Source organism: Arachis ipaensis, chromosome B8 (assembly GCF_059453495.1).
Source record: "Arachis ipaensis isolate K30076 ecotype BB chromosome B8, ASM5945349v1, whole genome shotgun sequence".
In the NCBI taxonomy this organism is placed as follows: domain Eukaryota; kingdom Viridiplantae; phylum Streptophyta; class Magnoliopsida; order Fabales; family Fabaceae; genus Arachis; species Arachis ipaensis.
Window position 1 is genome coordinate 38,608,710 of NC_142443.1, and position 60,948 is coordinate 38,669,657.

Sequence of the window (60,948 nt, forward strand, 5' to 3'; positions counted from 1 at the left end):
CAGAAAATCCACTTTGAGTGCAGGGAGGTCAGAATCCAACAGCATCAGCAGTCCTTTTTCAACCTCTGAATCTGATTTTTGCTCAAGTCCCTCAATTTCAGCCAGAAAATACCTGAAATCACAGAAAAACACACAAACTCATAGTAAAGTCCAGAAATGTGAATTTATCATAAAAACTAATGAAAACATCCCTAAAAGTAACTAGATCCTACTAAAAACATACTAAAAACAGTGTCAAAAAGCGTATAAATTATCCGCTCATCACAACACCAAACTTAAATTGTTGCTTGTCCCCAAGCAACTGAAAATCAAATAGGATAAAAAGAAGAGAATATACTATAAATTCCAAACTATCAATGAAACAGAGCTTCAATCATATGAGCGGGACTTATAGCTTTTTGCCTCTTGAATAGTTTTGGCATCTCACTCTATCCATTGAAGTTTAGAATGATTGGCATCTATAGGAACTTCAGATTTTGAATAGTGTTATTGACTCTCCTAGTTCAGTATGATGATTCTTGAACACAGCTTCTTTATGAGTCTTGGCCGTGGCCCTAAGCACTTTGTTTTCCAGTATTACCACCGGATACATAAATGCCACAGACACATAATTAGGTGAACCTTTTCAGATTGTGACTCAGCTTTGCTAAAGTCCCCAATTAGAGGTGTCCAGGGTTCTTAAGCACACTCTTGTTTTTGCTTTGGACCTTGACTTTAACCGCTCAGTCTCAAGTTTTCACTTGACACCTACACGCCACAAGCACATGGTTAGGGACAGCTTGGTTTAGCCGCTTAGACCAGGATTTTATTCCTTTAGGCCCTCCTATCCACTGATGCTCAAAGCCTTGGGATCCTTTTTATTTCCCTTGCCTTTTGGTTTTAAGGGTTATTGGCTTTTTGCTCTTGCCTCTTGGTTTTAAGAGCTTTTGGCTTTTTCTGCTTGCTTTTTCTTTTTCTTTCTATTCTTTTTTCGCCCCTTTTTTTTTTTTTTGCAAGCTTTGTTCTTTGCTGCTTTTTCTTGCTTCAAGAATCATTTTTATGATTTTTCAGATTATCAAATAACATGTCTCCTAGTCATCATTCTTTCGAGAGCCAACATATTTAACATTCTTAAACAACAACTTCAAAAGACATATGCACTGTTCAAGCATACATTCAGAAAACAAGAAGCATTGTCACCACATCAATATAATTAAACTAAGTTCAAGGATAAGTTCAAAACTCATGTACTTCTTGTTCTTTTGAATTAAAACATTTTTCTTTTAAGAGAGGTGATGGATTCATAGGACATTCATATCTTTAAGACAGAGTTTACTAACTACTAATGATCATGTAATGAAGACACAAACATAGATAAGCACATAACATAGAAAACGAAAAGCAGAGAAAGTAAGAACAAGGAATGAGTCCACCTTAGTGATGTCTTTGAGCTCTTCTATGTCTCTTCCTTGTCTTTGTTGCTCCTCCTTCATTGCTTTTAGATCTTCTCTGATTTCATGAAGGATGATGGAGTGCTCTTGATGTTCCACCCTTAGTTGCTTCCAATAATTGTGTGGAAGAAAATGTATCCCCTGAGGTATCTCAGGGATCTTTTGATTTGCAGTCAAATGTTCTACCACTGAGCTATAGACCCTTGATGGAAGCTTTTGTCTTCCCTTTCCTCTTTCTAGAGGTTTCTCTGGCCTTAGGTGCCATCAATGGTTATGGAAAAAACAAAAAGCTATGCTTTTACCACACCAAACTTAGAATGTTGCTCGCCCTCGAGCAAAAGAAGAAAGAATAGAAGAATAAGAAGAAGATATGGAGGAGATGGATGAGAGTGTGTATTCGGCCATATGGGTGGGATTGGGTGGGAGAGAGATGTTGAATTTTGAAGGTAGTGGGTGTATGGATGTGAGTGGTAAATGGAAAACAGAAGGGATGATCATGAATGGAAAGAGAGATGATGAGGTAGGTGGGGATCCTGTGGGGTCCACAGATCCTGGGATGATCTTGTGGGGTCCACAGATCCTGAGGTGTCAAGGCATTTACATCCCTGCACCAAATTAGGCATGTAAAATGCCTTTGCACACAACTCTGGGCGTTCAGCGCCAGGTTGGTGCCCATTTTGGGCGTTCAACGCCCATTTGCTGCCATTTCTGGCGTTGAACGCCAGAACCATGCTTGTTCTGGGCGTTCAGCGCCAGGATGCTCCCATTCTGGGCGTTCAGCGCCAGAACTATGCTCTGTTCTGGCGTTTGAACGCCAGGCAGATGCTCCTCCAGGGTTTGATTTTTCTTCTGCTGTTTTTGATTCCGTTTTCAATTTTTCTATTTATTTAGTGACTCCACATGATCATGAACCTAAGAAAACATGAAAAATAAGAATTAGATAAACATTGGGTTGCCTCCCAACAAGCGCTTCTTTAATGTCAATAGCTTGACAGTGGGCTCTCATGGAGCCTCACAGATGTGCAGAGCTTTGTTGAGAATCTCCAACACCAAACTTAGAGTTTGGATATGGGAGTTCAACACCAAACTTAGAGTTTGGTTGTGGCCTCCTAACACCAAACTTAGAGTTTGACTGTGGGGGCTCTGGTTGACTCTGCTTGGAGAGAAGCTTTTTCTGCTTTCTCCCCATGGTTGCAGAGGGAGATCCTTGAGTTTTGAATACAAGGGAGTTCTCATTCCATTGAAGGACTATTTCACCTCTGTCAACATCAATCACAGCTCTTGCTGTGGCCAGGAAAGGTCTTCCTAGGATGATGGATTCATCCTCTTCCTTTCCAGTATCCAGGACTATGAAATCAGCAGGGATGTAAAGGCCTTCAACCTTTACTAACACATCCTCTACTTGTCCATAAGCCTGTTTTCTAGAGCTGTCTGCCATCTCTAGTGAGATTTTAGCAGCTTGCACCCCATAGATTCCTAGTTTCTCTATTACAGAGAGGGGCATGAGGTTTATCCCTGAACCAAGGTCACACAGAGCCTTAAAGATCATGGTGCCTATGGTACAAGGGATTATGAACTTTCCAGGATCCTGTCTCTTCTGAGGCAATGTCAGTTGATCCAGATCACTTAGTTCATTGATGAACAAGGGAGGTTCAACTTCCCAAGCATCAACGCCAAATAATTTGGCATTCAGCTTCATGATTGCACCAAGAAACTTGGCAGTTTGCTCTTCAGTAACATCCTCATTCTCTTCAGAAGAAGAATATTCATCAGAGCTCATGAAGGGCATAAGGAGGTTCAATGGAATCTCTATGGTCTCTAGATGAGCCTCAGAGTCCTTTGGTTCCCCAGAGGGAAGCTCCTTATTGATCACTGGACGTCCCAGGAGGTCTTCCTCCTTGGGATTCACGTCCTCTCCTCTCCTCACAGGTTCGGCCATGGCGCTTATGTCAATGGCCTTGCACTCTCCTTTTGGGTTCTCTTCTGTATTGCTTGGGAGAGTACTAGGAGGGATTTCAGTGATCCTTTTACTCAGCTGGCCCACTTGTGCTTCCAGATTTCTAATGGAAGACCTTGTTTCATTCATGAAACTTACAGTGGCCTTAGATAGATCAGAGACTAGATTTGCTAAATTAGAAGCATTTTGTTCAGAGTTCTCTGTCTGTTGCTGAGTTGATGATGGAAAAGGCTTGCTATTGCTAAACCTGTTTCTTCCACCATTATTAAAGCCTTGTTGGGGCTTTTGATCCTTCCATGAGAAATTTGGATGATTTCTCCATGTTGAGTTATAGGTGTTTCCATAAGGTTCACCTAAGTAATTTACCTCTGCTATTGCAGGGTTCTCAGGATCATAGGCTTCTTCTTCAGAAGATGCCTCTTGAGTACTGTTGGATGCAGCTTGCATTCCCTGCAGACTCTGAGAGATCATATTGACTTGCTGAGTCAATATTTTATTCTGAGCCAATATGGCATTCAGAGTATCAACTTCAAGAACTCCCTTCTTCATAGGCGTCCCATTACTCACAGGATTCCTTTCAGAAGTGTACATGAACTGGTTATTAGCAACCATGTCAATGAGTTCTTGAGCTTCTGCAGGCGTTTTCTTTAGGTGAATGGATCCACCTGCAGAAGTGTCCAGTGACATCTTTGATAGCTCAGATAAACCATCATAGAATATATCCAAGATGGTCCATTCTGAAAGCATGTCAGAAGGGCACTTTTTGGTCAACTGTTTGTATCTTTCCCAAGCTTCATAGAGAGATTCACCTTCTTTCTGTCTGAAGGTTTGAACATCAGCTCTAAGCTTGCTCAGCTTTTGAGGAGGAAAGTACTTGGCTAAGAAAGCCGTGACCAGCTTATCCCAAGAGTTCAGGCTGTCTTTAGGTTGAGAATCCAACCATAATCTAGCTCTGTCTCTTACAGCAAAAGGGAAAAGCATGAGCCTGTAGACTTCAGGATCTACTCCATTAGTCTTAACAGTATCACATATCTGCAAGAATTCAGTTAAGAACTGAAAAGGATCTTCAGATGGAAGTCCATGAAACTTGCAGTTCTGCTGCATCAGAGAAACTAATTGAGGTTTCAGCTCAAAGTTGTTTGCTCCAATGGCAGGAATGGAGATGCTTCTTCCATGTAAATTGGAATTAGGTGCAGTAAAGTCACCAAGCATCCTCCTTGCATTATTATTATTTTCGGCTGCCATCTCCTCTGCCTGTTCGAAAATTTCTGAAAGGTTATCTCTGGATTGTTGTATTTTAGCTTCTCTTAATTTTCTCTTCAGAGTCCTTTCAGGTTCTGGATCTGCTTCCACAAGAATGTTCTTATCCTTGCTCCTGCTCATATGACAAGGAAGAATGGACAGAAAAATGATAATAATAATAGAGATCCTTTATACCACAGTATAGGGATCCCTTTGTAAGTAGAAGAAGAGGGGGAGATAAAGGATGTGATGTAAGGGAAGAAACACAACTGTACCAATGGAAGAGATGTGAGGTGAGATGTTAGGATATGAATGAATAAATAGAATAGGATGAGAGAGAAGGAGGGAATTTTCGAAAATTATTTTTGAAGAGGAGTTAGTGATTTTTGAAAATGGTTTTTGAAAAATTGTTAGTAATTTTCGAAAATTAAGTTTTAAAAATTAAAATAATTAATAAATTAAAAAGAAATTTTGAAAAAGAGGGAAGATATTTTCGAAAATGAGAGAGAGAGAGTTAGTTAGGTGGTTTTGAAAAAGTTAAGAAACAAACAAAAAGTTAGTTAGTTAGTTGAAACAAATTTTGAAAAGATAGGAAGTTAGGAAGTTAGAGAAGATATTTTGAAATCAAATTTTTGAAAAAGATAAGATGAGAAGATATTTTTGAAAAGATATGATAGAAATTTGTTTTTGAAAAAAGATTTGATTTTTAAAATCTTAATTAATGACTTGATTCATAAGAAATCACAAGATATGATTCTAGAACTTAAAGTTTGAATCTTTCTTAACAAGCAAGTAACAAACTTCAAATTTTTGAATCAAAACATTAATTGATTATGTTATTTTCGAAAATTTGGTATAAAAATAAGAAAAAGATTTTTGAAAAATATTTTTGAAATTTTCGAAAATAACTAAGAATTTTGAAAAAGATTTGATTTTTGAAAAAGATTTTGAAAAAGATAAGATTTTCAAATTGAAAATTTGATTTGACTCATGAGAAACAACTTGATTTTAAAATTTTTTGAAAAAGTCAACTCAAATTTTCGAATTTGATGAGAGAAAAAGGGAAAGATATTTTTTTGATTTTTTGAATTTTTATGAAAACATGAAAAATATGCAATGCATGAAATTTTTAGATCAAAACATGTGATGCATGCAAGAATGCTATGAATGTCAAGATGAACACCAAGAACACTTTGAATGTCATGATGAACATCAAGAACATATTTTTGAAAAATTTTTAATGCAAAGAAAACATGCAAGACACCAAACTTAGAATTCTTTAATGCTTAGACACTAAGAATTCAAGAATGCATATGAAAAACATGAAAAGACACAAAACAAAAAATCATCAAGATCAAACAAGAAGAATTACCAAGAACAACTTGAAGATCATGAAGAACACTATGAATACATGAAATTTTCGAAAAATGCAAGATGCATATGCAATTGACACCAAACTTATGATATGACTCAAGACTCAAACAAGAAACAAAAATATTTTTGATTTTTATGATTTTCTAATTTTTTTGGATTTTTATTTTATATTTTTCGAAAATTAAAAGGAAAAATAAGGATTCCAAAATTTTTAATATGAATTCCAGGAATCTTGCCATGTTAGTCTAAAGCTTCAGTCCAGGAATTAGACATGGCTCACTAGCCAGCCAAGCTTTCAAAGAAAGCTCCAGTCCAAAACACTAGACATGGCCAATGGCCAGCCAAGCTTTAGCATGTAGATCAGAAACAGTAGCAGGTGGATTAACTCTAACTAGCTTGCTCTTGATAACAAATTGCTGCCTCAGTCCAAATAAATTTAGACATGGCTTTACAGCCAGCCAGGCTTCACATGCTTCATGAAACACTAGAATTCATTCTTAAAAATTCTGAATCTAAAATTTTTTTTTTTTGAAAACATTTTTATAATTTTTTCGAAAACAGATGAGAAATTTTTAGAAAAATTTTTGAAAAATTTTTGAAAATAAAATAAAAAGAAAATTACCTAATCTGAGCAACAAGATGAATCGTCAGTTGTCCAAACTCAAACAATCCCCGGCAACGGTGCCAAAAACTTGGTGCACGAAATTGTGATGTCCAGGCTCGAACAATCCCTGGTAATGGCTCCAAAGTTTGGTGCTTTGATCTTAATTCATAATTGTCACAACTTCGATACAACTAACCAGCAAGTGCACTGGGTCGTCCAAGTAATACCTTACGTGAGTAAGGGTCGAATCCCACGGAGATTGTTGGCATGAAGCAAGCTATGGTCACCTTGTAAATCTCAGTCAGGCAGATATAAAGTGATAATGGTGTTTTCGAATATTATATAATAAAATAGGGATAGAGATACTTATGTAAATCATTGGTAGGAATTTCAGATAAGCGAATGGAGATGCTTTTCGTTCCTCTGAACCTCTGCTTTCCTGCTATCTTCATCCAATCAGTCTTACTCCTTTCCATGGCTGGCTGTATGTGATACATCACCACTGTCAATGGCTACTTTCAGTCATCTCTCGGGAAAATGATCCAGTGCCCTGTCACAGCACGGCTAATCGTCTGGAGGCATCACCCTTGTCAATGGCTTCATCTTATCCTCTCAGTGAATAATATGCTCACGCACCCTGTCATGGTACGGCTATTCATCTGTCGGTTCTCGATCATGCTGGAATAGGATTTACTATCCTTTTGCGTTTGTCACTAACGCCCTGCAATCGCGAGTTAGGAGCTCGTCACAGTCATTCAATCATTGAATCCTACTCGGAATACCACAGACAAGGTTTAGACTTTTCGGATTCTCTTGAATGCCGCCATCATTCTAGCTTACGCCACGAAGATTCTGGTTAGGAGATCTAAGAGATATTCATTCTAGCTTAATTCATGTAGAACAGAAGTGTTTGTCAGGCACGCGTTCATAAGGGAGAAGGATGATGAGCGTCACACATAATCATCACCTTCATCACATTCTTGGGTGCGAATGGATATCTTAGAAGCGAAATAAGAAGAATTGAATAGAAAACAGTAGTACTTTGCATTAATCTTTGAGGAACAGCAGAGCTCCACACCTTAATCTATGGAGTGTAGAAACTCTACCGTTAAAAATATATAAGTGAAGGTCCAGGCATGGCCGAGATGGCCAGCCCCCTAAAACGTGATCAAAGGATCATAAGGTAATCCAAAGATGCCTCATACAATAGTAAGAGGTCCTATTTATAATAAACTAGCTACTAGGGTTTACATGAGTAAGTAATTGATGAATAAATCCACTTCCGGGGCCCACTTGGTGTGTGTTTGGGCTGAGCCTAAGTGTTGCACGTGCAGAGGCCATTTGTGGAGTTGAACGCCAGTTTCTGTGCCAGTTTGGGCGTTCAACTCTGGTTTTGGATCCTTTTCTGGCGCTGGACGCCAGATTTGGGCAGAAGGCTAGCGTTGAACGCCAGTTTACGTCGTCAATTCTTGGCCAAAGTATGGACTATTATATATTGCTGGAAAGCCCTGGATGTCTACTTTCCAACGCAATTGAAAGCGCGCCATTTCGAGTTCTGTAGCTCCAGAAAATTCACTTTGAGTGCAGGGAGGTCAGAATCCAACAGCATCAGCAGTCCTTTTTCAACCTCTGAATCTGATTTTTGCTCAAGTCCCTCAATTTCAGCCAGAAAATACCTGAAATCACAGAAAAACACACAAACTCATAGTAAACTCCAGAAATGTGAATTTATCATAAAAACTAATGAAAACATCCCTAAAAGTAACTAGATCCTACTAAAAACATACTAAAAACAGTGTCAAAAAGCGTATAAATTATCCGCTCATCATACCTCTCCCAAGCATCATAGATAGACTCACTCTCTTCTTGCTTGAAATTTTGAATATCCAGTCTTAGCTGGGTTAACTTCCTTGGGAGAAAGTATTTGTTCAGAAATTTGTCTACCAGCTTATTCCATGTTTTCAAGCTTGACTTGGGTTGGGTATCCAACCACCTTCTTGCTTGATCTTTCATAGCAAATAGGAATAGTAGCAGCCTGTAGACATCTTGGTCTATTCCTTCAGCTTGTACTGTATTAGAAATCCACAGGAAATCTGCAAGGAAATATGTGGGCTCCTCTTGTGGGAGTCCCTGGAACTGGCAGTTTTGCTGCACTAAAGTGATGAGCTATGAGTTGAGCTCAAAGTTTGCTGATCGAATAGGAGGTATGCAAATGCTTCTTTCATAGAAATCAGGAGTGGGGGCAGTATAAGACCCCAGGGTTCTTCTGGGTTGTGTATTCCCAATTGGGTCCATAGTGGACTCTTCCTGCTTCTGCTTACACATATGGTAAGCAAGAAAAGATGGGAGTGTCTATGTCACAGTATAGAGCTCCGAGTGAGATGTCCAATTTGAAATAAAAAAGTTTAAAAAATTTTAATAGATTTTTAAATTTAATTTTGAAATTTTAAAGGAGATAAGAGAACAAAATTTTTGAAAAGAAAAGATAAGATAAAGATTTAAAAAGTCAAACAAAAACAAAAAGACAACTAATAAGACACCAAACTTAAATTTTTTTTAAATTAAACCACACTAATTTTGAAAATTTTGAAAGACAAACACTGAAAGACACCAAACTTAAAGCTTTTGAAATCAAACAACGAAAACTAATAACAATAGTTCGAATACCAAGAAGAAAGCAAGAACAATTTTCAAAACTAAGAAAAGAAATATCACAAAGACAAAAAGGACACCAAATTTAAAAGTTGACACAAGACTTAAACAAAAGAAAAAGTTTTTTTTTTTTGAAAATTTTCGAGATAAAGAAAACAAGAAACACAATTAAAAGGAAAACAGTAAAAGTACCTGATCTAAGGAACAAAATAACCATTAGTTTGTCAATCACAAATAACCCCGGCAACGGTGCCAAAAACTTGGTGCGCGAAATTGAACTCCGCACAACTTAACTGGCAAGTGCACTGGGTCATCCAAGTAATACCTTAGGTGAGTGAGGGTCAAATCCCACGAGGATTGCTAGATTGAGCAAGATGTGGTTATCCTGCAAATCTTAGTCAGGCGAATAGAAAGATATTTGTTGGTTGTTGTAGGCGCTTAAACAAGCAAAAACAATAAAAAGTAGAAACACTGATTAGAGATCAGTTAAGATTTCAGAGATGCTTCTTCTGCTGGATTGACACGCCGTACTCACTACTCCAATGATGAATGATTCCTTCAATGGCAAGGCTATAAGTGATTAAGCCATTGGTCATGATCATTAATCTCCTCAGGTCCAAATCAACATCTAAACGGACTAGATCAACCTGGGAGAGGGTGAAGCATACACAACTCAATCTCTTGACGATCCTACTCAAAACGCCACAGACAAGGTCAGATCTTCCGAATCGAAGGCTGGCGCTCTTATGGTTCTAGCCCTTAAAACCACAGGAACCTTAATTACCCTTGACTAACGGGGTTCTATGTCACATACCCCAATTAGCCCAGAAAACTTATTGGAACCTGTGATGCATTCTCAAGTTATAGCTCAGTATTACCTGGGTCAGGACTCGTAAAGAACTCATGTAGAATCGAGATTCATAAGGATGAAGGACGACAATGCATCATTGATGAGCGGATAATTTATACGCTTTTTGGCATTGTTTTTACATAGTTTTTAGTATGATTTAGTTAGTTTTTAGTATATTTTTATTAGTTTTTAAATAAAAATCACATTTCTAGACTTTACTATGAGTTTGTGTGTTTTTCTGTGATTTCAGGTATTTTCTGGCTGAAATTGAGGGACTTGAGCAAAAATCAGATTCAGAGGTTGAAGAAGGACTGCAGATGCTTTTGGATTCTGACCTCCTTGCACTCAAAGTAGATTTTCTGGAGCTACAGAAGTCCAAATGGCGCGCTCTTAATTGCGTTGGAAATTATACATCCAGGGCTTTCCAGCAATATATAATAGTCCATACTTTGCCCGAGTTTAGATGACGCAAACTGGCGTTCAACGCCAGCTCTCTGCCCTATTCTAGAGTTAAACGCCAGAAACAGGTTACAAACTGGCGTTCAACTCCAAGGAAGACCACTACACGTGAAAGCTTCAACGCTCAGCCCAAGCACACACCAAGTGGGCCCCGGAAGTGGATTTCTGCATCATTTACTCATTTCTGTAACCCTAGTAACTAGTTTAGTATAAATAGAACTTTTTACTATTGTATTTATATCTTTGGATCATCTTTGGACGTTTAGTTCTGAGATCATGGAGGTTGGCCTCTCGGCCATGCCTAGACCTTGTTCTTATGTATTTTCAACGGTAGAGTTTCTACACACCAGAGATTAAGGTGTGGAGCTCTGCTGTTCCTCATGAATTAATGCAAAGTACTATTGTTTTCTATTCAACTCAAACCTATTTCTTATCTAAGATATACACTTGTTCTTCAACCTGAGGAAGGTGATGATCCGTGACACTCATCACCATTCTCACTTATGAACGCGTGCCTGACAACCACCTCCGTTCTACTTGCAATCACTTAAGTGCATATCTCTTAGCCTTCTGGTTCATGACGCATGGTTTCCTCGTTTGACAACCGAGCCTTCCATTCCATGAGATCAGAGTCTTCGTGGTATAGGCTAGAATTATTGGTGGCCATTCTTGAGATCCGAAAAGTCTAAACATTGTCTGTGGTATTCCGAGTAGGATCCGGGAAGGGATGGCTGTGACGAGCTTCAAACTCGCGAGTGCTGGGTGTAGTGACAGACGCAAAAGGATGACTGAATCCTATTCCAGTATGGTCGAGAACCGACAGATGAATAGCCGTGCGGTGACAGCGCATTTTAGACCATTTTCACTGAGAGGACGGGATGTAGCCCTTGACGACGGTGATGCCCTGCATAAGCTTGCCATGGAAAGGAGTAGGAATGATTGGATGAAGACATCAGGAAAGCATAGGTTCAGCAGGAACGAAAGCATCTCTATACGCTTATCTGAAATTCTCACCAATAAATTACATAAGTATCTCTATCCTAGTTTATATTTTAATTATGCTTTAATTATCAATTCTCTATAGCCAATTGAATCCGCCTGACTGAGATCTATAAGGTGACCATAGCTTGTTTCAAGTCGACAATCTCCATGGGATCGACCCTTACTCACGTAAGGTTTATTACTTGGACGACCCAGTGCACTTGCTGGTTAGTTGTGCGAAGTTGTCACAAAGTGTGTGAATTACGTTCCGAGCACCAAGTTTTTGGCGCCGTTGTTAAGGATCACAATTTCGTGCACCAAGTTTTTGGCGCCGTTGCCGGGGATTGTTCGAGTTTGGACAACTAACGGTTCATCTTGTTGCTCAGATTAGGTAATTTTATTTTAATTTTAAGCTTTTTGTTTTTATTATTCTTATTTTTGAAAATAAATAAATAAATAAAAATAAATATTTTCAAAAATATATTTTTCTTTAGAATTTTTAAGAATGAATTCTAGTGTTTCATGATGATTTATTGAATCCTGGCTGGCTGTAAGCCATGTCTAATCTTTTGGACCGGGGTTTCAACTTATCATCACAAGAGCTTGTTGATCTTCACCCATTTGGCAGTTACACACATAGTTGTTATATACATGGGAGGTAGGCAATGTCTGCTAAAGCTTGGTTAGCCATTGGCCATGTCTAGTATTTTGGACCGAAGCTTTCACTGAAAGCTTCGCTGGCTAGTGAGCCATTTCTAATTCCTGGACCGAAGCTTTAGACTAACATTGCATGATTCCTGGAATTCTCTTTAAAAATTTTGAAATCCTTATTTTTATTTTTCCAATTAATTTTCGAAAAAAAATCCAAAAAAATTAATAAAATCATAAAAACCAAAAATAATTTTGTGTTTCTTGTTTGAGTCTTGTGTCAAATTTTAAGTTTGGTGTCAATTGCATGTTTTTAAAATTTGTGCATTTTTCGAAAACTCATGCATGTGTTGTTCATGATCTTCAAGTTGTTCTTAACAAGTCTTCTTGTTTGATCTTCATATTTTCTTGTTTTGTGTCTTTTCTTGTTTTTCATATGCATTTTCAATTTGTTAGTGTCTTAACATTAAAAATTTTTAAGTTTGGTGTCTTGCATGTTTTTCTTTTCTTAAAAATTTTCAAAAATAAGTTCTTGATGTTCATCATGATCTTCAAATTGTTCTTGGTGTTCATCTTGACATTCATAGTGTTCTTGCATGCATCATTTGTTTTGATCCAAAACTTTCATGCATTGAGTCCTTTTCTTGTTTTTCTCTTCCATCATTAAAAATTCAAAAATAAAAAAAATATCTTTTCCTTTTTCACTCATAATTTTCGAAAATTGAGTTGACTTTTTCAAAAATTTTTAAAATTCAATTGTTTCTTATGAGTCAAATCAAATTTTCAATTTGAAAATCTTATCTTTTTCAAAATCTTTTTTTTTTCAAAAATCAAATCTTTTTCATTTTTCTTTCATAATTTCGAAAATTTCAAATTTATTTTCAAAAATCTTTTTTTTATCTCTATTTCATATTTTCGAAATTAATGCTAACAATTAATGTGATTGATTCAAAAATATTAAGTTTGTTACTTGCCTAGTAAGAAAGGTTCCATCTTTAAATTTTAAAATCATATCTTTTTGTTTCTTGTTAGTCAAGTAATCAACTTTAATTTTCAAAATCAAATCTTTTTAAATTTCTTTTTCAAATCTTTTTCAAAATAAATTTCAATCACATCTTTTTCAAAATTAATTTCAAAATCTTTTCTAACTTCTTATCTTTTCAAAATTTGATTTTCAAATCTTGTTCAATTAACCACTTAACTTTTTGTTTGATTTTTATCTTTTTCAAAACTACCTAACTAATTCTCTCTCTAATTTTCGAAAATTCCTTCCCTCTTTTTCAAAATTCCTTTTTAATTAATTAATTGTTTTAAATTTTAATTTAATTTAATTTCATTTTAAAATTTTCGAATTTTAACTTTAATTTTTAAATTAAAAACAAAAATTTTTATTTTATTTTGTTTAATTTTTGAATTCTTTCCTCTCTCATCTCCTTCTAATTATTTATTTATCTACTAACACCCCTCTTTCACTCAAAAATTTGAACCCACACCTCTCCCCTGTGTTTGGATTCTTATCTTTTTCTTTTGCTACTCTTCTCTTCTTATACTTTCATAAGGAATCTCTATACTGTGACATAGAGGATTCCATATTTTCTTTTCTGTTTTCTTCTTTTTCATATGAGCAGGAACAAGGATAAGAACATTCTTGTTGAAGCTGATCCTGAACCTGAAAGAACTCTGAAGAGGAAGCTAAGGGAAGCTAAAGCACAACTCTCTGGAGAAAATCTGACAGAAATTTTCAAAAAAGAAGGAGACATGGCCGAAAATAATAAAAATGCAAGGAAGATGCTTGGTGACTTTACTGCACCAAATTTCAATTTACATGGAAGAAGCATCTCAATCCCTGCCATTGGAACAAACAATTTTGAGCTAAAGCTTCAATTAGTTTCTCTGATGCAACAGAACTGCAAGTTTCATGGACTTCCATCAGAAGATCCTTTTCAGTTCTTAACTGAATTCTTGCAGATCTGTGATACTGTTAAGACCAATGGGGTTGACTCCGAGGTCTACAGGCTTATGCTTTTCCTGTTTGCTGTAAGAGACAGAGCTAGAATATGGTTGGACTCTCAACCTAAGGATAGCCTGAACTCTTGGGATAAGCTGGTCACGACTTTCTTAGCCAAGTTCTTTCCTCCTCAAAAGCTTAGCAAGCTTAGAGTGGATGTTCAAACCTTTAAACAGAAAGAAGGTGAATCCCTCTATGAAGCTTGGGAGAGATATAAGCAACTGACCAAAAAGTGTCATTCTGACATGCTTTCAGAATGGACCGTCCTAGATATATTCTATGATGCTCTGTCTGAATTATCAAAGATGTCATTGGACCATTCTACAGGTGGATCCATTCACCTAAAAAAAATGTCTGCAGAAGCTCAAGAACTCATTGACATGGTTGTAAATAACCAGTTCATGTACACTTCTGAAAGGAATCCTGTGAGTAATGGGACGCCTCAGAGGAAGGGAGTTCTTGAAATTGATACTCTGAATGCCATATTGGCTCAGAATAAAATATTGACTCAGCAAGTCAATATGATTTCTCAGAGTCTGAATGGATTGCAAGCTGCATCCAACAGTACTATAGAGGCATTTTCTGAAGAAGAAGCTTATGATCCTGAGAACCCTGCAATAGCAGAGGTGAATTACATGGGGGACCCTATGGAAATTTCTATAATCCCTCATGGAGAAATCATCCAAATTTCTCATGGAAGGATCAACAAAAGCCTCAACAAGGCTTTAATAATGGTGGAAGAAACAGGTTTAGCAATAGCAAGCCTTTTCCATCATCCACTCAGCAACAGACAGAGAATTCTGAGCAGAATCCATCTAGCTTAGCAAATATAGTCTCTGATCTATCTAAGGCCACTCTAAATTTCATGAATGAAACAAGGTCCTCCATTAGAAATTTGGAGGCACAAGTGGGCCAGCTGAGTAAAAGGGTCACTGAAACTCCTCCTAGTACTCTCCCAAGCAATACAGAATAAAATCCAAAAAGAGAGTGCAAGGCTATTGATTTAACTATCACGGCCGAACCTACAAGGGAGGAGGAGGACGTGAATCCTAGTGAGGAAGACCTCCTAGGATGTTCAGTGGCCAATAGGGAGTTTCCCTTTGAGGAACCAAAGGAATCTGAGGCTCATCTAAAGACCATAGAGATTCTATTGAACCTCCTTCTACCCTTCATGAGCTTTGATGAGTGTTCATCTTCTGAAGAAAATGAAGACATTGCTGAAGAGTAAGTTGCTCAATATTTAGGAGCAATCATGAAGCTGAATGCCAAATTATTTGGTAATGAGACTTGGGAGGATGAACCTCCATTGCTCATCAAGGAACTAAATGCCTTGGTTCAGCAAACTCTACCTCAAAAGAAATAGGATCCTGGTAAATTCCTAATTTCCTGTAACATAGGCACCATAACCTTTGAGAAGGCTCTGTGTGACCTGGGGTCAGGAATAAACTAAATGCCACTCTCTGTAATGGAGAAACTTGGGATCTTTGAGGTGCAAGCTGCCAGAATCTCATTAGAGATAGTAGACAACTCAAGAAAACAGGCTTATGGACTAGTAGAGGACGTGCTAGTAAAGGTTGAAGGCCTTTACATCCTGCTGATTTCATAATCCTAGACATTGGGAAGGATGAGGATGAATCCATCATCCTTGGAAGACCCTTCGAAGCCACAGCAAGAGCTGTGATTGATGTAGACAGAGGAGAATTGGTCCTTCAACTGAATGAGGACAACCTTGTGTTTAAAACTCAAGGATCTCCTTCTGTAACTATGGAGAGGAAGCATGAAAAGCTTCTCTCACTGCAGAGTCAACCAAAGGCCCCACAGTCAAACTCTAAGTTTGGTGTTGGGAGGCCACAACCAAACTCTAAGTTTGGTGTTGAATCCCCACATTCAAACTCTAAGTTTGGTGTTGGAAGGTCCCAACAATGCTCTGAACATCTGTGAGGCTCCATGAGAGCTCACTGTCAAGCTATTAACATTAAAGAAGCACTTGTTGGGAGGCAACCCAATGTTATTTAATTATATCTATTTTATTTTTTATTTCTATTTCGTGTTTTATTAGGTTGATGATCATGTGGAGTCACAAAAACTACAAAAAAATAAAAAATAAAATAAAAAATAGCATAAAAAATAGCACACCCTGGAGGAGGAGCATTCTGGCGTTTAAACGCCAGAAACAAGCATCTTTCTGGCGTTTAACGCCAGAAACAAGCACCAAGCTGAAGTTTAACGCCAGAAACAAGAATCTATCTGGCGTTAAACGCCAGAAATAGGCTACTTTTGGGCGTTTAATGCCAAAAACAAGCAGCAGTCTGGCGTTAAACGCCAGGATTGCACAGCAAGGGCGTTTTACACGCCTAGTTGGAGTAGGGATGTTAAGTCCTTGACCCACTGAATCTGTGGACCCCACAGGATCCCCTCAGGATCTGTGGACCCCACAGGATCCCTACATTTTCTTTTCTCTTCTTCACACCTTTTCATAACTCTCTTCCACAAATACCCCTCACCAATCACTCTTCCCCATCACCTCTTCACCACTCACATCCATCCTCTCTTCCCCATAAATCCCACCTACCTCCAAAATTCAAACTCTTTTCCCTCCCATACCCAACCCTAATGGCCGAACCCTAATCCTTCCCCCACTCCTATATAAACCCCTCTTTCCTTCTTCATTTTCACACAACACAACTCTTTCTTCTTACCCTTGACCGAATACACACATCTCTCCCTCTCCTCCATTCTTTTCCTTCTTCTCCATCTTTCTTTCTTCTTTTGCTCGGGGATGAGCAAACATTTAAGTTTAGTTTGGTGAAAAGCATTGCTTTTTGTTTTTCCATAACCATCAATGGCACCTAAAGCCAGAGAATCCTCAAGAAAGAGGAAAGGGAAGGCAATTGCTTCCACCTCTGAGTCATGGGAGATGGAGAGATTCATCTCAAAGGTCCATCAAGACCACTTCTATAAAGTGTGCCCAAGAAGAAAGTGATCCCTGAGGTTCCTTTCAAGCTCAAAAAGAATGAGTATCTGGAGATCCGACTTGAGATCCAAAGAAGAGGTTGGGAAGTTCTCACCAACCCCATTCAACAAATCGGAATTTTAATGGTTCAAGAGTTCCATGCAAACGCATGGATCACTAGGAACCATGATCAAAGTGTGAACCCAAATCCAAAGCATTGGCTCACCATGGTTCGGGGGAAATACTTAGATTTCAGTCCAAAAAATGTAAGGCTGGCGTTCAACTTGCCAATGATGGAAGAAAATGCACGCCCCTACACTAGAAGGGTCAAATTTGATCAAAGGTTGGACCAAGTCCTCATGGACATATGTGTAGAAGGAGCTCAATGGAAGGTTGACTCAAGAGGCAAGCCGGTTCATATAAGAAGACTGGACCTTAAGCCTGTAGCTAGAGGATGGTTGGAGTTTATTCAACGCTCAATCATTCCTACTAGCAACCGGTCTGAAGTTACTATAGACCGGGCCATCATGATCCATAGTATCATGATTGGGGAGGAAGTGGAAGTTCATGAGATTATACCTCAAGAACTCTATAAGGTGGCTGATAAGTCTTCCACTTTGGCAAGGTTAGCCTTTCCTCACCTCATTTGTCATCTCTGCAATTCGGCTGGAATTGACATAGAGGGAGACATTCTCATTGAAGAGGATAAGCCCATCACTAAGAAAAGGATGGAGCAAACAAGAGATCATGGACCTCAACAAGAGCAGGAGGAGATTTCTCACCATGAAATCCCTGAAATGCCTCAGGGGATGCACTTTTTTCCACAAAACTATTGGGAGCAAATCAACACCTCCCTAGGAGAATTAAGTTCCAACATGGGACAACTAAGGATGGAGCACCAAGAGCACTCCATCATCCTCCATGAGATTAGAGAAGATCAAAGAGCTATGAGGAAGGAACAACAAAGGCAAGGAAGAGACATAGAGGAGCTCAAAAGCACCATTGGTTCTTCAAGAAGAGGAAGACGCCACCCTCACTAAGGTGGACCTGCTCCTTAATCTCCTTGTTCTTATTTTCCTGTTTTCCATTTACTATGCTTTATGTTTTATTTATGTTTGTGTCTTATTACATGATCATTAGTATTTAAGTTTCTATGCCTTAAAGTTATGAATGTCCTAGGAATCCATCACCTCTCTTAAATGAAAAATGTTTTAATTACAAAAGAACAAGAAGTACATGATTTTGAATTCATCCTTGAAATTAGTTTAATTATTTTGATGTGGTGACAATACTTTTTGTTTTCTGAATGAATGCTTGAACAATGCATATGTCTTTTGAATTTGTGGTTTATGAATGTTAAATATGTTGGCTCTTGAAAGAATGACGAAAAAGGAAAAATGATATTTGATGATCTGAAAAATCATAAAAATGATTCTTGAAGCAAGAAAAACCAGTGAATAGAGAAAAGCTTGCAAAAAAAAAAAGAAAAGAAAAATGGCGAAAAAAAAAGAAAGAAAAAGAAAAAGCAAGCAGAAAAAGCTAATAGCCCTTAAAACCAAAAGGCAAAGGTAATAAAAAGGATCCAAGGCTTTGAGCATCAGTGGATAGGAGGGCCTAAAGGAATAAAATCCTGGTCTAAGCTGCTAAACCAAGCTATCCCTAACCATGTGCTTGTGGCGTGAAGGTGTCAAGTGAAAACTTGAGACTGAGCGGTTAAAGTCAAGGTCCAAAGCAAAAAAAGAGTGTGCTTAAGAACCCTGGACACTTCTAATTGGGGACTTTAGCAAGACTGAGTCACAATCTGAAAAGGTTCACCCAGTTATGTGTCTGTGGCACTTATGTATCCGGTGGTAATACTGGGAAACAAAGTGCTTAGGGCCACGGCCAAGACTCATAAAGTAGTTGTGTTCAAGAATCAAGATTCTGAACTAGGAGAATCAATAACACTATCTGAATTCTGAGTTCCTATAGATGCCAATCATTCTGAACTTCAATGGATAAAGTGAGATGCCAAAACTATTCAAGAGGCAAAAAGCTACTAGTCCCGCTCATCTGATTGGAGCTAAGTTTCATTGATATTTTGGAATTTATAGTATATTCTCGTGTTTTTATCCTATTTGATTTTCATTTTCTTGGGGACAAGCAACAATTTAAGTTTGGTGTTGTGATGAGCGGATAATTTATACGCTTTTTGGCATTGTTTTTACATAATTTTTAGTATGATTTAGTTAGTTTTTAGTATATTTTTATTAGTTTTTAAATAAAATCACATTTCTGGACTTTACTATGAGTTTGTGTGTTTTTCTGTGATTTCAGGTATTTTCAGGCTGAAATTGAGGGACTTGAGCAAAAATCAGATTCAGAGGTTGAAGAAGGATGCAGATGCTGTTGGATTCTGACCTCCCTGCACTCAAAGTGGATTTTCTAGAGCTACAGGAGTCCAAATGGCGCGCTCTTACTTGCGTTAGAAATTAGACATCCAGATCTTTCCAAAAATATATAATAGTTCATACTTTGTCCGAGTTTAGACGATGCAAACTGGCGTTCAACGCCAGCTCTCTACCCTATTCTAGAGTTAAACGCCAGAAACAGCTTGCAAAGCAGAGTTAAACGCCAGAAACAGGTTACAAACTGGCGTTCAACTCCAAGGAAGACCTCTACATGTGAAAGCTTCAATGTTCAGCCCAGGCACACACCAAGTGGGCCCCGGAAGTAAATTTCTGCATCATTTACTCATTTCTGTAACCCTAGTAACTAGTTTAGTATAAATAGAACTTTTTACTATTGTATTTATATCTTTGGATCATCTTTGGATGTTTAGTTCTGAGATCATGGAGGCTGGCCTCTCGGCCATGCCTAGACCTTGTTCTTATGTATTTTCAACGGTAGAGTTTCTACACACCATAGATTAAGGTGTGGAGCTCTGCTGTTCCTCATGAATTAATACAAAGTACTATTATTTTTCTATTCAACTCAAACCTATTTCTTATCTAAGATATACACTTGTTCTTCAACCTGAGGAAGGTGATGATCCGTGACACTCATCACCATTCTCACCTATGAACACGTGCCTGACAACCACCTCCGTTCTACTTGCAATCGCTTAAGTACATATCTCTTAGCCTTCTGGTTCATGACGCATGGTTGCCTCGCCTGACAACCGAGCCTTCCATTCCATGAGATCAGAGTCTTCGTGGTATAGGCTAGAATTATCGGCGGCCATTCTTGAGATCCGGAAAGTCTAAACCTTGTTTGTGGTATTCCGAGTAGGATCTGGGAAGGGATGGCTGTGACGAGCTTCAAACTCGCGAGTGCTGGGCGTAGTGACAGACGCAAAAGGATGACTGAATCCTATTCCAGTATGATCGAGAACCGACAGATGAATAGCTGTGCGGTTACAGCGCATTTTGGACCATTTTCACTGAGAGGATGGGATGTAGCCATTGACGATGGTGATGCTCTGCATAAGCTTGCCATGGAAAGGAGTAGGAATGATTGGATGAATACATCAGAAAAGCAGAGGTTCAGGAGGAAAGAAAGCATCTCTATACGCTTATCTGAAATTTTCACCAATAAATTACATAAGTATCTCTATCCTAGTTTATATTTTAATTATGCTTTAATTATCAATTCTCTATAGCCAATTGAATCTGCCTGACTGAGATCTACAAGGTGACCATAGCTTGTTTCAAGCCGACAATCTCCGTGGGATCGACCCTTACTCACGTAAGGTTTATTACTTGGACGACCCAGTGCACTTGCTGGTTAGTTGTGCGAAGTTGTGACAAAGTGTGTGAATTACGTTCCGAGCACCAAGTTTTTGGCGCCGTTGTTAAGGATCACGATTTCATGCACCAATCATAGAATAGAATCAAACATGTATTGGAATAGAAAAGTAGTTGTCTTAATCCATATGAATCAGCCGAGCTCCTAACCTTAACCTAGGAGGTTTAGTTGCTCATACTGGACAGAAAATAGTATCAAATGTTCTGAGGGGCTGAAGATTCTAAACAAGGGTGATCTTTGCCTTTATATACTAAACTAAAAGAAATAGAAATTACAAAATAAACTATACTAAGCTAAGGTGCAAAAATCCACTTCTGGGCCCACTTTGGTTGAGTGTTTGGGTTGAGCTGGCGTTTAGCTGGGAAGAGTGGGCATTGAACACCCACTAAAGGGTAGATGTGTTGTTTCCTTGCTTCCTTTGGGGCGTTGAACGCAGGTTTGGGCGTTCAACATTGGCCTAGATCCTCCTGGGGCATTGAACGCCAGAAAGGGGGAAATTGGGCATTAAATGCCCAAAATGGGCAGTCTTCTCCAAAGAAAAGTATAGACTATTAGTCATTGCTAGAAATCCCTGGAAGTTAGGTTTCTAATGTCATTAAGAACGCGTCATTTGAACCTTTATAACTCTATAAATACTTGTTTTAATGCAGGGAGGTCAGAATCTGACAGCATCTGCTATGCTTTCCTTGCCTTGGAATCAGACTTTGCCAAAATTCGTCAATTTCAATCAGAAATTACCTGAAATCATAAGAAAACATAAAAACTCAAAGTAGAATCCAAAAATGTGAATTTTGCACTAAAACATAATAAAACTTCACAAAATATAGCTAAAACACTATGAAAATAACATAAAAAAGCGTATAAAATATCTACTCATTAATTACCAAGCATTGGGAAGAGGAACAAGCAAACACCCTCACAAGAGAATCAATGCAAATTCATACAAAAGAATGTGAGGGAATCATTCAAAGGAGTCTATATCCCAGTGAAGTAGAGAACTCTCCACCCTCACACATGGAAGAAAAAGAAGATGCACAAAAAAAAGAAGGTTGTTGGAGAGAAAAACATTTGTGGGAATTTATACTCCAATGAAGCAGAGAAATACATAGAGGGTAGGTTCATTGAACCACCAATTCTAGAGGTTTTTGATGCAGGGTACACTCCACCCATCACACAACACCCAATTCCTGAATCCAGAGTGGTAGAGATTATTAAGGAATCTACTGAAAAGGGGACTGTGACCAAGGAACCAAAGATGATTGATAAAACCCTATTTTATAATTCATCTTGTGCTTAATTGAGTGTTTTTTATCAATTCTTGACCCACTTATTCATGTAAATTGCATGGTTTTACTATTCCTTCCTTATTTTATGATATATGTGAAAACATGTTTCCTATGCTTTAAAAATATTAAATTTAATTATCCTTTATTACCATTCGATGCCGTGATTTGTGTGTTAAGTATTTTCAAGTTTCATAGAGCAGGAATGGCTTAGAGGACAGAAAGAAAACATACAAAAATGGAAGAAAAGCACAAAAATGGAGTTTTGAAGAAAAAGGTAGCGACGCGCACACATGGACGACGCGGACGCGTGCCTAGCTCAAAACGCAAGCGACGCGAACACATGGACGACGCGAACGCGTGCCTTGAGCAGAACGCAATTGACGCGGACGCATGACTGACGCGTACACGTGACAAGGAAAAGCTCGAGATGACGCGAATGCATGACCCACGCGCACGCGTGACAGACGCCACATGCAGGAATCTGCAGAAAACGCCTTCAGCGATTTCTGGGCCCCTTTTTGGCCCAGATCCAAGTCCAGAAACACATATTAGAGGCTATAAAGTAGGGGAATCCATCCACTCATAATAGAACACAATATAGAGAATATACACATATACATAATTTTAGGATTAGATGTAGTTTTAGAGAGAGAGGTTCTCTCCTCTCTCTTAGTATTAGGATTTAGGATTTCTATTATGTTTAGGCTACTTCTCTTCAATTACAGGTTCAATGTTCCTTTAAATTAGTTTCTACTTTTATTTATTTTATTACTTTAATTGTTATTTATCTTTCCAAATTGGCTTATGAACTTTTCCATGTTAAGATTTGAATGTTCTATTTAATATATTTTGAGGTATTTCAGAATTAAGATTGCTTTGATTATTTATGTTATGGATATTTTCAATTTAAATTAGACTTATTTCCCCTTTTGGTTTTGGTTGAGTAATTTGTGACACTTGAGTTATTAAACTCAGCAGTTTTGGTTTTGGTTTTGGATCCCTCTAAAGCTAGTCTTTTCGTAGGAGTTGACTAGGACTTAAGGAATCAAACTAATTAGTCCACTTGACTTTTCTTTATTTAGTAAGGGTTAACTAAGTGGGAGCAGAATCCAATTCTCATCATACCTGATAAGGATAACTGGGATAGGATTTCCAGTTCTTATACCTTGCCAAGAGATTTTCTAATTATTAATTTATTATTTTTTTTGCCATTTAAATTACTTGTTCCCTATTTCAAAAACCCAAAAATATATTTTTCCATAACCAATAATAAACACACCTCTCTGCAATTCCTTGAGAGACGATCCGAGGTTTAAATACTTCGGTTATAAATTTTATTGGGTTTTGTTACTTGTGACAACCAAACTTTTGTACGAAAGGATTCTCTGTTGGTTTAGAAACTATACTTACAACACGATTATATTTGTAAATTTCTTTACCGGCAGGAATCCAACCGTCAAAATGGCGCCGTTGCCGGGAAATTGCAAACGTGTGCCTTATTATTGGTTATTATAAATATTTTATTTTGCTTGTTTATTTGCTTTTATTTTTTGTTTTTAATTTGTATTAGCTACTATGAGTTCTCACCCCATCGCTTTGAGTTTGGTTCTAATGCTGTTGCAAGGAATGGAAATTATAACAGGAACATGCATCAAGGTCAAAACAATCAGAGATGGAAGGAGCCATAAGGATCTGATCAACCCTTTAGGCAATAACACCCCCCAAGATACCATGGACCACGACCATTCCACAATGCATGTCAAGACAATAGTTATGGTGGACCCTTCTGTAACAACCAACACCCACCAAACTACTATGGTCAAGAGCCATTCCGAGGTGCATACCAAGATGATAGGTATGGTGGACCCCCTTGTAATTACCGACAAGCCCCATCATATGCCTATGAACCACCTCCTCAACACAGCTTTGAACCACCACACTCACAAGCCCTCTACCACCATTCACCTCCATATAACCCTAACCCGTATCCACCCCAATTCCAACCCAATTACTCCCAAGAACCACCACTTCCCTATGCACCGTGTCCATATCCATCAACCCAAGAATCAAAAGAGCGTCTCAAGGAAACAGTGGAAAAATTTCATGCAACCCTTCACCAATTGAATCAAGCGATAAATCGATTACCTTCTCGACGTTCGGACACTCAAGGAACCCCCATGGCTTCATGTGGACAATCTAATAAAGAACATAGCATGAAGGAGATACTAGAAACTCCAATGGACAGTAAGGAGCATGACTTTGTACTGGAACAAATGGAGGAAGTTGTAATTATCGAAGAAGAAGAATTGGTTGAAGACTTAGGAGATGCTGAACCTCCATGGGAATCCAGAATTGAGGAGAATTCCGTCAAGAAATTTGCAATTGATGCTAAGAAAGATAGTGCACAACCCCCAAAGCAGGTATCTTATGAAGACCTGGACGGAACAACTCAACAAGCGAGTTTCCTCAATAATGATAATCACGATTCAAGTTCTCCTAATAATGAACTTGCATCTGCAAGTGAATTCTTTGAGATTGAAGAATCTTCCCTAAATGAATACGAAGATGATGCGGGGTAGACTTTTCTCAACCTCCAAATTATGACTCGAGTGATGAGGAAGATATCGAAGACTGTGATCAAGACGTGGTTGCAGATGAAGAAGATTGCAAAGAAGTGGAGGAATTCATAGAAGAATACAAGGGAGTAGAGCTTGCAAGACCACTGGAAACACCTATCCCAAGGCCATTACCATCCAATACAAACTTCAAGTGGGTAAAATCCTTAGCCTTTATCTTTACTTTTCCACTTGAATATGGTTTGCTTGAAACAGATGGCCAGCTTAGAGCTCTTTGCGGCATTAAGAGTAAGAGGGAAATAGCTCGTACTCAGAGTTGGTATGCAAGATTCAATGAGGTTCCACACTTCAATTTGAAGTGCAAGGATTGGTATCAAGTTCGATTGCATGCGTCTCGGAAGATGTTTGGTCATCTTAGTGAGAATACAACTTCCAAACCGCCCGGCTAGAAAAATATAAATCGAGATAAAGGCGGGTACAAAAGTGATGAGCGGATAATTTATACGCTTTTTGGCATTGTTTTTAGTATATTTTAGTTAATTTTTATTGTATTTTTATTATTTTTTAAATAAAAATCACATTTCTGGACTTTACTATGAGTTTGTGTGTTTTTCTGTGATTTCAGGTATTTTCTGACTGAAATTGAGGGACCTGAGCAAAAATCTGATTCAGAGGCTGAAAAAGGACTACAGATGCTGTTGGATTCTGACCTCCCTGCACTCGAAGTGGATTTTCTGGAGCTACAGAAGCCCAATGGCGCGTTCTCAATTGCGTTGGAAAGTAGACATCCTAAGCTTTCCAGCAATATATGATAATCTATACTTTGCCCAAGATTTGATGGCCCAAACCGGCATTCCAAGTCAGCATAAAAATTCTGGCATAAAATGCTAGAACTGGCACCAGAATTGGAGTTAAACGCCCAAACTGGCACCAAAGCTGGCGTTTAACTCCAGGAATAGCCTATGCACGTGAAAGCTTCAATGCTCAGCCCAAGCACACACCAAGTGGGCCCCGGGAGTGGATTTCTGCATCATTTACCTATTTCTGTAAACCCTAGGCTATTAGTTCATTATAAATAGGACCTTTTACTATTGTATTTTCATCTGGAGATCATCTTTAGATCATTTTGAGACTATCTTTGTATCACTTTGATCTCTTGATCATGTTTTGGGGGCTAGCCATTCGGCCATGCCTGGACCTTCATCACTTTTGTATTTTCAATGGTGGAGTTTCTACACCCCATAGATTAAGGTGTGGGGCTCTGCTGTTCCTCATGAATTAATGCAAAGTACTATTGTTTTTCTATTCAATTCAAGCTTATTCTTATTCTAAGATATTCGCTCGTACTTCAACCTGATGAATGTGATGATCCGTGACACTCATCATCATTTTCTCCTATGAACGCATGCCTGACAACCACTTCCGTTCTATCTGCAATAGCTTGAGTGTGTATCTCTTAGCCTCCTGGTTCACGACGCATGGTTGCCTCTCCTGACAACAGAGCCCTCCATTCCGTGAGATCAGAGTCTTCGTGGTATAAGCTAGAATCAATTGGCAGCATTCTTGAGATCCGGAAAGTCTAAACCTTGTCTGTGGTATTCCGAGTAGGATCTGGGATGGGATGACTGTGACGAGCTTCAAACTCGCGAGTGTTGGGCGTAGTGACAGATGCAAAAGGATCAATGGATCCTATTCCAACATGAGTGAGAACCGACAGATGATTAGCCCTACGTAACCCGTAGCTGGATCATTTTCACTGAGAGGACAGACGGTAGCCATTGACAACGGTGATCCCCCAACATACAGCTTGCCATGGAAAGGAGTATGAATGATTGGATGAAGGCAATAGGAAAGCAGAGGTTCAGAAGCAACAAGCATCTCCATACGCTTATCTGAAATCCTACCAATGAATTATATAAGTATTTCTATCTTATTTTCTGTTTTAATTATATTTTAATTATCAAAACCTCATAACTATTTGAATTCGCCTAACTGAGATTTACAAGGATGACCATAGCTTGTTTCAAGCCGACAATCTCCGTGGGATCGACCCTTACTCACGTAAGGTATTACTTGGACGACCCAGTGCACTTGCTGGTTAGTTGTGTGGAATTGCAAAAGTGTGATTGTAATTTCGTGCACCAAGTTTTTGGCGCCGTTGCCGGGGATTGTTCGAGTTTAGACAACTGACGGTTCATCTTGTTGCTCAGATTAGGTAATTTTATTTTATTTTTAAGCTTTTTATTTTCGAAAAAAATTTCAAAAAAAAAATATTTTCTGAAGAACAAAATAAAATGTTTAATTTCCTAAAAATTCTTCAGAATTTTTAAGAATGAATTCTAGAGTTTCATGATGATCTGTTGAAGTCTGGCTGGCTGTGAAGTCATGTCTAATCTTTTGGACCGAGGTTTCTACTTATCATCACAAGAGCTTGTTGATTTCTATCAATCTTGCTGTTGAATGTAATGATCTGCTAAAGCTTGGCTGGCCATTGGCCATGTCTAGTGTTTTGGACCGAAGCTTTCACTGAAAGCTTGGCTGGCTAGTAAGCCATGTCTAATTCCTAGACCGGAGTTTTAGACTAACATTGCATGATTCCTGGAATTCTCATTAAGAATTTTGATTTCCTTATTTTCCTTTTCCAAATAATTTTCGAAAAATATAAAAAAAATTAATAAAATCATAAAAACAAAAAAAAATTATGTTTCTTGTTTGAGTCTAGTGTCTATTTTTAAGTTTGGTGTCTTGCATATTTTTAATTTTCTTGCATTTTTCGAATATATGCATTATGTTCTTCATTGATCTTCAAGTTGTTCTTGATGATTTTCTTAGGTCTAATCTTTAAATTCTCTTGTTTTGTGTCTTTTGTTGCTTCTCATATGCATCCTCAATTTGTTAATATCTCTAATATGAAAATTTCTAAGTTTGGTGTCTTGCATGCATTGTTTATTTGATCTTAGTTTTCCATGATTAGTTTCATTTTGTTGTTTCTCATCATTAAAAATTCAAAAAAAAATTCAAAATTATGTCTTTTCAAGTCAATAATACAGAGAATTGAAAATTCAGAACATGCTGCAGAGGAATTACAGAGAAAAAGCTGGGCATTCAAAACGCCCAGTGAGGAAGGAATTCTGGCGTTTAAACGCCAGCCAGGGTACCTGGCTGGGCGTTAAACGCCTAAAAGGGTAGTATTTTGGGCGTTTAACGCCAGGACAACACAAGGGAGGTAAGTTAGTTTTTAACTCAAATCTTTTTCAATCATATCTTTTTCAAAATCAAATATTTTTCCATTTTTTTCACTATTTTCAAAAATTCTGAAAAACCAATTAATGATTTGATTCAAAAATTTCAAGTTTGTTACTTCCTTGTTAAGAAAGGGTCAAAATTTGAATTTTAGAATCATATCTTTTAAATTTCTTGTTAGCTAAGTCATTAATTTTAAAATCAAATCTTTTTAAATTGTCTTTCAATCATATATTCTCAATCATATCTTCTCAACCACATCTTTTTCAAAATAGTTTTCAATCATATCTTTTTAATTACTGATTTCAAAATCTTCTTCAAAATCACCTAACCACTTTCTCACTTTTAATTTTCAAAAAAACCATCAACCATTTTTTTTAAAATTCTTTTTAATTATTTTAAAATTTTTAGTTTTATTTAAAAATTTGTTTTCAAAAATTTTTCCCCCTCCTCACCTCCTTCTATTTAAAGATTAACACTCCTCCTCAATTAGCAATTCGGACTCTCTCTCCTTCTTCATATGTTCGAATTCTTATCTACCTACCTCATCCCTCTATTCTTGTTTTCCTCTGACACCTCAAGGAATCTCTATACCGTGACATAGAGGATTCCATACTTTCTTATTCTCTTCTCTTTTATATGAGCAGGAACAAGGACAAAGGCATTCTTGTTGAAGGTGATCCTGAACCTCAAAGGACCTTGAAGAGGAAGCTAAGAGAAGCTAAAGCACAACTCTCTGGAGAGGACCCAACAAAAATTTTTGAAAAAGAAGAAGACATGGCAGCCGAAAATAACAACATTGCCAACAATGCAAGGAAGGTGCTTGGTGACTTCATTGCACCCTCTTCTGACTTCTGTGGAAGAAGCATCTCAATTCCTGCAATTGGAGCAAACAACTTTGAGCTTAAGCCTCAATTAGTTTCTCTAATGCAGCAGAATTGCAAGTATCTTGTAATTCCATTAGAAGATCCTCATCAGTTTTTAGCTGAATTCTTGCAAATCTATGACACTGTTAAGACCCATGGGGTTGGCCCTGAGGTCTACAGACTTATGCTATTCCCTTTTACTGTAAGAGACAGAGCTAGGACATGGTTGGACTCACAACCTAAAGAAAGCCTGAACTCTTGGGAAAAGCTGGTCAATGCCTTCTTGGCAAAGTTCTTTCCACCTCAAAAATTGAGTAAGCTTAGAGTAGAAGTCCAAACCTTCAGATAGAAGGAAGGCGAATCCCTCTATGAAGCTTGGAAAAGATACAAGCAATTGATCAGAAGGTGTCCTTCTGGCATGCTTTCAGAATGGAGCATCATATGCATATTCTATGATGGTCTGTCTAAACTGTCCAAGATGTCATTGGACAACTCTGCTGGTGGATCTCTCCATCTGAAGAAGACGCCTGAAGAAGCCCAGGAACTCATTGAAATGGTTGCAAATAACCAATTCATGTACACTTCTAAAAGGAATCCTGTGAATAATGGGACAACTCAGAAGAAAGGAGTTCTTGAGATTGATACTCTGAATGCTATATTGGCTCAGAATAAAATATTGACTCAGCAAGTCAATATGATTTCTTAGAGTCTGACTGGAATGCAAGCTGCATCCAGCAGTAATAAAGAAGCATCTTCTGAAGAAGAAGCTTATGATCTTGAGAACCCTACAATGGAAGAGGTGAATTACATGGGAGAACCCTATGGAAACACCTATAATCCTTCATGGAGAAATCATCCAAATCTCTCATGGACGGACCAACAGAAGCCTCAACAAGGCTTCAACAATAATAATGGTGGAAGAAATAAGTTTAGCAATAGCAAACCTTTTCCATCATCTTCTCAGCAACAAACAGAGAACTCTGAGCAAAGTTGTTCTGGCTTAGCAACCATAGTCTCTGATCTATCTAAGACCACACTAAGTTTCATGAATGAAACAAAGTCCTCCATTAGAAATTTGGAGGCACAAGTGGATCAGCTGAGTAAAAGAGTTACTGAACTCCCTCCAAGTACTCTCTCAAGCAATACAGAAGAGAATCCAAAAAGAGAGTGCAAGGCCATAAACACGTCCAACATGGCCGAACCTAGAGAGGAGGATGAGGCAGTGATTTCCAGTGAGGAAGACCTCAATGGACGTCCACTGGCCTCCAAGGAGTTTCCTAATGAGGAACCAGAGGAATCTGAAGCTCATACAGAGATCATAGAGATTCCACTAAACTTACTATTGCCATTCATGAGCTTTGATGAGTATTCTTCCTCAGAAGAGGATGAAGATATTGTTGAAGAGCAACTTGCTTAGTATATAGGAGCAATCATAAAGCTGAATGCTAAGTTATTTGGTAATGAGACTTAGGAGGATGAACCTCCATTGCTCATTAATGAACTGAATGATCTGGTTCAACTGAAATTACCTCAGAAGAAACAGGATCCTGGAAATTTCCTAATACCTTGTACCATAGCCACCATGACCTTTAAGAAGGCTCTATGTGACCTTGGTTCAAGTGTAAACCTCATGCCCCTCTCTGTAATGGAGAAACTAGGGATCTTTGAGGTACAAGCTGCAAGAATCTCACAAGAGATGGCAAACAATTTAAGGAAATAGGCTTATGGGCTTGTAGAGGATGTCTTAGTGAAGGCTGAAGGCTATTACATCCCTGCTGATTTTATAATCCTGGACACTGAGAAGGATGAGGATGAATACATCATCCTAGGAAGACCCTTCCTAGCCACAGCAAAAGCTGTGATTGATGTTGACAGAGGAGAATTGGTCCTTCAAGTGAATGAGGACTACTTGGTGTTTAAGGCTCAAGGATCTCCCTCTGTAACCATGGAGAAGAAGCATGAAAAGCTTCTCTCAATGCAGAGTCAAACAGAGCCCCCACATTCAAACTCTAAGTTTGGTGTTGGGAGACCATCATCATGCTCTGAGTATCTGTGAGGCTCCATGAGAGCCCACTGTCAAGCTATTGACATTAAAGAAGCGCTTGTTGGGAGGCAACCCAATTTTTATTTATCTATGTTAAATTTCCATTTTTTTGTTATTTTATGTTTTCTCTATGTTGATGATCATGTGGAGTCACAAAAATAGCTGCAAAAATCAAAGCAAATTCAAAAAATAGCATTAAAAATAGCACACCCTGGAGGAGGAGCTTACTGGCGTTTAAACGCCAGTAAGGGTAGTAGAATGGGCGTTAAACGCCCAGTCTGGCACCATTATGGGCATTTAACGCCAGAAAAGGGCACCAGACTGGTGTTTAACGCCAGAAAAGGACAAAAAACTGGCGTTTAATGCCAGAAATGGGCAGCAACCTGGCGTTTAACGTCAGGATTGGCACTCAAAGGGGCATTTACATGCCAACATGGTTAGGGATGGAAATTTTCCCCGGCGGGGCAGGTATCGTGGGGATTTACCCGCCGAGGAGCAGATATGGAGAGTGTTTTTTCTCCATGGGGGGCGGGGACGGGTACCCGTCTATTAAATGGGGCGGGGGCAGAGGAAGAGGTACCCGCCCTGCGGGTACCCGTATAAGACCTACAAATATAAAATTACATAAATGCCCATATATATATATATATATATATATATATATATATATATATGTTAAGTTAATAACCCTAATGTTACCCTAGCAGCCTCACACTCACGCCCTCACTTCAGATTCACTCTTAGGCTCTCTCCTTCACCCAGCACCAGCAGCCTCACCTTGACCTAGCCACCTCCTTCTTCCTCTGCCTCCAGCTGCTGCTTCTCTTCTCTAACAACAGCGTCGCTGCCGTCTTCCTTCTACATCGTCACCTCGCCAGCCACTCCAAGTTTCTCCACTGCTTACAAGTCTCACCGTTGGTCACTGCTTCCCTCCCTCATTCACATCGCAAATCACCGCCGCCTCCTGCTCCTTGCTCGTTCATCATCATTGTAGAATCGATCTTCCTCGTCTCTGCCTCCTCAAGCAGAATCGTCACCGCCACCATCACAATCGTTGTCACCTCTAACAGCCTCTTCGCCGCTCATCGTCGCTGTCTCCCAAAGCCTCGTCGTCGCCACATCAATAAGCCCCTTCTCTTTTGATTAGTTTCTTTCAATTTTTTGTTTCAACATTTGGGGTTTAGGGTTTGTTCAACGTTTCAAATTATTTATCTTCTGTGTTTATATCTTTATTTCTGTAATTGTTGTTGAATTTTAATTTGAGAATTCATGATTTGTTCAATTGCTAATTTTCTGTAATTGAAATTGTTTGAAATTGTTAATCTTCTAAATTTTATTTCTGTTTGGACAATTGTTGTTGAATTTTTATGTGGAAATTTAGGATTTGTTCAATTGTTAACGTTCTGTGCTTGAAATTGTTAAGGTTCTATGTTTGAGATTGTTAATTTGTAAATCCGCGGATATCCGCGGATATCCAGGTCCCCGGCGGATACGGGGTCCCCGTCACCCGTGGCGGAGACGGGACAGGGACGCGGGGCGAATTGTGGTGACGGGGGCGTGGGGCGGGAGGCATGTCCCCGCCCCATGGGGACCCGTTGCCATCCCTAAACATGGTGCAGGGATGAGAAATCCTTGACACCTCAGGATCTGTGGACCCCGCAGGATCCCCACCTACTTCAACTCTCTTTCTCTCTCTTCTTCTCTCCTCTTCACACCTTTCCATAACACTCTTCCCTACCCACCATTGACTAATCACCTCAATACCTCTTCCCCGAAAACCCCTCACCTATCAAATCCTACCCTCTTCTCCATAATCTCTTCAACAATCCACATCCATCCATCATAAAACCCCACCTACCTCACCATTCAAATTCAAACCATTTCCCTCCCAAACTCACCCGCACATGACCGAAAACCCCCTCTCTCTTACCCTATAAATACCCCTCCTCACCACCTTCATTTTCACACAACATACACACTTCTCTCCAACTTGGCCGAACCTACACTAACCCTCTATCTCCTCCATTTCTTCTTCTTCTACTCTTTTTTTCCTTCTTTTGCTCGAGGACGAGTAATCATTCTAAGTTTGGTATGGGAAAAGCTAAAGCTTTTTGGTTTTCCATAACTATTTATGGCACCAAAGGCCAGAGAAACCTCTAGAAAGAGGAAAGAGAAGGCAATTACTTCACCTCTGAGTCATGGGAGATGGAAAGATCCATCTCAAAGGTGCATCAAGACCACTTCTATGAAGTTGTGGCAAAGAAAAAGGTGATCTCCGAGGTCCCCTTTAAGCTCAAAAAGAGTAAATATTTGGAGATCCGACATGAGATTCGAAGAAGAGGTTAGGAAATTCTCACCAACCCCATTCAACAAGTCGGGATCTTAATGGTTTAAGAGTTCTATGCTAATGCATGGATCACCAAAAACCATGATCAAAGTGTGAACCCGGACCCAAAGAATTGGCTTACAATAGTCCGGGGGAAATACTTAGATTTCAATCCGAAAAATGTAAGGTTGGCATTCAACTTGCCAATGATGCAAGGAGATGCACGCCCCTACACTAGAAGGGTCAACTTTGATCAAAGGTTGGACCAAGTCCTTATAGACATTTGTGTGGAAGGCGCTCAATGGAAGAGAGATTCAAAAGGGAAGCCAGTTCACTAAGAAGGCTTGACCTCAAGCCAGTGGCTAGGGGATGGTTGGAGTTCATCCAACGCTCAATCATTCCTACTAGCAACTGGTCTGAAGTTACTATAGACCAAGCTATCATGATCCATAGCATCATGATTGGAGAGGAAGTAGAAGTTCATGAGGTTATATCCCTAGAACTCTACAAGGTGGCGGACAAGTCCTCTACTTTGGCAAAGTTAGCCTTTCCTTATCTCATTTGTCACCTCTACAATTCAGCTGGAATTGACATAGAGGAAGACATTTTCATTGATGAAGACAAGCCCATCACCAAGAAAAGGATGGAGCAAACAAGAGAGCCCACTCATGGACAAGAGCATGAGGAAATTCCTCATCATGAAATCCCTGAGATGCCTCAAGGGATGCACTTTCCTCCACAAAACTATTGGGAGCAAATTAACACCTCCCTAGGAGAATTAAGTTCCAACATGGGACAACTAAGGGTGGAGCACCAAGAGCATTCCATCCTCCTCCATGAAATTAGAGAAGACCAAAGAGTCATGAGGGAGGAGCAACAAAGGCAAGGAAGAGACATTGAGGAGCTCAAGCACTCCATAAGATCTTCAAGAGGAAAAATAAGCCGCCATCACTAAGGTGGACCCGTTCTTTAATCTCCTTGTTCTTATTTTTCTGTTTTTCAAAAATTATGCTTTATGTTTTATTTATGTTTGTGTCTTATTACATGATCACTAGTGTCTAAGTGTCTATGCCTTAAAGCTATGAATGTCCTATGAATCCTTCACCTTTCTTAAATGAAAAATGTCTTAATTGCAAAAGAAAAAGAGGTACATGAATTTCAAATTTTAAAATAGTTTAATTATTTTGATGTGGTGGCAATACTTTTTGTTTTCTGAATGAATGCTTGAACAGTGCATATTTTTTATAGTGAAGTTTATGAATGTTAAATTTGTTGGCTCTTGAAAGAATAATGAAAAAGGAGAAATGTTATTGATAATCTAAAAAAATCATAAAATTGATTCTTGAAGCAAGAAAAAGCAGTGAATACAAAGCTTGCGAAAAAATTTGAAAAAAAAATGGCGAAAAATAAAAGAAAAAGAAAGAAAAAGAAAAAGCAAGCAGAAAAAGCTAGTAACCATTTAAACCAAAAGGCGAGGGTAAAAAGGATCCAAGGCTTTGAGCATTAATGGATAGGAGGGCCCAAAAGAATAAAATCCTGGCTTAAGCGGCTAAACCAAGCTGTCCCTAACCATGTGCTTGTGGCGTGAAGGTGTCAAGTGAAAAGCTTGAGGATGAGCGGTTAAAGTTGTGGTCCAAAGCAAAAAGAGTGTGCTTAAGAGCTCTGGACACCTCTAATTGGGGACTCTAGCAAAGATGAGTCACAATCTGAAAAGGTTCACCCAGTTATGTGTCTGTGGCATTTACGTATCTGGTGGTAATACTGGAAAACAAAATGCTTAAGGTCACGACCAAGACTCATAAAGTAACTGTGTTCAAGAATCAACATACTGAACTAGGAGAATCAATAACACTATCTGAATTCTGAGTTCCTATAGATGCCAATCATTCTGAGCTTTAAAGGATAAAGTGAGATGCCAAAACTGTTCAGAAGCAAAAAGCTACTAGCCCCGCTCATCTAATTAAAACTGATCTTCATAGATGTTTTCTGAATTTATTGTATATTCTCTTCTTTTTATCCTACTCTGTTTTTAGTTGCTTGGGGACAAGCAACAATTTAAGTTTGGTGTTGTGATGAGCGGATAATTTATACACATTTTGGCATTGTTTTTATGTAGTTTTTAGTATGTTTTAGTTACTTTTTATTATATTTTTATTAGTTTTTAAATAAAAATCACATTTCTGGACTTTAATATGAGCTTGTGTGTTTTTCTGTGATTTCAGGTATTTTCTGACTGAAATTGAGGGACCTGAGCAAAAATCTGATTTAGAGGCTGAAAAAGGACTGCAGATGCTATTGAATTCTGACCTCCTTGCACTCAAAGTGGATTTTCTGGAGCTACAGAAGCCCAATTGATGCATTCTTAATTGCGTTGGAAAGTAGACATCATGAGCTTTCCAGAAATATATAATAGTCTATACTTTGCTCGATATTTGATGGCCCAAACTGGCATTCCAAGTCAGCATAAAAATTCTGGTGTAAAACGCTAGAACTGGCACCATAATTGGAGTTAAATGCCCAAACTGGCACCAAAGCTGGCGTTTAACTCCAGGAACAGCCTATGCACGTGAAAGCTTCAATGCTCAGCCCAAGCACACACCAACTGGGCTCCGGGAGTGGATTTCTGCATCATTTACCTATTTTTGTAAACCCTAGGCTATTAGTTCATTATAAATAGGACCTTTTACTATTGTATTTTCATCTGGAGATCATCTTTAGATCATTTTTGAGACTATCTTTGTATCACTTTGATCTCTTGATCACGTTTTGGGAGCTGGCCATTCGGCCATGCCTGGACCTTCATCACTTTTGTATTTTCAACGGTGGAGTTTCTACACCCTATAGATTAAAGTGTGGAGCTCTGCTATTCCTCATGAATTAATGCAAAGTACTATTGTTTTTCTATTCAATTCAAGCTTATTCTTATTCTAAGATATTCACTCGCACTTCAACCTGATGAATGTGATGATCCGTGACACTCATCATCATTCTCACCTATGAACGCGTGCCTGACAACCACTTCCGTTCTATCTGCAATAGCTTGAGTGTGTATCTCTTAGCCTCCTGGTTCACGACGCATGGTTGCCTCTCCTGACAACAGAGCCCTCAATTCCGTGAGATCAGAGTCTTCGTGGTATAAGCTAGAATCAATTGGCAGCATTCTTGAGATCTGGAAAGTCTAAACCTTGTCTGTGGTATTCCGAGTAGGATCTGGGATGGGATGACTGTGACGAGCTTCAAACTCGCGAGTGTTGGGCGTAGTGACAGACGCAAAAGGATCAATGGATCCTATTCCAACATGAGTGAGAACCGACAGATGATTAGCCCTACGTAACCCGTAGCTGGACCATTTTCACTGAGAGGACGGACGGTAGCTATTGACAACGGTGATCCCCCAACATACAGCTTGCCATGAAAAGGAGTATGAATGATTGGATGAAAGCAATAGGAAAGCAGAGGTTTAGAAGCAACAAGCATCTCCATACACTTATCTGAAATCCTACCAATGAATTACATAAGTATTTCTATCTTATTTTCTGTTTTAATTATATTTTAATTATCAAAACCTCAAAACTATTTGAATTCTCCTGACTGAGATTTACAAGGATGACCATAGCTTACTTCAAGCCGACAATCTCCGTGGGATCGACCCTTACTCACGTGAGGTATTACTTGGACGACCCAGTGCACTTGCTGGTTAGTTGTGCGGAATTGCAAAAGTGTGATTGTAATTTCGTGCACCAAAAAGCACGGTTTGGGATCCTGGAATCTATTCTGACATTCAACATCCCAGAAGCCTGAAAACCAGTTTGAATTTGCTCAAGGGCTTTACATGTCTAGTTTGGGACCCCGGAGGCTATTGGCATTCCAAATATTGGTGGATATTTTTGGATGAATTCAAGCACAAGCCACCATAACAGGGAGCTCAGCAATTGTCCAACTTAAGGACTTTAACTAAAAGTGCTAGGTGGGAGACAACCCACCATGGTATGATCGTTTCTTTTTCAATTATAATTTTATTTAGTTTTGTTTGTTTTTGAGTTTTATTTTATTTTATTTCATTGAACCTGGAATTATTCATAACATCCACATTAGCATTGCATTTTGCATCCGGCATAAAAAAATGCACCCCACGCGTGCGCATGGGCCACGCGTGGGCGTCGATTGCAACTCGGCGTAAAAATCCAACGCCCAGAAAGTTGGGTTGGAATCGTGCGGCTGGTATGCGTTAAGCACAAATTGGGCCACGCAAACGTGTCAACAACGCGAACGCGTCACTTTCACTTCACACACACCACGCGAAAGCGTGAGCGATGCGTACGCGTCGTGTGGAAATCATTGCCCCCTAAATGGAAACAGAGAGTAGCACCAAAACGACACTAAAATTGTGCGTTTAGCACAATTCTGAGCGACGCGTACGCGTACCTCATGCGTACGCATCACTTTCATTTTCCTTCATTTACGCGATCGCGTCAATGATGTGTTCACGTGATTGCCTTTCCACCCTAACCACGCGTTCACGTAACCCACGCGGCCGCATGGATTTGAATCCACTAACCCAACCCACGCAAAACCCTAACCATTTCGCATCCCCTTTTTCCCCTCCAAACCCTCAACGCCTCTCCTCTCCCCCCTCTGCCACCAACGCTACGACCAGCCACCACCATCCCGCCCCGCCTCGCAGCACCACCACCACCGCCGCACTCGCAAACCCCCCTCCTCCCTTCTCTTCTTCCCCCCTTTCCCTCTTCCCCTTCCACCCTTCTCCCTCCACTGCCGCGCCACCCTCACCGAGCCATCATCACCGTCGCCGCACCAACGCCAGCCACCCCACTCCCACAACCTCACCCTACTCGCCCCCTTCTTCTCTTCCTCCCCATAACCCCCTTTCTCCCCCAACCACCCAAAACCGCCGCCCTGCCTCCACCGAACCGTTGCCGTGCCGCCTCCCTGCGCCGCCGCATCACTACCACCGCCATCTCTCTGATTCCATATTTTATACCTCCGCCCACCAGGTTCCGCCGAACACTGAATTCTTTTTCCCGTTAATTAGTTAGTTAGTTTTTCGATTTTGTTCAAATTAGGATAGTTAGAGATGCATGATAGTAGTGGATTTTAGGTGGTTAGGTAGCTAGGATGTGGTTAGTAGATTTAGGCCTGATAATTGCGCCGTTCTTGTTACTTGTTTTATCTATTTTGCAATTTTGCTGTGATGATAATGCTGTTCATATGCTGTTCTTTAGTATTCTTTGATGCAGATTGAGTTTGTTTATTTTGAATTCATGTGAATTACTATTTGTTACTCTTTTCTGCACTATCTTATTATCATATGAACTGTTTTTGCTGTTGTCTATTACCCAGGAATGTTCAATTTTTAGCCGAAATGCTGCCTAATTTTTAGCAACTTGTTTTACTTAACTCCTATTCATGAATTAGTTTTGGAATTTTTAAGTTTTGCACTAATTGGTTTCAACCAAACTAATTCATGAATGCACGGGCTAGCTCTCTTACCATTTTTGATTCCCTTAGTCATTAAATAACATTATTGATGATTACACTTTCATTTTACAATTTCTACGATTAATCATCAATAATCTGCAATAATTACTTGAATGTGAGTTACTTGTTATCCACATTTGTGCAATTTTAGTTAATTGGAAACCACAAACACCATGCCGCTTACTTTAAATCCCTTTTAACTATTAACTACTTTAACTTTCTAACTTTTCTATTTGCTTTCAACTAACCACTTTAAAACCACTTTAAGGTATGATTACTTTTTTTTCTTATTAACAAAAATTCCGCATATCATAAATTTTGGATTGTGATCTTTCTTCTCTAACTTTTAACTTGCATACAATCCAAAATCTTACATTTCTTTAACTCACTTCATGCTTCTATTGCTCTTTTGCCACTCTGTTCTTATATTGATAAAATCCTATTTGCTTACCTATTTCCTGCCTTACTTCTTAAATTATATCCTGGAATTTCTGCTTTTCAGAATGTCTGACCCTAAAAGCAAAGAAAAGGGCAAAGCAACCACTGGGAAAAGGAAAAGAGGAGAATCCTCTACCTCTATTTTGGATATCCTCCATGATGATTCCTGGCGGGAAAAGAACTTTAACCCACAAGAAAAGGCTGATCAGTTGGTGCCTGCCACTGACCCAGAAAAATTTGCAAATAGATACTGTGAGATGAAGTACCTAGTTTTTGCATCTTCTAGAAACCTATAACTAGAAAGGACACTCAAAATTCCAGAAGAACTCAAACAATACACTTCAGACCAAATTAAATAGAGAGGATGGTTCTTCTTGGAGAGAAAATTAATTGAGATCAACTCATCCTGGGTCAGAGAATTCTACTGTAACTAATTCAAAACATCCCTGGATGCAGTACAGCTCAGAGGCAAATAGATTCTGGTTGTTGAGGAAGCAATTGAAGATGTCCTCCAACTCCTACCTAAATCCGATAAACCAGATGGCTATCAGCAAGCTGAAGAGGATATGAGATTCATGAGATTTAGCTGGGACGCAGTAAAGCAGAGAATAGCTATTGATCTCACTGTCCCTTGGGTCATGGGTAAGACAACAACAAACCCAAAGGGAATCAAGATTATCTATCTGAATGATGAGGCTCGGCTTTGGCAGCAGATTCTGAGTAACTACGTGATGCCGAGCACTCATGAGACAGAGGTGCCAGCTGCTATGATTACCCTCATCTGGTGTGTGATGGATAGAAAGGACTTATATCTGCCCCGTTTTATCCGGTATTACATGGCCAGAGTCCATGTCAGAGGCACCCTCCCCCTTTCCATATTTGATAACTCAGTTGGGCCGCCGAGCTGAGGTGCCCTGGGAGCTCGCAGATGAGAAGCCAACCGCCGTCGAGTGCAAGAAGATTATCCCTCACAGCAGGAAGTTTCAGGCTTTGGGCTACAGACCTCCATTCCTCACTAACTCTGTTGAGGCAGCCACATCTCCTGCTGCCCCTTCAGCATCAACTACACCAGCCACCACCACAGCACCTCCACCTGCATCCGAGCCCATCTACCACCTCGTGCACCGCCTATTTCAGAGGCTAGACCAGATAGAGCGCCGCAACCAACGACGATATGAGAGATCTGAGCATCGCAACAAGCGACGCTATGAGCATTTAAAGTTGATGATACGATCCGGCCACCATGACATCCCCTCTGAGCCTAACACACCATCAGAGACATCTGAGGCGGAGGTGGATGACCAGGAGGAGGCTGTACAGAGAGAGGCTGAGCAGGCAGGACCTGAGCAGGCTGCGTCATATCATGAGGAGCCCCATCAGATACAGCCCGCAGATCCAGAGGTCCCTCTACAAATAGAGCCTCCGCTTCAGCAGGCAGACCCTCCGACACTCATACAGACTGCAGAGCCTCAGACCACCACAGAGACACCTACTGCACATCCTTCCGGAGATGACACTTCTTCACACCCAGCTTGATTGAGCATCGAGGACGATGCTATTATTTTAGTATGGAGAGGTTGCCATCTCTGGCGAATCTTTTTGGTGAACCACTTTCAGACTCTCTTTATCCTATTTTGCTTATTTTCTGTATTGAGTAAAGTATCGTTTTTGTCCCCAACGTTTGGGATAAGTCCTATTTGTGTCCCTAACGTTTAAATCGTCCTATTTATATCCTTAATGTTTATAAAAGTGATTCAATGTTATCCTACTATCAATTATACTAACAAATCAGATTATATTTTTCAATTATTCTCACTTGGATATATTCATTCTCAATTAGGTCTCACTTGGATGTGGTCGATTTTAATATTATACCCATTATTTGTGTTTAAATTCAATTATGTCCTAGAAAAGTGAATTATGTAAATGTTGTAGGAATTAATTTCAACATTTGATGAGCTATTTTTCGGAGTAGATCATCGATTCTATCCCAGACATTTGTATTCTAACTTCAAGAAGAGAGTTTTAAAACTCAAACTAAAGCGCTCATTATGTGTAATTGAGGGCAGGATAACATTGAATCACTTTTACAAACGTTAGGGATACAAATAGGACGATTTAAACGTTAGGAACACAAATAGGATTTGCACATTTTTTTCTTTTGCTATATTTTTACTTTATTTCTGCATTTTGCACTTTGGTTTATATATATCTTAGATATTTAGTTTAGTTTGCACTTTTAGCTTATTAAGTTGTGATATAGAAAATATGGATTAATTAGTCTAGTTTACCCTTTTAGCATATGATAATTTGGATTAATTGAAAAAAAGAAAGAGTAAACTAGAGACTTTAGTATAACAGAATCACAACAATCCACACATTGTATATATATAGCAATAAATGTTGGTTAATTTGACAACATTTTTTCAAGGAAAATACCTATTTTTATAAAAGCCATTCTAAGATTCACATTGAGAATAATGGGAACTCTTGATTCCTACTTGCATGACATACATAACTGATATATGATTTTTGAGCCAAAGAACACACAAACTGTGAGTTTTTTAGCTTAATTATATGGTTACATTTAACCATAAATTTCATTCTTGTGTGTTTCGCCATTCTTTTCTATGCTTGTAATATTTACTTTGTTTTAATCTATATGTCCAATATAGAATGTAGATACATACCCGCATATGATTGAGGCCATCATTTGAAATTTTCCTCACTTATCCCAAATAAGCCTACCTCCTACATCACCCTTGTTAGCCCCCTTGAGCCTTTTAATCCCTTTCTGTTCTATAACCACTGACGAATGAATTTTCTTAGCTGGTAAAGAAATTTTATCAAAATATAATCGCATTGTAAGTATAGCTTCTAAACCAACAGAAAATCCTTTCGTACAAACATTTGGTTGTCACAAGTAACAAAATCCAATAAAATTTATAACCGAAGTATTCAAAACTCGGGTCGTCTTCTCAAGGAATTGCAGGGAAGTGTTCTTATTATTGGTTATGAAAAATAGTATTTTTGGGTTTTCAAAAGGTTTGAACAAGGAAAATAAATTGCAAGGGATTAATTAAATTAATAACTAGAAAGTCTCTTGGTAAGGTATGAGAACTAGAAGTCCTATCCTAGTTATCCTTATCAATGGTGATGAGAATTATAACTTTTGCTCCCACTCAATCACCCTCTAACTATGAGGGTAAGTTTGAGTGGATAAATCAATTTGATACCTAAAGTCCTAGTCAACCCTTAAGGAAAGAATAGAGTTATAGGAATTCAAATCAACCAGCAAAGATAACAATTACCAATCACAATGAGTTTGATAACTCAAGAGTCTCCAATCAATCAACCAAAGCCAAAAGGTAGAAAATCTAAATCACATATACCATCAATAGAATAAATCAATCATAGTCTGAAATACCTCAATTTGCATTAAATAGAAAAGCAAGTCAAACATGAGAATTTATAAACTAAATTGGGAAAATAGACAAAAGGGATATTGAACCTGTGATTGAAGAAGATGAAATCCTAATCCTAAGAGAGAGGAGAGAGCCTCTCTCTCTAAAACTACATCTAAAAACTAAAAATTATCCATTATGATTATTCCCTTTCTTGATGTATGTTGGATTCCTCCACTTTATAGCCTCTAATATGTGTTTCTGGACTTGGATCTGGGCCAAAAAGGGGTTCAGAAATTGCTGGGGGCGTTTTCTGCAGTTTCTGCACGAGGCATCTGTCACGCGTGCGCGTGGGTCACGCGTTTGCGTCATCTAAAGTTTTTTTCCTGGTCACGCGTACGCGTCAGTCACGCGTCCGCTTCGTATGCGTTCAGCTCAAGGCACGCGTCCGCATAGTCCACGCGTGCGCGTCGCTTGCGTTTTGCGCCAGGCACGCGGCCGCGTCGTCTATACGTTCGCGTTGCTGCCTTCTCTTAAAAACTCCATTTTTATGCTTTCCTTCCATTTTTGTATGTTTTCTTTCTGTCCTCTAATCCATTCCTACTCTATAAAACCTGAAAATACTTAACACACAAATCACAGCATCGAATGGTAATAAAGGATAATTAATTTTAATATTAATAAATCATAGGAAACATGTTTTCATAAATCTCATAAAATGAGGAAGGAATGGTAAAACCATGCAATTTATATGAATAAGTGGGTGAAGACTTGATAAAAATACTTAATTTCAGCACAAGATGCATCATAAAATAGGGGTTTATCAACCACATTACTAGCCTTAAGCAGAAAAATAAATTAAAAATCCCAAGTTGAATCCTTAGTTAGCTTAAGATAGAGATTGTGTATCAACTAATTGTGGGGAAACATGGGAACATGGGTTGATAGGAAAGGATTAAATTAATAAGAATAATCAGAAATTTGGGAACATGCTCATGTGAAACCAAATTAAACTAAAATACCATGTGCATTGATATATGTTTATGTTTCAAAAAAAAATAAAAAATAAATAAAAATAAATAAAAATTTTCTTCTTAAATTAAATAAATAAATAAGGGGACAAAATTACCCCAATAATGAGTTTAGTAAAGAAATCAATGCACATGGAGGTAAAATCAAATTAAATTGGTACATGAGTATGCAAAACAAAAGTGGGAAGATTGGGTAGCTAGGCAGAAATTTTAAATTTTTATAGAATGTGTATATATTAGGTGAGTTCTTAGACTAATTAAGGATTCAATTTATAGCTCACTTAGCCTTATATATATACCCTTACCTTTACCTTGGCCCCATTACAACCTTGAAAAAGACCTCATGATGTTTGTATGTATACATTATATATTTGTTGATTGGTTAGATGAAGAACAAAGTTTTGAAAAAGCATGAATAGAAAAGAATAGAGTGATTAACCCCAAACACTGAGTGACTAGAGAGTAAACACAAATTTAGTGAGGGTTCAATAGCTCATTTACATATATCCATGTTTAAATTGTTAATTGTCTTGCAAGTTTGCAAAATATTTTAACCCAACTCAATTGTGAATGTATTTTAATATGGTTTGGCCTTAATTGTACATATATGATTCCTTGAAAATATGAAGCAAATTAACCACATGTAAGCTTTATATATATAGGTGGATAATAATTAGAATTTTATGATTCATGTAGGTAGCTTGCATTTAGAATAGATTGCATTGCATAAGATTCCACCATTTTACCTTTGCTATTTTCTCTTAGATTTAGCATGAGGACATGCTATTGTTTAAGTGTGGAGGGTTGATAAACCCCTATTTTATGATTCATCTTGTGCTTAATTGAGTATTTTTTATCATTTCTTCACCCACTTATTCATGTAAATTGCATGGTTTTACTATTCCTTCCTTATTTTATGATATATGTGAAAACATGTTTCCTATGCTTTAAAAATATTAAATTTAATTATCCTTTATTACCATTCGATTCCGTAATTTGTGTGTTAAGTATTTTCAGGTTTCATAGGGCAGGAATGGCTTAGAGGACAAAAAGAAAACATAGAAAAATGGAAGGAAAGCACAAAAATGGAGTTTTGAAGAAAAAGGCAGCGACGCGCACGCATGGACGATGCGGACGCGTGCCTAGCGCAAAATGCAAGCGACGCGAACGCATGGACGACGCGGATGCGTGCCTTGAGCAGAACGCAATTGACGCGGACACGTGACTGACGCTTACGCGTGACAAGGAAAAACTCCAGATGACACGAACGTGTGACCCACGCGTACGCGTGACAGACACCACGTGCAGGAATCTGCAGAAAACACCTTTAGCGATTTCTGGGCCCCTTTTTGGCCTAGATCCAAGTCCAGAAACACATATTAGAGGCTATAATGTGGGGGAATCCATTCACTCATAATAGAACACAATATAGAGAGTATACACATATACATAATTTTAGGATTAGATGTAGTTTTAGAGAGAGAGGTTCTCTCCTCTCTCTTAGGATTAGGATTTAGGATTTCTATTATGTTTAGGCTACTTCTCTTCAATTACAGGTTCAATGTTCCTTTAAATTATTTTCTACTTTTATTTATGTTATTACTTTAATTGTTATTTATCTTTCCAAATTGGCTTATGAACTTTTCCATGTTAAGATTTGAATGTTCTATTTAATATATTTTGAGGTATTTCAGAATTAAGATTGCTTTGATTATTTATGTTATGGATATTTTCAATTTAAATTAGACTTATTTTCCCTTTTGGTTTTGGTTGAGTAATTAGTGACACTTGAGTTATTAAACTCAGCAGTTTTGGTTTTGGTTTTGGATCCCTCTAAAGCTAGTCTTTCCGTAGGAGTTGACTAGGACTAAAGGAATCAAACTAATTAGTCCACTTGACTTTCCTTTATTTAGTAAGGGTTAACTAAGTGGGAGCAGAATCCAATTCTCATCATACCTGATAAGGATAACTGGGATAAGATTTCCAGTTCTTATACCTTGCCAAGAGATTTTAATTATTAATTTATTATTTTTTTGCCATTTAAATTACTTGTTCCCTATTTCAAAAACCCAAAAATATATTTTTCCATAACCAATAATAAACACACCTCCCTGCAATTCCTTGAGAGACGATCCGAGGTTTAAATACTTCGGTTATAAATTTTATTGGATTTTGTTACTTGTGACAACCAAACTTTGTACGAAAGGATTCTCTGTTGGTTTAGAAACTATACTTACAACGCGATTATATTTGTGAATTTCTTTACCGGCGGGAATCCGACCGTCAATGATATTCATAAAAAAGATAAGTTCATCAAAAAGGAATCCAACCCCTACCCTAACAAGCAAGAAGAATCAAGCTCAAAATAATAAAAGAAAGCTTGTTAGGAGAAATTCTCATCCGAGGCCACTAATCTTCTCCTCTTCTCCCATGGAGTCATTTCTTTTAACCAACTGGAAGAAGAGGAAGAATTTTAACAATCAAGTGTCAAGCTAATGACATTAAAGAAGTGCTTGTTGGGAGACAACCTAACCATAAGTACCTTTTAGTTTATTTCAGTTTTATTTTAACTTGATTTCATTTTAATTTTCATTGATTTTCAAAGTTTTCCTAGGTTTTTTAATGTTTGTGATCATGCACAGTTCTTAGAACAGAAATAGGAACGCGTGGCAAGGAGAACAGAACACCCCGGAGTATACCCCTACTGGCATTCAATTCTAGAAGGGGGAAGAAAGCTTGGACGTTCAACGCCCATAAGGGAACAGAGAGGACCCTCTGGCATTCAAATGCCAGTCCTAGCATTCAATTCCACTAAGGAGCCAAGTTTTCTTTGCTTGGAAACAAGCAAAGCTTTTAAGTTTGGTGTTGCAGAATGAGCTCTAGGTGTATATTATCATCAATGGCACCAAAGGGAAGTGAATCATCTTCACAGAAGAGCACAGCCTGAGCAACCATCATAATTGAGGTGGTTAAGTTTCATCATCATTTCCTCTATCTTATTTCCAATTTCTATTCTAGCTCTTGCATGATTACTATTAGGATTTCCTTTGCTTTCTAGTCTAGTAGTTCAATTTTGAAAATTTTAAAAATTTTATGGGTAGAAGATGTCTCATGCATTACTCACTAAAGCTTAAAAAGAAAATTTTTGAAAAAGAAGTAGTAAAATACATAAGATCTTGAGTTATATCATGAGTTATTCCATTTACTTTGATGTGCTGGCCTTGCCTTTACTTTCTGAATGTGTGAATTAACTGTGCATAATTGACATTGAAGTTAAGCATGTTGGCTCTTGAAGAATAGTGAATTTAGAGAAGTATTATTGGATCTCTGAAAAATAAAAAAAAAATTATTCTTGAAGCAAAAGAAACAGCAAAAAAAAGAAAAAAGAAGAAGAAAACCAAGAAAAGGGTCTAAGGCTTTGAGCATCAATGGTTAGGAGGGTCAAAATTGTCCTAAAGTGCTCAAATGAGTTGCTATCCCTAACTATATGCTTGTGGTGTGAAGGTGTCAAGTAAAAAGTTTGAGACTGAGCAGTTAAATTCATGATGCAAAGCAATAAAAGAGTACGCTTAAGAACTCTGAGCACCACTGTCTGCGAATTTAAGCAAAGCTAAATTCGAATCCAAAGGGTCCCCCCAGTTAAGTGGTTGTGGCATTTATGTATCCGGTGGTAATACTTGAAAACAAAACGCTTAGAGTCACGGCTAGGCTCAAAGGTGCAAAGTACCAAAAGAAGTTGTGTTCAAGAATCAAGAAAAACTAAAAAGAAAAGAATCAATAATATCATCAGGATTCTAGTTCCAAGGGATGCCAATATTTATGAGCTTCAAAGAAAAGTGAGATGCAAAAGCTGTTCAAAAGTAAGGAGCTAATAGCCCCATTCAGTATTTCGAACTGAGCTTCCCTGAAAACTCTAAGACTTATTGTATCTTTCTCTTCCCATTAGTCCTACTTTGTTTTTAGTTGCTTGAAGACAAGCAACAGTTTAAGTTTGGTGTTATGATAAGTGGATATTTTGTACCATTTTTAGTACCATTTCCTTAGTGTTTTTGAGCACATTTTATCAAGTTTTATTATGTTTTAGTATGTTTTAGTGCAAAAATCACATTTTGGATGCTATTTTGAGTTTTTGTGTTTTTCTTATGATTTTAGGTGATTTTTGGATAAAATTGGCAAGTTTTGGCAAAGTCTGATTCAGAGGCAAAGAAAGGATAGCAGATGTTGTCAAATCCTGACCTCCGTGCATTCCAACGAGCATATCTTGAGTTATAGAGGTCTGATTAATGCGTTCTCTATGGCTTTGGAAAGCTAACTTCTAGGGATTTCCAGCAATACTTTTCTTTTGAAATCACTGCCCAAAACAGGTGTTGAACGACCACCTCTGGAGTTCAACGCCCAAGAAGGAGCAAAGAGGAGCAAGCCCAGCATTGAATGCCCAAGACTAGAGATCAACGCCACCTAGGGAGCAAGGAAACAGCACGCTCACCCCCCTAATGGGCGTTCAATGACCAGAAACCGAAGTTGAACGCCAAGCATACGAAGCACATGACCAAAGTGGGCCCAAAGTGAATTTTAGCACTTCTTAACTTATTTTATTTTCTTTTTGTAATTTTTAATTAAGAACAATATGTTTTAGGTTTAGTCTTAGAGTTTTTACTATAAATAAGAGACTTCCTTCCTTCTAAGGATCATGCCTCCCAGGAGGGGAGAAGCACAGACATATTACATTACACCTTTTTATCTGTTTTCTTTGTAAAGTATGAGCAACTAAACCTCCTAAGTTAAGGATAGGAGCTTTGCTCATTCCCATGGATTAATATTATTACTTTTCTACTCTAATATATGTTTGATTCTATTCTATGAAGTATTGTCATTCTTTATCTTTATGAATCTGGGGTGGAACGAGAGTATGACCCCTTATTCTACATGAGCTCTTGTGAAGCCTTAGCCGGATAGTATTGAGCTACAGCTTGAGAGTGCATCATAGGTTCCAAGAGAGTATCTGAGCTAATTGGAATACGTGACATAAAATCTCATTAGTCATGGGTAAATGAGGTCTCTGTGGCGCTAAGGCTAGAATCATAGAGCATCATTCTCCGATCCGAAAGATCCGACCTTGTCTGTGGCGTTTTGAGTAGGATCGTCAGAGATTGAATTGCGTGAGCTTTACCCTCGTTCAAATTGAATGACCACTGACCCTGGCATTTGGTTTGGATCAGAAGAGATTAATGACCACTGACCCTGGCTTTAATGACATACAACCTTGCCATTGAATAAATCACTCATTGTTAAAGTAGACAATAAGAAGTATCAATGCAGAAGAATAAGCATCTCCGAGGCCTTAACTGATTCTCCATCATTGTTTCTGCATCAAGTTGGTATTACTTTCATTCTTATTTTGTTCTATGCGTTTTTACAACGACCACTCTTTTCTATTCCCCTGACTAAGATTTGAAAGATAACTATTGCTTGCTCAATCCGACAATCCTCGTAGGATCGACCTTCACTCACCTGAGGTATTACTTGGACGACCCGGTGCACTTGACGGTTCAGTTGTGCGAGTTCTATTTTCACGCACCAACTACCAACCTTCATCTAATGGTTAAAAGATCCAAAACAGGATAAGGCACCGATTACTAGTGTCAAACCCCCTCATGATTTGATAAATGAAATCCCAACCAGTGTTAAATTGTCCCTTACAATGTCACATTGGACCAAGGCCGTGAAAGAAGAAATTGCAACCCTACATAGAAATCATACTTAAACAATTGCTGATCCTTAAAAAAATAGCACTATCATAGAGTGTCGTTGGGTGTTTGCCATCAAGAGATATCCGAATGGCACCATTGTTAAATATAAAGCAAGATTGGTTGCTAAAAGATTTCATCAAAGAGAAGCCATCGATTATAATCAAGTCTTCAGTCCTGTGATTAAACCAGCAACTATTCGCATTATACTCACCATTGTTATCTTAAAATCATGGCCAATTCGATAATAAGACTTTAATAATGCATTCTTCAATAGTGAGCTTCAAGAAACCGTGTTTATGCAACAGTACAACCACCTTCCTTTCCTCAAGGACAAGCAACTCAGGTTTGCAAGCTTCATAAATCTATTTATGGATTGAAACAAGCTCCAAGAGCTTGGTTTACTAAGATCTCTATAACTTTTTCTTATTTTGGTTTCAAAAATACAAGGTCAAAGCCTTCTCCCTTTATTCGAATAACATTGAAATCAATAATGCACATTCTTGTATATGTGGATGATATCTTAATAACTTGTGATGATGAAAATAAAATTGTTATGCAAATGAATCAATTACACTCTTTGTTTTCTTTAAAAGACTTAGGTGAATCTAACTATTTCTTAAGCATTAAATCCTCCAAAACTAAAACTTAATCATACATTTTATCTCAGACAAAATATATAGAAGATCTATTAATTAGAGCACATATGCATGACTCTCAACCAATACCTACTACTATGAATATTACCATTAAACTCTCAAATTATGTTGGGGAGGTCTTTGGTAAACCCACTCTTTTTAAATCTTTCATCGGTGCTTTACAATATGCCACCCTTACTCGTCTAAATATAGCATATGTAATGAATAAATTTTCACAATATATGTACAATCCCTTCTTGTCACTGAAAGTGTGTCAAACAAATTCTAAGATCAATCTCGCTAAGGAACCAATAAGGGTCTAGCCAACAAGCATTTTAAACTGCACTCTATGCTAATAAATTGTCATTAATTAGTAATTATTTAAATTTTATTTTTTTAAAGAAACAAAATTAATGATTATTAATTACCTCTTTACTCTAATTCACCTTTTACCTTTTAATACGCAAATCCTAATTTTTTTTTCCAAAAAAAACTTTGAAACTCCAAAAAACAAATTCAAAAATATAAGATAAAGAATCATCCAAATCTTAAGAAAAAACATACAAAACATTGGAATAAGAATCATCAAAAACTAATAAAAAAATCATCAAAATCCTAATGAAAACCATACAAAACATAGAAAAAAGAATCATCTAAAACTAATAAAAAGAATCATCCGAAATTTAGGAAAAAGAAACATAAAAAACTAGTTAAAAGAATCATTCAAAACCAAATAGGAGGAGGAGAAGAAGAAGAGACGCAAGGTGGCCGGCGACGGCGTCTTGGATGGCGTTGCGTGGACGGTAGGAGACTTGCGGTGGCGCGTTGCGAGGAGGAAGCCACGGAGGCCGCGCATCACGAGTAGAGGAGTCGTCATAGATCGGAGTAGTTGATCGCGCGTCGCGAATAGGGCTTAGCGGTGGCTGCATCGCGACGGATGGAGAGTCATGGGGTGACTGTCTAGCACGACAGATGGAGGTCGCAATGGTGTTCGGCGGTGCAAATGCATCGGGATTATAATCTATGGCGGTGGACATGGCTATGTGCAACGAAGAAGGACGGTGGCAGGACGTGAGGAAGAGGCCACATAGCGTGACGAAAGACGCGGCGGTGGTCGGTGGATGGTGGCATCAAAAATTGCGTGGAGACAATGGGTTTGTGGAGGGAGAGATTTGACGGTTTTCAAGTGAATAGAAATGGATTAAGTTTTTTATAGATTATTTTTATTATGTACTATAAATGTGATTAGGATAAATGTAGATAGAATCTTTTTTGAATTTTGAATTTTGAATTTTATTTATTTATAAAATTTAAATTATAATAAAGTTGGCTTATGTTGGCTTATAGGAGAGTTGTTTCCTTATAGTTTTCCTTCTAAGATACTTGGTTGTTGTAACACCCTACCACATAGAGCTTTACACCTAGAATGTAAAACAGAGGTGGCGAGGCACTACGACCTCTAAAATAAAATATATATAGTATAATAATTGAAAGGATTTAATATACGAGGAGCCCTGAATAAAAGGTAAAGCAAAACTTGCAAAATATAAAAGCGCAACGCTTAGGAAACGTGATTACTTGCGTGCTAAGAAAGCTATGGTTTACAAGTATAAGATAATAGAAGACTAGGAATAGAGGGACAAAAGTACAGAATAATAAGCTCCTAACTCAGCCTGCGAAGCCAAGGCTGGCCAGAGAATATTTACATACATATATACATACACTAATATCTAAAATACGAAGATAAACCCTAATTCTCCATAAACCTCTAAGAGGTACAAAATGAAATAGCTGTTCGAAGAGTTAAGTACATTTATAAACTTAAACTATACATCAAAATAAAACCCAGAAACCGCTCCGCTACAGAAGTCCAGATGCCTACCGAGGAGCCTCTCGACCTGCATTTGAAAAACAACAACACAGTATGGGTGAGAACCAGAGGTTCTCAGCATGGTAAAGGTGTCACGCACATAAGATATAAGGTCCTGGGAATGCCAGAGGCAATCTTAGAACGCCGACACTCAACTTATAAACCTGAAAGAACTATAACAGAAGCCATAAAGTAGGGTGATTTTCTAAGGCTTTCTAAACTAAATTGATTCCTTAAAATCTAAACAAAATTAAACTAAGATCCTAAATCTCTCTGCCTTTCCTTCGTTCCTTCATCCCCGATGATGTTACAAAGACAAACAAGCAAACAAAAGCAGGCACAGGTAGAATACAAATAGTACATATAGCAAGTATATCAAATAGCATGTTATAAGCAGTTAGGCATTCCCAATTAATGCACAATCAAACAATATGCACATGATGCATGCCTGTCCTATGGCTGACGAGGCTCATCTGTTGGTTATCAAGCCAACCCGACAAGTCCGTAATCCTTGGACTGTCCCCCGTCGCGCATCCCCATGAGTCTATGCATAGCTTTTTCTCTTTTCATTCATAATTCATATATTCATTGATAAACCCTAATTTTATGGTTTATCTTGTGCTTAATTCATGGGATTTTATCACCCTTTTTCCCACATTTATTCAATGAAATAGCATAGTTTTATAATTCTCCTTGATTTTGTGCTTAAGAGTGAAAACATACTTTTTAGGCCTTTAAATTGCTAATTTTGATTCACTTTAATTCCATTCAATTTTGTGATATATTTGTTGAATGATTTCATATTCATAAGGCAAGTATTGGATGGAAAAAGTGAATAGAAAAGCATGCAAAGTGGGGAACTCATGGAAACACAACGATTTGGAGTGCTTAAAGCGACACGCATGCGCAGCAGAAGCGCAAGCGTGAGGATGAGGTCGCATGGCAACGCGTACGTGTACATGACGCGTACGCGTGGATCGCAAACTGCCAAGCGACGCGTATGCGTGATCCACACGTACGCGTCGGTGCTTGCACGTGACTTCATTAAAGTAAAAATGCTGAGGGCGATTTCTAAGCTGCCCAAGCCCAAATCCAACTCGTTTCTGAGAGTATTTCATGCAGAATTGAAGATTAAGCAAAGGGGGAGCAATTGTTTGAAGAATAGCATCATGTAGTTTAGTTTTTAGAGAGAGAAACTCCCTCTTCTCTCTAGAATTAGGGTTCTAGGATTATTTGCATCATAGATCCATGTTCAATTCTTGTTCTCATCTCTTTTCCTTTGTGATCTCTTGTTATTGCATCATTGCCCTCCTAATTCTCTTGTTAATTTCACTTAATGCTCTCTTTTGTGTTGATGAACTCATGTTGGATTTGGATATTCCTTAATGCAAAATTGATGTTTGATGTTTGATTGATGATTTGATTTGGTGATCTTGTTTCCTGTGCAATTTATTATGTTTTCCTTTCATACCCACCAAGTGTTTAACAAAATGCTTGGTTGGACTTTAGAGTAGATTTTTTAGCATTCTTGGCTTGGAAAGAGAAACTAAATGATCTTCAGTCATTGAGGCCCAACTATGTTGGTGATCTAGAGTTGTTAACTAGTATTGTTTCCATTAACTCTAATCTCTTGCTAATTCACTTAGTGAGTTGATTAGGATATATGAATTAAGATTAGCTAGTCTTATTAGATTTTCTTCGAGTGTGAAGATAACATGATACCTTCTTCCATCGTCGGAGATGACGTAATAAGATAAATTTTTGTTAATTATTGTTATTAGTGACTAGGATAGAAAGCTTAGATTCTCAATTCTTGCCAAGGATGTCTCTCTTTTATTAATTGCCTTCTTTGGTTGTTCCTTTACTTTTCTTGCCCTGTTTCCAAAAATCAAACCTCCTTACATCTTCATAGCCAATAATTGAGCACTTCATTGCAATTCATTGTGAGACGACCCGAAGTTTAAATACTTCGGTTAAAAATTCTTATTGGGGTTTGTACTTGTGACAACCAATATTTTTTATTGGGAGGATTGTTTATTGGTTTAGAGCTGTGCTTACAACGAAGTAATTCTTTTCTATGAGAGGAATTCTAGACCAACGATAAACCTCTCTTTATCAAAATGGCGCCGTTTTCAGGGAATTGCAATGGTGTTATGTTATTGGCTATTGTGAATATGTAAATATGTGTGTCTTTTGGTTGTTTCTTAGTTTTTATAAGGTTTAGGATTTTGTCTCTTATTTTTGTGGTTTTTGTTTTTGTTTACTACTATGAATTCTCACTCCTTTGGCTATGAGTTTCGCTACAATGATGTTGTAGGGAATGGAAGCTTCAATGAGGATGTGCATCAAGGGTTTGGGAATCAAAGGTGGGAGGAGCCTCAAGAGGTTGATCACTCTTCATGGCAACAACCTCCGATTTTTTATAGGTATAATTCTGATCCTACTGCATATCAATCTAGTGGATGTGGTGACCCTCATTGTGATTGTCAATCGCAATCACCATATGCCTATGAGCCACCCACTCAACCTAGTTTTGAACCACCATATTCACAAGCCTCATAGCACCAAACACCTCCATACGACCCTAACCCATATTCACCATACCAAACACCTTGTGAACCATATGAACCATATGAAGAACCACAACTCAACCACCAATACCCTCAAGAACCACTACTTCCATGCTATTACCAAGATGAACCACCTCCAATGTATGATGACTTTTAACCACAAAATGAACCCCCTTTCTCACCATAATCCTCCATAGAAAAATACCCACATCCATTGGTCCAAGAGCAACATGATCCTACTTATGCTAGTCAAGTGGAACAAGAGCCAATGGATCACTACAAGGAAGCAGTGGATCGGCTTCAAGCAATCATCCGTCAAAGAGAGCAAGAGGAAGCCCAAAGAATGAAATAAGCTATCGAGGCTAACCTTGCCAAATTTAAGGCCAATGTGGACGTATGGGATTCATACCGTAGACAGAGCATCTCCACGGGTGAATGTGGAGAATCAACCGAAGAGCGGAGCATCGAGTGTGTCATGCAACAAGTGAAAGAGAAAGATTGTTAATAAAGAAGAAGTGGTTGAAGAACTAGGCAAATTTGAGCAAGAGGTGAATTCCAAGTTTGAGAACACTTCCACACCAAGTGACATTGTTGATAATTTTTTGGAAGTTGTTGAACCACCTTCTAATTATGAGCCCTTTCCCCCAAATAAAGAAACCTATCTTCCTACACCACCTCCAATGGATGAAGGTCACCATGCTTTCATGCTAGAACACAGAAATCTCAGTTCTCGCATCCTAAGGCATGAAGAGGAGATGCAAGAGGAGTTTAAGAAGCTAGAAGCCGCGATTGCTACCATGGTGAAAGTCGTTGGCAACATGGCCCCCTCCCACCTTTGCTTATACAATCAAGGCTCTCCCACTGTTGAATATGGACATACAATCAAGGAGCATAGTGAGGGAATGAATTTAGAGCTTCAAGGTGTAGAAGGAGAGTTGAAGCAAGAATTGTCACAAGGGGAGGAAGTGGAGAAAATTGAGCCAGAAGAAGTGGTTGAAGACTTAGGAGATGTTGGAAGTCCATGGGGATGTATAAGTAGAGAGCCCTCTTCCAAGAAGCTTGGTACTGATGTTAAGGAGGGTGTACAACCTTCAAGGCATATCATGATGGAAAAATTTGAAGAGGTTGATCCAAGGATGGATTCAAGTATTGAAGAATTCTTATGTACAATTGAATCCTCTCCCATTGGGCTTGACATGGAGATCAAAGAAGAAGATACCTCACTTCCCATACCCTTGGCAAGCAATGATAAAGAAACTGGATTGGAAGAAAGCTACCAAGAGGAAGAGGTTGAATTTGAAGAAAGTTGTCAAGAGGTGCAGGAATTTGAAGAAGAGTGCAAGGGGATGGACCTCGCATTGGCTAAGTATGGGGAGGTCCCCTTCCTAAGTCACCATCTAACACAACATTCAAGTGGGTAAAATTCTTATCCCTAAGCTTTAATTTCCCACTTGAATATGGCTTGATTGAAAATGATGGACAACTTAGAGCTCTATGTGGAGTTAAGAGTAGGAGAGAATTGGTTAGTGGTAGACACCTTAATTCACGGTTCATTATGGTTGAAAGCTCGAAGTCTAGGAGCAATGGTTGGTGTAGAACCGATTTGTATGGGTCTCAGAGGATGTTTGGGTACCTAAATAAGAATTCACAAGCCTTGTCACCCGGATCTAACTATGGTATTCAACAAGAATATGGGTACAAGAACAAGGTTTGGGACCCCAGAATTCATTTCAACAATCAACACTCTTGGGGTCTTGTCACTTGCTCGAGCTTACTTGAAGGCTTTATGCGCCTAAATTGGGATCCCGGTGGTCATTGAAAATGCAAACATTGGTGGGGATTCAAGGATGAATTCAAGCATAAGCCACCATAGCAACAACCCCACCAAATGTCCAACTTAAGGACTTAAAATAAAAATGCTAGGTGGGAGACACCCCACCATGGTAAACTCTCTCCATTCTCTTGTAGATATAACCAATGAATGAATTGAGTTGCCATTGTAGGTAATTTTTCTTATTTTCCATACTTTTATACACTTTGCTTTTATTGATAGGTTGTTTGTTAAATTCATGTTTTAGAATAGTTGCTGTATTTTGCTTGAAGTCTGAGTTTGTTTGTTTTGTCTTTGAAAATTTTCAAAAACCAAAAAGATTTTTGTTAATTTTGAATTTTTGGTTGGTTTTGAGTTGTAGATAGTGTTAGGGGGATTTCAAGCTATTTTTGGTGTCTCTGAAAAAAAAAAAGAGAGAAAGGCAGGCACGCATACGCGTACAGCACGCGTATGCATCGATGCGTCAACACAGATCCCATACATCATACCCGAGAGTTGTGTGAACTTGGCGCGAGAACTGTGCTTAAAGCGCAAGTTTCGTTCCATGCGTACATGTACTTTATGCGTACGTGTCAATGCGCGCACTCCACTTCCACGCTTATGCGTACATGACGCTTACGCGTCTATCGGTTTTCTGTCCACCCATGCGCACGCGTCAGGGACGCGTACGCATGGATTCAAAATCACTAACACTTCAAGGACGTGCAAGCCCTAGCCATTCGCGCAGGTTCTCTTCTCCAACATTCCATTTCCCCTTCTCCATTCTCCAGAACCACCATTACCACTATTTCCAAGTTCTGCGATCACCACCGGCCACCTTCCAGTGGGCAGCACCACCGCCAACATCACCTCTGTTACCCCTCTGCCCTATCTTCCTCTTTCCTTTCTTTCTCCCTTCTCCTTCCCTCTTCCCTTTCTCTGTCCAATTCCTCTTCTACCACTAACTAGCACCGCCGCGGCCCCATTGCCACCGGCAAGTTTCATTCCATCATCACCAACCCATTCCTTTTTCCTCAGCCATCCCTTTCTCGCCGCTGCAACCAAAGAAGAGTTGTACCTCTCTGCTCTGTGCGTGCCCCTGTCTCATTATGACAGCCTTGTTCCACCGCGAGCCACCAGGCCACCGCCATCTCTGGGTGGCATTTCCCTTTCCCTTCCCAGTTCTAATTCTGCTTCTGCTTCCAGGTTACCCATGTCCTCCCATGTTCCATTTTGCTCTATTTTTAATTTTCTTTTATTGCATTCTGTTCTGTTAATAATAGTTTAATTTCTACAGACTTAGGATAGATAGAATTGCATGTGGTTAGGTAGCTAGGATGTGGTTAGAGGATTTTAGGCCTGATAACTGCTCCGTTCTTGTTATCTGATATGGCTAAATGTTACTTGCTTGCTGATTGGTGATGATGTTGTTGCTCTGTATATATCTTATTACTGCTGTGTTGAATATGGATTCATGTGAATTGCTTGATTGCTGCCGTGCTGATTTGAATTGTGTCTTCTGCTTGATGCTGCCTGAACCATATGAATTGGTTAATTGTTTTACATGTTTGGTGAAATATGAATTCATATAAGTTTTTTAGCTGCTGTTTGTTATCTGAGAACGTCCAATTTATTACCGGAATGCTGCCAAAATTTTTGGAAAGCAATCTGTTGTTACTTGCAACTTAGGGATTGGACTTGGCACTCTTTGGTTTGAAAATTCATTCAGTTTCTACCAAGTGCAATTCCTTAGTTGCTTTGGTCGGCATTCCCGCTTTATTTTGACTCCCGCTTATGTGCATTGAAATTGGTTAATCCAAGGAACTATTTGATGGTTTTCTGTTTCAAATAGCACCTTGACTAACTAATCAATGTGAACCTTATTGTGTTTTCTTCATTTCATGTTGAGTCAAATGCTTTATGACTTCTTGGTTAAGGTTCAATTTTCAACTTACTTGACCAATGAAGCTAATGCCAGAGCTCACCATTTGATTTAAACTTGTGTTTTTCTTGATTAAGGTTCATACATTTGTAACAATTGGTACCTTCTACTAGTGTGAACCCGTTAAACCAAAATTGCTTTTAACCGTCTTTTGGTTTCACCATGTGCTACTCCTAATTCCTTCAACACCAATTTTTACAAATTCGGTGACCATAAGCATTGATGATGACTTGCTTTTTTATTCCATGCTTCTATGCAAATTATATTTCATCATCAATGACTTGCATCATCCTCATGAACGTGAGCATGCTTGTTGCCTATGTGTTGTGAACTTCTTTTGGTTAAGCTCCATACTTGTTATGCCACTAATTTTTAATCGTTTCTCTAACTTCTGACTTAGTTGACTCTTTAACTCTACTTTTTTTAGTTTTAACTTTAACCCTTACATATTCTTTTGAGGCATGATAATTGTTATGGCTTAACAAACAAGCACCTTGCTAGTATTGCTTGGATTCTTGGTTTGTATCCTATTTGGTGTTTGATTTCTATTTTCTTTCATTCCAAGGGTTTTCTGATTTAACTCACTTCATGAATATGTTCAACCTTCTTGTTGCCTGTTTTCTGTCTATGCTTCATTCCTTACTTTACAACCCTCTACTTGGCTTAATTATTTATATCTTGTGATTTCTGTTTTTCCAGGATGATTGACCGAGGGAAAGCAAAGGTTAATTCCCGAAAAAGGAAGAAATCCCAGTCTTTCACTTCTTCTGCCATCTCCAGTTATGCCAAGATATTTCTTTCCGATAAGGAGAAGGCAGATCAGCTCCTACCTCCTGCTGACAGAATGAAATTTCCTAATCTGTACTGTGAGCTCCGTCTTCTGAATTTTCAGAAGAGGCATCTCAACATAGAGAAGAAGCTAGCCATTCCTGCCGATCTGAGGCATGCTATTGAGACTAGGATTGAGGGGGTGGGCCTATCTTTTGTTGATAGGAAGCTCACTCGGGTGAAGAAGTCATGGGTTTGGGAATTTTACTGTAACTTCTTTAGACCGACCCTTGAATCGGTTCAATTGAGGGGAGGATAGATTCTGATGTCTAAGATTGACATCGAGCAGGCACTCCATTGTCAGCCCAGGGTCAGTGAGAAAGACTTGTTTTAGAGGGCTGAAGAGGAGATGCACTGCCTTACTTATGACTATGATGCACTGAGGAGTCTTTTTGCCCAGTCGAATGCTCCTTGGGTGTTTGATGCCAACAAGATGAAGCCCAAGGGGATGATGTTTGACTATCTGACGAGGGAGGCTAGGACATGGTAGCAGATCCTTGCTCACTATGTTATGCCTACCACACATTTTTCCGATATCCCGGTGGACATGCTTGTCTTGATTGGTTGTATTATGGAGGGGAAGGAGTTGTACTTTCCCTGACTAATCAGGAAGTTTATGTGGCGAGCCCATGTCAGAGGCACACTCCCATTCTCTACTTTGGTTACTGAGATGGCTCAGCGAGCCGGTGTTCCATGGAGAGCAGATGATGAGTCACCACCCCCAATCCACGGAAAGGAGAGATTTATTCCGTAGGAGACTTGGGTGAATGACAAGCCACCAGCCCGGCGTCGATCTAGAGCTAGAGCTTCAACAGCAATGACACCTAGCCTACCCTCATCTTCATCAGCTGCAGCCAGACCATCCACAGCACTAACTACTTCTGCCCAACCAGCACCACCACCGCCAGCACCCCAGCCAACTTACCTACTGGTACAGCATCTTTTTAGATTCATGGAGCGCAGCGAGCATCGCCACAAGCGACGCTATGATCGTGTGACTCGGATGCTAGTATCGCTGGGCGCCGAGATGCCCCCTTATTCTGACCCTTCTTTCGCAGAAGAGGAGGAGCAGGAGGAGGAGCATGATGAGGAGCAGGCTCAGCATCCAGAGGCGCCCACTCAAACTCAGGCTCCCACAGAGGCGCAGCAGACCGCTGTGGAGCCACAGCCTCAGCCCCAGCCAGATGCGGACGTTGACCCTTACTCCCGGTCTCAGCCATAGCATCGAGGACGATGCTTTATCCTAAGTGTAGGGAGGTCACCGTCGTCACCGTCGGTGGAATTGCTACTTTGGGTGACAATTTCGGACATTTATCTTTTATTTTGTGTCACTTTTAGCACTTGCACTTTGTTTTATTTTGCACTTTTGGATTATTGTACATATTCGTATTTTGGATACTCTTGTTTTAGCTTGTTCCATTTTGCACTTTACACCTTGAGTTTGTATATATTTCATATTTCTTAGTTCACTTTTGAGTTTATTGGTTGTGATTAGAAAAAGTTTGGATTGTTAGAGCTTAGTTTACCCCTTTTTACATAAGAAATTTGGTTTGATTGGAAAAGGGAATAAACTAAGGAATTTTTTTAAAAATTCTCAGTCACAACATTGCATTTAGGATACATATAATAAGCTTAGTCAAAACAATGATATTTCCAAGGAATTTATCTATAGGGCACCACCCCAATTGATTGAAAAAAAATTTGTGTTAAACTTGCTTGAATTCTATATTTTGTGGATCATGTTTTTGAGCTAAGAACACAAGCATGTGAGATTTGAGCCTAATGGTGTGGTTACATCTTATAACCACTTATTTTCCTTCTTGTGTGTAATTGTTCTCTTTCTATGATTGTGATCCTTGATTTATTTAATTCTATATGTCCATTAT

The 60,948-nt window shown here is 38.7% G+C and overlaps 2 non-coding genes and 1 pseudogene across 2 annotated transcripts; 2 read left to right on the plus strand and 1 right to left on the minus strand.

The window, feature by feature from the left end:
• The first annotated feature begins 4,128 nt into the window (after positions 1 to 4,128).
• On the plus strand, positions 4,129 to 4,236 carry LOC148547743 (small nucleolar RNA R71). The gene has a single exon (XR_015897961.1). It is a non-coding gene; the product is annotated as a small nucleolar RNA R71 (small nucleolar RNA).
• Positions 4,237 to 14,348: 10,112 nt separating this feature from the next.
• LOC148547744 (small nucleolar RNA R71) lies at positions 14,349 to 14,452 on the minus strand. Its single transcript, XR_015897653.1, has one exon. It is a non-coding gene; the product is annotated as a small nucleolar RNA R71 (small nucleolar RNA).
• A 40,710-nt stretch (positions 14,453 to 55,162) lies between these two features.
• On the plus strand, positions 55,163 to 60,284 carry LOC148547745 (uncharacterized; annotated as a pseudogene).
• Positions 60,285 to 60,948: the final 664 nt, after the last annotated feature.